This window comes from Hyalella azteca, unplaced genomic scaffold, assembly GCF_000764305.2.
Source record: "Hyalella azteca isolate HAZT.00-mixed unplaced genomic scaffold, Hazt_2.0.2 contig15080, whole genome shotgun sequence".
NCBI classification, from domain to species: Eukaryota; Metazoa; Arthropoda; class Malacostraca; order Amphipoda; family Hyalellidae; genus Hyalella; species Hyalella azteca.
Window position 1 is genome coordinate 48,283 of NW_025944945.1, and position 72,089 is coordinate 120,371.

Here is a 72,089-nt window from a genome sequence, read left to right on the forward strand (position 1 = left end):
AAATTTCCTGCGAAACGCCATTGCTCAAAAATGACGTCAAATCAAAGTGCTTTTCGATCGAAATTCCGAGCACATGTAACGACTTTCGAATCACGAGGATTGATTCTCTCAAGACCTGTCGCTGTTCGATCGCTTCTTCATGAGACCAACGATTCATTCGCATCACCGTCTTAATTAACTGTCCGCTCTTGATGAAACAAGACGACGTTTCTAAGGCACGCTTTCTGAGTGCTTGGGTGTTCCAAATCCCCAACTTTTACTTCCAAACGGCAACAGTGGAGGAGCTTGGGTTCGGAAATGAAACCTCGTTTCTCGCTTTGCAAGCACTCTAAGACTCTCATATTGAAAACTGAGAGCTGATGCGTGCGAGGAAAATCTCATATTTGGAATACGTTCCTAAAAGTGTTCACATTTTATGAATAAATATTGATGATTTGAGCTCAAGGTTATTTTTTGTACGACACTTGACAACCGGACGCGCTCTGTTGTGCAGTAATGTGATCGCAATATAGACAGATAAAATTTGAGGAAATCAACGACGTACAAGAAGACATAAGCGACATCTGGCCGGGAGCGCTTTACTTGAGGGCGTTTGAGTTGCTTCATAAAGTATTTTTTCCAATGTTCGAAGTTCTGTAAAATCAACACAAACAAACAACTTCCAGCCCAAACTAAATAAATTTAGAACTTAGTTTTCATAGTTTTACATCTAAGGGTCGACAGTTCCCTTATATTCTACGTTGCGTACAGATGAATTACGTCATAGGCGGACGCTGTCTCCCTCTTGGGACTCGAATTGCAGCTTGCGGCATCTGATCTTCATTGGGACTGCGGAAGATATAAAAATAAATTTGAGTGGTTGCCTTTCTTTGACATCTTCATATTTCCGGGTGGCAAAAAACCACAAGTCACGAGCATCGGCAATGCTGCGAAAACTTGTTTATTCACGGAACCTTGTGAAAAACGGCACGGAGGCTTAAATTAAAGCCGGTCTGCGCTGCTGCCACTAGAGGGAAGACTGCAGCCTTCAAAACCACATCAGACATGATTTGATTACAGCAAATTTGCATAAGAAAATTTAAGAGTTCCAGCGAGGCTGGTGCCAATGAACTCGCGAGACGCGAATCTCGTTCGCCATTCCCGCTTTGCCGCGGCTAATTAGAGGAAGAAATTTCGCTAAGCGGGACGAAATTCTTCGCTTCCAGAAAATTAGCGGAAGGAAATTGCTCATGATTTCCTTTTTACTTGAAGAAAATTTTATAATCACTTGCGTCAGTTCTTTATTCGTACTTTGTGTTTGTGTTACGCAAATTTTGATTCTGTTGTGAATTTTTACGTAAAAGTCATTCTGCCACGTACGAAATTGTGGTTCCTTGTTAACAGTTTCGGATGGAATGAAATTTTGTTGTTGCGATGACCGCACGACCGAATTTCGTTTCTACATTTATATATTAAGCTTGGAAAAACGTCGTCGTATTGCCTTCCATAAATTATCACGGCTTTTAGTTGAAGGAAATAAATAAATATTTGCTGGATGATCCAGCGAAGGGCGTGAAGCTCAGGCGATTTGCCCTGATAGATAGGATTATTGAACGCTTAAAATTTTTCTGAATATTTTTGCAGCAATAAACCTTATTACGTGCAAAAGATTAACGGAGTTTAACGGAAATGATGCATGCTGTGAAGTGAATATGCAAAATGTGTAGGTAATCTCTCAAAACATCGACTCTTGCAGAATTTCAAAGGCATGAAAAAAAATTCAAAATATTGTTTTTGAACTAATAGTTCGAAAATTTTTTGTTATTCATTTATCTCGATCATTTTAATCTCAAGATAATCATTTATCTCGAACTCATTTATCTTGTTCGTTGTTCATTTACCTCGAAGATTCTTGATGACATAATTGTTGCTCGTGAGTAGTATAACAATCCTCGTTGTTATTCCCACCTGAAAGTTTGAATGGCTTCTCGGTTCCAGAATATCCAAGCTAAAAGTATTTCCCTAATTTCCGAGGAATAAAAGAAGAGGCACCCAATTCCTTCCATGCAAATGGAAGAACGCCGCAGATACCGTGGATGAAACTCACCATAAAAGTTGGCGGTCAGCGCAAAAATAACAGCATTACCGCAAAATAAGCAAAACTTGTCCAAAGGTAAGGATTTTCTTGCAAACTTAAGGTGTCGGGCCTAGGAAAAGTTGGCACCTTGTGAATTTTTAGAAAGTCTCTTGGGGAAAAACTGCATATCACTGGGTAGAAAGGGCCTACAGGATTCGACGGCGCGTTTTTTATTTCGAGAAAATAGGAATTTGTTATCAAGGAATATTGTTTGCTACAGAAGTACAAAACAGAAAAACTACACGCCACAAAAATTGTACTGTGGTAGTTTCAAGAGAAGTTGGACATTTGGTCTTGCCTAAAACCGAAATAAATTTTAAGGAAACCCAGTTTTCGAAATCAAAATTCGTAAAACAACTGTTGGACGAGTCCACGTTTTTATCTTCAAATGCTCATATGAATTAAACTAGTAAACTTGTGCATGTTTTTAATTGCAATATAATATTCGTGATTATATTATTCCTCATTAATGAACTTTTGTAAGGAACAAGAATTGTTGGGCATTATTAATGAACTAATGAACCAGTATGAGGTGTATGTTATGAAGCTCCACTATTAATTATCACTAGCAGCACGTTAGTGGAACTCCAGTATTAGCACTAGCAGCACGTTGTTGGGAATTCACAATTGGTACCAGCAGAACGTTATTGGGATTCGAACCATGCATGCTATTTACACTAGCAGCACGTTCGTGGGACTCCACTATTCATACAAGCAGCACGGCAGGGTAACCAGGATAAACCAGAAGCCCTTAAAAGAACTTGATGGCTATTAATCACTAGCATGCTGGTGGAAATGCCATATGGTAGTTACGGTTGTCTGTATCATGGCTACCTCCTGATCATACCGCCCTGACGCTGCGTCATGTCAATATTATGCGCCCTTCAAGACGATACATGCGTGCTTGAGATCATAACTCCCGGGAAATAATTATCTTCAAGACCCTTACTGTAGGGGAAAATTGTAATAATAACCGTTGTTCAAGGAAAAGGTCTCTTATCGGTTCACTCGGTGTAAAACTTCACTAATATGTTATCTCGTGAATTGATAACAGGCCCTCATACGCCATCGTGACATAGATATCTAAAAAACTGTTGGAAAAATATTAATATTAAAAAGCAAAAAGTCTTTGGATGTTATTCGCGTTAGTACAATTGTATTTCCTTTTATCAGTGACTAAATTGTAGAGGGTTAATTTATGATAACAAGAACTATTTTATACTAATATTGTAACGTCAAGGTTCAATATTCGAATATGTCTCCACTTATAATTATGTCGTGACGGAAGGCGCATGAAAATTTGAACTTTTTTGTAAAAGTAGCAGAACTTCATCAACGTCGCACACAAAAATAAATCTTTTCGCTCCCACGCAAACGCGACACGGAAAGTTATCCTCTCCATTGAAGGTTGTATCACCAGGCTTGGTATGTCATCTTTAATTCACAACGCTCCTTAATATTCCTTCCATCCTCCACACACATTAATAAAAACCTTCATCAACCACACACGGTGATCGAAGCCCAGAATTTTAAACCACCATAAACTAAGCTTCTCATCATCTACACATCTTTACCGTAATCTCTTCAGCGTCATAGATAGCCATCACATTATCGCATAACTTTTTATCGTAATAAGGTATTCTCCTAACTTCAAATGTTAGTTTAAACTTCCCATGCGTCGCTCATGTTAATCTTCATTCACCACGCTTTTAAATGTAAAACTCCATAGCCCTCATATTAATAAAATACACATATCAGACATTAACATGCCTCTGAACAACAAAGGACATATTTAGTTTAATTATATAGGAAACTGGTTGCAGGAGTGCATGCTTTGATAGAAAGCGTCTACTCAATTGTGGACCGACGCTTTCAGAGAGTCGAGAGAGACGAGCGCCAGAATAGATGGATGACATGTGAAGAGCCTCCGACACAGTCTCCTTTTGTCTAATTATTCACCAAGATCCCAATTTGAATATTGCATGAGTTGTTCTCTATGAGCAGCGAGTGAGGCTGGGCAAGAGGGACGTGCAGGTGAATTAATGCAATAATGACCCAGGGGGCGCAACATGTATGAAGCACCAAGGCTGCTAGAAGTGATGTGCAGGAGAATTCAGACAGTAGCCGCTCAGTCCTGTATATATAAAGCAGCAAGGCTGGTAGAAGTGAAGTGTAGTAGAATAAAATTATTCATACAGTAGCCGCTCAATAAAGCTTGCAAATATAAAGCAACAAGACAGACCCGGGTGAAGTGAAGGTGAGTTAATGCAAAATCCGCATAGGGAAGCTAGAATATATGAAGCAGCAAGGGAGGCAGAAATGAACTAGTTAAAATTTCAACAACATTGATTGTGGAATTTGTTCGAGCTCAGAAATGTGGTGCAAAATTTATATTTTAAATACAATTACCAGCATATAAATTGTAATTTGAAATTTAAATAAAATTCCCATTTTAAGTTGTTCTCATTATAACTTAACTCGTTCTTAATTCATTTAACGAATTTCGTATTGATTTGTAAGGCGTTAATTTAACTTTTTAAAATAATTTTTTTACATTTACCTGTACTCGCACTCGGTATTATAAATGTTTAATATTCCCCACCTATTAAATCTTGAAATACACAAGTCTACTTTCCTCCACTATTCATACGATTAATTGATATATAAATAAATAAAAGTGAATCTCCCTTCCTCTGCAATGTGGCCCTCAAGACGCCGACTCAATCAATTGTTTTCCCACAGCGATGCCGCGTGGAATTGGAAAAAAAAACAACAAAATGTTCTTCAGCAATGCGGCGTTGGAGAGATAACCAAAATAATAACTGTTCTTCACTACAACCAAATGCAGAACACAAAAAAAACCTTCGACTCTGAAATGCTACGCACACTCGGTAATTATACCATTTCTGTTCCCCTTGGAAAATTCCAGCTCTCTGTCTGAAGCGGAGTCCCACGTCTCCTATGTTTGGCTTAGAACAAATCGGGAATCTTTTTCGCCGAGTTCTCGCAAGGCGAATTTCAACGACGGACTTCGGCCAGCCTTATTCTTCGAGCCTGCTGAGAAATCTTCATTATGCATAAAGAGATTAAAAGGATCTCCTGGTTCTGGACTCGTGACATTGATATGCAATTAGATTTTTACGAGAGTATCCTCAATGGCATAGAGAAAAAAGTGCGGTATCTTCATATTCAGACAGAGCGTCAGTCAAGCTTGGCCTCAAGTTCTCTCGGGGAATTTTTTAGTCGGAAAGACAGAGAGCAAAATCAGATCTTTCGAGTCTGCAGCTATTTTTCACTGAACTTTCCACAGATTCCCTCTTTAACTAAAACCGTGTACGAATTTTAAGAACGGTATTTTACGCAATGATAATCAGAACGATGATTTCTTTTTATTCAATCCAGCGAGATTATTCCTGTAAAACTATGAAATATTAGTGTCTTATGTAACGTAAAGACCACTAGATTAATGTATTCATAGCACAAATTAAAAACTGTTGATAGCATTTTAATGTTGTTAACAAAAATTTCGATTAGAAAATTTCTACTTTGACAAGAATCTAATCATAATTCATGAAGAAATAAGAAAAGCACAGAAGATTACAAAAAATCTCGTGAAGTTTATTTACTTACCTTGACTATTTACTTACTATTTACTTACCTTGACTTTGGTTTTCCCGCCGGTGCAGTCGGTTAGACCTGTGAAGATAATGTAAGCGAAATAAATATAAAGATTTACGCAATAATGTATTTAGTTAATTAAATAATTAGCACAAAAATAATTAGTTCTTTAATGGTGAAAAAAAACAGCAGTTCCTCCACACCAGAGCTCACTTTAATGATTCACGTTGATTGTGGCTTCAAATTGCACTCAACCAAAAATTAGTTGAAACTGGAAACAATACATAATTTTTGATGAAAGTTTCCCAGAAACCATGTGTGGTTAAACGATTACCATATAACTACTTTTAAAAACCTACTTCAATAACCTGCAATTAAGTTAATTTCTGGAATTCTCATGCACATAAGAAGAGCAAGACAGAAGTTTTTATTCTGATCGAGATTAATAATACAATTGATTTGAACGTTCACTGCAGTCCCGATAAATGACATTAAGATCAATTTTAGGCATATGCTTCTTTTTCTTTTAACAGAATAATTCCGGTATATTTAGCACGCAAAATTTAAGAGGAAACTTTATCATATTCACTTAATATGGAAATTAAGCAGCAATTTAAATAGCGCTGTGACAAAGTTTTAGTATCCTAGACTTCGAGGACTAAAATTCCTCTTTATATACTAGTTTAATGTCGTATAATACTATTTAATTATATGAGAGCCTGCCGTGACATTGGATATTGTAATGTATCATTAGAAAAATATGAGACATGTCGAAACAAACATGCGGATATCTCGCCTATTAACAAGCCTATAAAAAAGACAAAGCTAAGACATATGCTGCTGAACTGATGCCAGAATTCTGCTTAATTATCGCTGCTGACGCAAATACGGTAAAAAATAATAATATAAGCTTAGTGGAATTTTTTACGCATTTTGCAGCCACCGACTTAATCCAGTTGAATTCTAGCCGTGTTGCAGGACAGAAATAAAAATTTCGGCAGAAAATTTTCGACTTTTCTGGCTGTTGACTTCAAATAAATGCGACAGGATCAAAGGAAAGTTGCAACGGCAGCGATACACACAAAACTTCGTCAAATTAATGAAAAATCAAGAAGCGCTCAAAGTTGGGCTCAGAGTCAATTTTTGCGCGTTTAATGAGTGCAACCAAAATTAACGCTCGGGATAGTGACTTACCAGTGTAAAGTTCACCAATGCATAAATTTGAACAACTTTTTTTGCTCTGATGTCGATACTATATTATAATATGTGTTATGGATGTCCGATAATTAATAAATTGAAGCTTAATTTAAGAACAGTCTTCCGCATTTTTTTATAATCGCACAGTAATTAATTAAAGATTTGATTTATTCAACTGTAACACGATACTCAAATCTTAGATGCAAAATCCGTGGATTTTATCCAAGAGCAGAATTTCATTTATAATGGTGCGATCAACAGAGTCATCACTGCGTAACTAATCTATGATGTATTGATTATAAGAATGTATATTGTGTATTTCTATATTTATCATGTTGAAACAGCGTATTCCAATAAATGTCGTATTCGTTAATACTGCAATACGTTAATAAAAGTCGGTAATATTGGCACAAAGTAGAAAACAAGTGACGATTCAAAATATGTTACAAGCGCAATCGCTTTTTACGAGTTAATTATGATTAACTTTCTTTTAGCTATATCAATGAAATAGCTCATTTCATGCTTGGAGCTATTTCATTGAAATAGTTCAATTTATGCTTGGAGCTATTTCATTGAAATAGTTCAATTTATGCTTGGAGCTATTTCATTGAAATAGTTCATTTCATACTTGGAGATATTTCATTGAAATAGTTCATTTCATACTTGGAGATATTTCACTGAAATAGTTCATTTCATACTTGGAGATATTTCACTGAAATAGTTCATTTCATGCTTACAGCTACTGTATCATACAAGTCATATATACGAGTACTTTACGTTCCTCGCAAAACAAAGTTACGTTTGGGCAATAAAGTAACGAAACGCATTTCATAATTCTAATATTTATTCATATATCAAATATTTTTGAGATAAAATTGATGAATTATGTGTGCAAAATTTCACATGCATCTACATTCATGTACAAGCATTACATTCAGGTCATGTTTCATATAAATCTTTGCTTGATTCTCTCAACAGTTAAATATTTTCATTTCAAAATCTTCCGGGCGAAATTTACTAAATAAAAAAACAATATTGTAATTATATTATACAATACTATTCTAATGCACTGATTTACTTATTGACTGTAAAATGATGATGAGTGATTGTTATCATTATTTAGCTCCATACGAAATCTGATGTATAAGGACAACAAATAACAACTTCGATCCGTATTTTAGCGAGTAATATTCTTGTCGGGAGTAGTATATAGGAACAGCAATGCTTCCCCCAAGCGTTGTTTTGAAGTGCCGATAATTTCCCAGGCGGCCTTCCTGAATGCAATAAATTTCTTATATTATTTTTTAATCCCTTAAGCCCAAGATCTGGTCCTTCCCTAGGCATGAGATTAACTGCTATGCCTTCGAAATGCCTTCACTTGGAATGAATGAGGTTTAAATTGATACTCGACTGCCAGGATGAGAATATTAAGGCGGGAATTTATGGATTAGATAATAAAAATTTATTCATGCAAAATAACTTCATGCAACAGTACAAAAGAAGCAAAAATTATCTTATGTAATTTAATAAAAGTTATCTATTTCAAATGATGATAGGTTTAGTTGTATTATCTACTTGCTCTATTATAGATACATAATAAGAAGCAAGATATTGTCATAAAATCTCAATTTTGGGCTTAATTAGTGCTACGAGGCGTGTGTTTTTAGAGCAAAAACAGTTTTTAGCGCATTTTCTCAATAATGGAAAAAAATGCGCTATTGTGCTCGTCATGTCCGTCCGTCCGTCTGTCTGTCCGTCCGTGACTTCCCGTTTTCTGCGCTCTCTGTCACTCACTGCAGTGAGTACTGAGTTATATTTTTAAACATGCAGACGCAGCGCTGCTGGCCCCGTGTAGCTACATGTGTTGAGAAGCCACAGACGAAATTACGAGATTGTCCGATCGAATCTTCATCTGTTTACGCGATTTTAAAATGCTTCAACATATTGAAAATGACGCCAACTGCGAAGTGCGTGCTGTTAATACTGTTTCACTGTACTCAAGGCTTGAAATCAGTTGATATTCAATCGGTGGAGTGTATAGTGAAAACATTAGGAGTGATGGAAATAGCTTGAGGTCTTTATAGAAGGACGCACAGACATTCATAATGAGGAGCGAAGTGGGAGACCTTCAGTCATTACCGATGATATGATCCAATAAGTAGATTGTACACTGAAAGACAACGTACTAATCATGATTTCGCCATTAGCTGATAAGTTTCCTGTTGTCTTTGCAAAATTGTCTAATCAGGCGATAAGCTTCTTTGACGATGACGCACAAAAGCTGGTCCCACTATACGAAAAGTATATCAATATTAATGGGAAAAATGTAGACAATTATGGGCTTTGAAATGGATAAATTATTTATGGAAAAATGTACGTGTTGTTCTTCATTATAAACGGTACTTACTTTAAAATCCCGCCTCGTACATGAATTGGATTAGAAATAGTATAAAATGAGCTGTGGGTAAAGTTTTCTTGGGATTTCTCATTTATTTTAGTCGTGTATTTACCCCACATTTCCTTGATGATATCTACCCCATGTTTCCTTGATAATGTCTATCCAAATATTTCCTTGATGGTATCTACCCACATTTCCTTGATAATATCTACCCCACATTTCCTTATGATATCAACCCCATGTTTCTTTGATGATATCTACCCATAGTTCCTTGATGATATCTACCCCATGTTTCCTTGATAATATCTACCCCATGTTTCCTTGATAATATCTGCCCCACATTTCCTTATGATATCAACCCCAAGTTTCTTTGATGATATCTACCCCATATTTCCTTGATAATATCTACCCCCACATTTCCTTGATGATACCTACCCATATTTCCTAGATATATACCCATATTTCCTAGATGTTATATTTTTACTGCCATTCTAAACCACTGCGTGATTACATCATAAGAATGGCAGCGCGACGCAGGAATATGTGGAGGTAATCATTGATAGTGAGCACTCCCGCTACTTTCATTATTGGGACGTAAAATCGCTCGTCTCGATCAGACGAATTGGCAATGCTTCCGCTTCCATGTCGTTTGCAGATTGCGAATTGGGATGAGAAGTGATCAGTTTTTATAAGGCAGTCATTCAAAAATTATTCCAAACAGGAAACGTCGATTTTTTAACATACGAGAATTTGAAAACTCCGACTTTGTCTTCAACGCATTTTCTAAGTAATATTTGATATATTTTTTAACATTATACAATAAACAATTTAGACACTGACTTCCACACATTGACTATGATGAAAATGTTCATAGAATAAATCTTATATATTTCATACCTTATCACTGAACAAAAGGCTTCTTGTGAGATATTCACTAAATTATGCATGAAATTCATTCCTACTCACCAATCTGAGCAGGACTTCCTTAGTAGTTGAGAAGAGCAGAATGAACGTCGCTTGAATCTCAGCTATGAATAACAATATCCTATTACCATAATAAATATTATTAAATTTCAACACTACGAAACAAAGATTTTTAAAATAATATAATTAGAAAGTAACTTTCGGATCTTACGCAAACCGCTAGTTTGTACGATAGTTCTTTCTGAAACAGGCACACCGTATTTGCAGTAGTTTAAATACCAACACATAAGTGATCGAAAAATGTCAAAGCCATAGGGTAAGCAAGGGAAAAGCTTGAGACTTTATTATAAGAGCTCGCATATGTATCCTAAATTAATAGGTTGTCCACCCGATGTAGCTTATTTGTTCCACGATATTTTACGAGTGTGCATGGCAGTTCTTTCCAAAGATTGTTAGCATAAATAATAGAATATTATTTACTTCTTCTAGCTCCTTTATTGAATGATCTTCCGCTGCCTACAAATAGATTAATTGCTGTAAATTATTTCATTTGCAGGAAAAAAGTCATGGTCAGGTTTGTTTAGTTTCGAATTATATGTCAAGCTTTATCCCTAAACCTTAGAATGAAATTCCTAAAATAAGATTCAATGAAGAATCTAAAAATTTTACCCTAACTCTGGTATGAAAAATGCTGAATTTATCACTGTTTGTTAACTGCAGCTTTGGTGCCAAAGCTTCTCTGACTGACTCCTAATATTAACGTTTACGTAATCTCTAAGCCACTAATACCGGGTGGGTAAAAATGTTCAATTTTGCCAGAACATTTACGAAAAATTCTCGATTGTATGTAGAGGTACTCGATCGGATACTGGCCAGCAGAGCTCGTCTGAGAAGCTTGGAGTTTCACACGAAAAACTTCACTTGCGATATTATCATCCGTTAACTCTATTTACAAACACTTTATAACCTTGCAGGGGCCAAATGATCTCTTGATACTGGAAGGGATCTTAAACAGGTTGAATTAAAATCATAGGGTGTCAGTTCACAGCACACAGATGATCAACACAGGAGAAATCATGGAACGCGTCCGGTGTGTTGCTTCCATGCCTGGGCGCAGTGACCATCGATCGGTGCGCTCTGCGCAACTCAGCCAGCCAGGGTTCACACAAACTAGCCAAGTCCCGTACTTCTCGGCAGACTATTTAAAATAACTTCAGCGCTTTGTATTATGATACCGAAGACTGGTTTCGTACGCAACTATTAGCAATTAATGAAGCGATTAATTCCAATTTCATGCCTTAAATAGTTAATTAGGAAGAAGTAATACGCTAACAGGACTTGCACAATTAAATTAATTATTCAAGTGACAGTTCTATGACGTGGACATGAGAACGGAGGCATCCTCTCTTCATCCAATAATGCTTCACTTTTCATGGCCTTTCGTTCGTTTAGCAAAGCAAACAAACATGACTGGCCATTGATCGTTTCGCAAATACGCTTATTTGGGCATTTACGAGCAAGCTCTTTATAACTGATATCCAATCATAGCGAATGAGAGGCTCCTAACAAGCTATTGGGAGGCAAGCTGAGCACATCATTCACGCATGTAAATATGCAACAGATTTTATCGGATATATAGTGCTGAACAGTAAGTGTAAACTTGGTAATTTACAGTTTTTGGTGATAAAAATCAACCGAGCCACAAATTCGGTCAGAATTTCCATCCCTTAGATTTCCGGTTATGCTTTTGTAGACTGCATCTTCGTTGTTATTCATTGACGTTTCTAAAACGCAAGGAGAATTTAGGTATGAAAATGATTTTTCCTTTTCATAAAAAACAGAATGATTTAAAAAGTTCACAGTAATGGACAAATTAAATGACCGCTTTTACCAAGCGATTACTTGCAAACAATAAAAACTTGTTCCCAACGTCTCGGGGACTCGGACAATCAGCACCGCTCCCTCGTTGTTCACATGGAAAGCATATCTCCAGCAACAATGATTGCACCAGCAACTGTAGATGTGAGATTTTGGTTGTCTAATATTGAATAATTTATGAATAGTCCTATATATATTTAAGTCAAATAGTCGTATAACATGTCATAATAACAAATTGGTAGTAATTCGTAACCACGAAACCATTTTACATCAGGTATCAACCCAATGAAAAAAATGGCTATACTGAATGTGAATAAAACGATTGTAAAGTTCAGATTAATTATCTCAAAAATATGTTCGAAGGTGCAAACTGATTACTAACTGCGTTGTATATAAATATATAGGGTAAAATATGTGACTGGGTAAAATATCGCGGCGCAGTATTTGAACTTTTGAAGTATGAAATTGGAACGTAAACATTAGAACCATTGAGCTTGTTTGAACTGGCTGGTTACGTACCTACGGTATGATATTTAGGCAAGAAATGTTTTTTATGGTGGTAATAAAAGCCTTGTGTGACGTATGGTCTAGTCCAAAAATTATTAGGGAAAATTTTATTCCTAGCACTGCCTTACAAACGAGGCTTAAACACATCGAGTCTAAGCATAACCTACTAAAGCTAAAGTAACTAAACTAAGTGGCAAGTGCCTACTGCCTAAAGATCGTAAAGAAGCTAAGGCCTAACTCCTAAGCTTAGTAAGCTATCATCGTCAATGATATAGGTACAAGGCTACACTACAGCCTACATTTATCCCTGCAACATACAAGCTGTGACACAGTGACAGTGAAGCCACCAGCCGGCCACTAAATTCGACTTAGTAGTAGGTAGATATATAATATACCTACTTACTTTGCGGGTTTGCCGCTTGTGAATTTTGCTAGGAAGTTTTGCTTCAGTTTTGTCTCCATAATCATAATGATAATAAATAATTTCTATTGAACTTGAAGTTTGTTGACTTGAAAGTTAAGTCCAAAGGTGGAAAGTGTCAAAGTGCCACTGCCAACTGCCAACTTGCAGTTGCCAACTTTGGCAATATTAGTTAGGCTAGTGACATTGTTAATTGTTTTATATACTAGACTACTTGTTTAGACTACATAGAAAAGCTTCAAAAGTTTGCAGAATGCAGACTGTTAGCCTATTTATCAAATTATCATTAAGTCATTAACAATCCAAATTAGAAAATTGGACACACGGCACAAGCCAGTGAAGCCACCAATTGTCCAATGACTTTGAGTAAAATGGCTATAAATTTTACTATATTTCATCTGTTCCCATGACTTTTTCCCAATCCCAAGCATGGGGGAATTATAGGTTAGGAAGTGGCCAAAATGCTTAATCATTTAGATCCAGACTCCAGTGATCCACCAGGTCAACTGGACTCAGGGTGTCTGGAGCACTCCATGGTCAGGAAGATGTGCCAGGTGCACAGGAATTTATTTTGTCATTTTAAACAACCTGTGCGGTGCGCAGTACTATGCTGGTAAAAAAATGCGCCGTGCGCCGTACTTTAGAAAGCTAAAATAGTTTAAATATGGACTCGTGGCAACGCAAATTACGCAATCGCACTGACCGTACACCATAGTGGCAAACCAGAGCTTTTTTAGAATCAGTTCATTTTTAATTTCCTCATTTACTCAAGATTTAAAGCAATTTCTTAAGTATGATAATGCTGGTATCCATGATACTTTACTGGTCTACTTATAAGACTTAAAAGTGAACTTGAGGGAGAGTCTAAAAAAACTCTGCTTTGTCACTATGCCGTACACACAAGCGTGTAGGTATCCGCAGTCCGCATTGTGTTGTGGTTGGATATGAGTTAACTAGTTTGCTAACGCATCAACTCAGGTTAAGAGTCAGCACTCAGCACAGTTATGAATATTCATTCATAGATCACAATTCAATCGGACACTAATTACAAAACTAAAGAAGGCAACATGGCTCTAGATGTGCCATCGGTGCCTTCTAATGAATGACTGGAGTCTGGACTGGTTGCGGCAAGTAGGGTATAGAATTGATGGCCGGGATTGCGCGAACATGTGCGCGAAGAGAATCAATTTTCATTACATTGCGCCAACTGGGCACAGCAATAGCTTAAAAAAAGTGAAAATGCGCGGGAAAATTCACCAAAAACATACAGCATCCTGAGTGTGGGGAGCACTCCACATATATAGACAACAGGGGGGTGACCGTTGGGTGCAAGCAAGGAAAACTTCTACCATTATGGCATTAGGGCTGCAACTAGAGCTTTCCTGCCATTTCCAGAGCCACGAGATTTCCACCAGATGAATTACCTCCTATCTAATTGTTAACAAAACTGCATGATCAAGCCACAAAATTCCAAATGAATTAAAAATTCATCATGTTGGTGCCGCAAGATTTCAGAAACAAGTAGGAAAATTCCAATCCTGGTTGGGTGCAATTTGAGGGCTCTCCAAGAGTGCTAATTGTTAAGGTAAATGGTAATGGTATGGTAGTGAAACATTCTTTTGTGACATCAAAGATAACAGCCCATTTTTACCTGCTAGTTTTGAAAGTCACTGGTGAAATTATTATTTTTATTAATGATTTCAGAAAAATTTTGCCTAAGATTCCTAATTGCCAGTCTGTAGAGTGTAGAGTATGGCACAACATAGGTTAAGGACTATGTTATTCTGCCCAAAAGATGCCAAGGCACCATCTAAACGGTTAGGGGACGCCAATGTTTGCAGCATACAAATGGTGAGGATGCCAAAATTGATTGCCCATGGTCTGGGAGCTGCGGCGTGGTTGCCAGAAGATTATTTTGGGATGTATGCCAGTGTGCTAGAGATGAAAGTTGCCTGTATGTTTGCTAGAAAAATAAAAGTTCATCTCTGACTGATGCCTGATGATCGATACTGATGCGCATGCTTTGAGTGATTTGGCCAATACCCGATGACCGACAATGACACATGCACTTGCGTGATCTATGCTGCTGTTGCTCAATGATTGACATAGACGCCCACGCTTTATGATCAATGATCAACATAGATGCCCTTGCTTAACAATCAATGATTGACACAGATGCATGCATTTTATGATCAATGTGGCTGATGCTTGCGCTTCGTGAATGATGTGGCATGATTGACATGGATGCATGCATTACACTATCATTGTGGCCGATGCCCAATGACCGATTCTGACTCTTGTGCTTCGTGATCAATGCGGCCAATGCCTGATGATCAACACTTACTGCAGCTGTGGTGGTGCAGTGGTGAGAGACTGATTGTGATGTGGTCTCTTGCACCCAGTGCCCGGGTTTGAGTCGCACTGAGGACAAGTTCTACTGGGAAGCTTGGCTCATGGTCAACTTAGCCATTCATCCAACTCTTGTTGAAAAATTAGTACCTGGCTTGTCCAGGGTGCTGTGTAATGCAAGAAAATGGTTCTGGTGGGTCAGCAAGCCAGTGATGGTCATAAAACTACCAGTGGTACCAAGTGCCTGGAAAAACTGACCTATCACACCCCTCCCTAGTTGCCACTACCAGGATGGGCAATTACAACAACACTTGCACATCCACTTTACAACCAATGTAGTTGATGCCTGATGATTGACATAAATGCACTCATTTTACAATCTATGTGGCTTATGCCCAATGATTGCTTCTGACACTTGCGCTGTAGCAGTTTGATCAACTGGGGTTCCACAAAACCTTTGTGGATATGAGCCCCCTCACCACAAGTGACTATCCCACTCAAGATGATTAGACTGAGTTTAGGACAATGAAAAACAGGTAAATACAAACACCCATAGACGTAAGACTAAGAACCTAAACAATGACAGAGGATCATCCTCAGGCAGCAAAGTGTATTTTTCAAAAGATAATCTAAGCCACCCTAGGGGAGGAAGCCCTTGAAACAAATTTATGGTATATGAATATGAGATTACTATTACAACATTGGGAAGCTGTTACACCACCTGAAAATTTGAAAACACATTCTAGCCTACCACATATGGATCGATAATCATAGTCAGGTATGCAGCATAACATGGGCTTGATAGACAAGGGCAAAGGGAAAAATCGTGGGTAAACAAAACAGTGAGTATTGGCTTGATTTCCGGAGAATAGAGTGGTACGCCTGCAGGATACTTTACCAGGTCCCAGGATCACTCCTGGAGCATAGCCAGAAGACAAGTTAGTTAGATCATTTCTGGCCAACTTTGCAGTCATACACAGGCACACACCACTGAGTACTAAGCTGGCACAACTTTGACAGCCTAGCAACTAATTCCACCTAAATACCACCTAACATTAATGTAACTAATTAAAATATTCTAATCACATGGACATTATCTGGTCAAAGTAAGGCTCTGGACTAGTGAAGTCAGGTTATTTCAGGCACCAATTCAAGTCACGGTCCTAATCAATGCCGTTAACAAGAGGCATAGGCTCCTAACAGTATGCAATTATGTACCCTAACTAGAAGATCATGAAAGGAGCATAGAAACGGCTAATGAGTTGGCTTGGTAAGATTGGTCAGTTAAGTAGTCAATTAGGGTAACATCCAATTAGGTGCAATATACGAGCATGAGCACTGCACTCTTCAAGGAGTTCAGATTAGTGAAGTGATGGTACTCAGGAGAGGAAGGTCAAGAGCGTGCAGTCAGGGAACTCCAGGTCTCCACAACAGCTTGCCAGCTGGGTCCCACACCGACTGCTCCTGTCGAATTAACAAATACAAATCTTGAGTCCATTGCCTTTAGTGGCAAATAAAGAGGACTCTTACTTCAAGTGAATAAAGTTGAGATTGAGATTAAATTTAGCAAGCGGGTATAAAGCTTCAGAAATAAGCAGGACACTTACTCGGTACAGTATAGCAAGAGGGAACACAAAGCATAACACAAGATTTAATGCTGTAATGCAAATGTCACAATGTAAATACCATACTCAAAAGTAAAGAAACACTCAATAACTGTAATAGCAACCAAAGATTTACCAAGATCACAAGCCAAATTGGGTGCAATTTATTTAAAGCCTGAAAATGGGTAGGACAGGAAATTAATGCATCATATTACCAGTTCACTGCAACTCACCCTTAAGGAGCGTTGAAGTTGCTTAGAAACAGGAGTATGTGGAAGAACCAGAGTACTGGCAGTTTGGCGAGCAGGATTGGGTTAACAATCACTTCAAGGTAAATTGGAATTCAGGCAATGGATGCAGACATTGATAGACAATCAGGTGCTTTTTCACTGACAACACTAGACACGTGTATTGGCAAAGCCAGTAACAAATATATATGTCTTAAACAAACACAGAAGAAACACATACATTATTGATAACAAAAACAAAATTTAAACCACTCCATCTAAGGGAGAAAACCAGATGATATTAGGAGGCATGGCCTAGAAGCAAGACAATACACTACCTATGATACAATACAGCTAATGTTCTGCGGCCCTCTTCAGCGCTTTGCGATCAATGCAGCCAATGCCTTATGATCAACACTTACGCATGCAACACAACAACTGATGTATTCAATGCCCCTGAGGACTGACATGGATGCACGCATTTTACGATCAACGAGGCCGATGCCCAATGATTGATTCTGATGCTTGTGCTTTACGATTGATGTAACCAATCCCTGATGATGAACACTGACACATGTGCATTATGATCAATGTGGCATAAGAACACAACACATAACACAATACTACACATTATAACATAACAGAATATATTGTAACAAAATGTAACTTCACATGTTATAAAACAAAATAACATTAGGAATTTAAAAGCAAAGAAAACGCCAAGAAAATTCACCATATCGATATTGAAAACGTTTCGTAGTCCAGCTCCATCATCAGTTCGACTAAACTAAAAAACATCAAGCTATAACACTATACATTGTAACATAATATAGAACAAGACAACAAATTATGCCACAACATATCATAACAGAACACATTGTGACACAACATGTTGTGATATAAAAAATTGTAACACAACATAAGATAGTATATTACAGGACACAATATAACAACACATTATAACAACATAACTTAGCACCAGGGTTGGTGATTTTTTTGATTTAAAAAAATCAAAAAAATAAAAAATCAATAATTTTTTTTATTTTTTTCATGATTTTTTGATTTATTTGATTTTTTTATTTTTTTTTCAGCATTATTTATCGTTTTGAAGTGTTATTTTTTATGTTGCAATTAGCCTACTAACAATAACGGTATATGGATCATAATGGATGGCTTAAAGGGGCACCTATTGCCTTCAGTAATGGCCAACAGGCCAAGGTGGTGTTTACCACTTAGGGATTTTTGGGTAAACAATTATTGATAAGTTTATTCATTAGCTTTGTAAAGTTTGTATGGAGCAAGGTAATGAGCTAAATTTATAACCATTTAACTGGCTTCAATATACAAAAACACTTCAGGAATGCAGATCTTCTAAACATTGAAGAGTCACACAACAGATAGGTAGCTGATAACACAGTGCACAGCACCATCAATAGATCTTCTAGTTTTATGTCCTATAAATCTACCAGACTCTACCCTCTATACACACCAAGTAGTAGTGACTGAGTGACTGGCTGCACTGTTCCCATTTAATTCAGACCAATAAACCATAACTAAACATAAACCGAACGATAACCAAACAAACCTCATACAACTTGAAACGAGACTTAAGTTATGAGAAAATCTAACACTGTTTGAAATAAACATGTGCACAATTCAAATATTTTATACCCATTCACTGCATTTAATTATTTTACATATAGTCTTATAATTGTAATTGTTTTGTTTCTAGTTTTAAATTCACATATTTAAAGATTGAAATTGAATATTTTAATTAGAATATTTGTATTAGGGTGGAAAATCATTCTAATTGCCTAAAAGGTCAATACAATCTCAACCTCTCAACATACAGGGTGGGGCAGAACCGATTGAGCAGTTTTGAGGTAAAATAAAAGAGTAATGGAGGTACATAAAGAAGAAAGTTTATTTTTCTAGAGGTTAGCATAACATACCATTTAGAATATTTATGTTTTGAAAACAGTATCTGGAAGATGGGGGCCGTTAGCTGCAACACACTGTTGGAGTCATTCTCAGAGGAGGGAATAACCGTGACAGTGAATACCGATCGCTATGCAGCAATGTTGCAAAATTTCTTGCAGCCCAGGATGGAAAATATTGTTGAAAATGAAGCATTGGGAGACATGTGGTTCCAGCAGGATGGGGCTACAGCTCACACAGCCCGATTATCACTCAATGTTTTGAAACGCATGTTTCCCGGAGGTCTGGTGTCTGAGGGGGTGATTTACATTGGCCTGCAAGGTCACCTGATTTGAGCATTTGCGATTTCTTTCTTTGGTGATATCTAAAAGAAAGGGTGTTCAGAAGTCGCCCTCACACCCTACCACAGCTAAGGGAACGGATTATTGCAGCAGAGGTTATGGCCATACCTTGCCATATGTGTGAACGTGCTGTAGAAGACTTCTGAGAACGACTCCAACAGTGTGTTGCAGCTAACAGACACATCTTCCTGATATTGTTTTCAAAACATAAGTATTTTAAATGGCATGTTATGCTAATCTTGAGGAAAATAAACTTTCTTCTTTATGCACCTCCATTACTCTTTTATTTCACCTTAAAACTGTTCTATAAGTTTACCCCACCAAGTATAAGCTAGCTAACACATTTTAATTGTATATTGTGATCAATATGTAACAAATAGTCAAATAGTTGAAGACTATTTATAGCCTTATAAGAATTTGCTTATCATGAATAACAATACCTCAATATAAATTAAGAATGCCACTCAATATATTTAAATATATGAAAAAATAAAAAATAAATAAAAAAATTGTGATTTTTTATAAAAAAAAATCAAGTGATTTAATCACACGATTTAATCATTTTGATTGAATCATTGCCAACCCTGCACAGCACAGAAAATAACATAACAGAACATAAAATAACATAACAGTTTATGCTGTGTTATGATGCATTGGTTTATATTAGGATTTGTTCTAAGTGTTGTGATGTATTATAATGTGTTATATTATACTGTGCCATGTTATAATGCATGATAATTTTTTTATTATATATATATATATTATATGTTATATACCTAGTGTAATTATGAGTTCTGTAGTGACATGCATTATAATGGTTTATGTTTTGTTTTATGTGTTGTCTTATGTCAAGATGCGTTAAAATATGTTCTGTTATATTATGTTGTGTTTTTATGTGTACTGTTATATTATCTTATGCTATGTTGTGTAGGGTTTAGTGATAATGCCTTATAATGCATTGTATCAAGATATGTTATGTTACAATGTGCTTCTGTTATACGTTTTGGTATAATTTGTTGTATTGTTCTATATTATGTTACAATGTATGTTTTATATCACGATGTTTTATATTGTTATAATGTAAAGTGTTATGTTATGTTGCATTAAAATGTGTGGAGTTATGTTATGTTATTATTACAACATAAGTCAAGATGGCTGATAAAGTTCTTCAAAAGATGCCAATATCTCAAGCTAAAATGGCCCTACTGTACAGCCTGGCCTAATTGGCCTACAGACTTGTACCATAGTCAGTCACCTCACCCACTTTACATATAGTATAAAATGCTCTATATGCTATAATGCTTAGCTTCTATGTCTCTTGATTAATGATAATCTTTCAAAAATTTTGGAAGATCTTTTCTGATGGCTACTTTTTAAATCTCTTGGACTCTGAATCATTTTGAAGACTTGGGCATAGCTACAGTGAGGTGCAATAAATGTATATACTATTGACCTTTCAGACTGCAATCATAGTTTTCCTACCATTTTGGGAGCCCCAATATTACCTTATATTACCCCATGTAATTAGCTTATATATCATTGCCTGGCTGTAAAGATAAGGCTTTTTAGCTTGATATATTGTCATCTCTTCAAGCTCCCCATCACCCTATGTCCATGTGAATCATCACACATTAGCTGCAATGATCCTAATGCGCATTTGTCCATTTTGATCATCGCTCACCAGCTGTTATGATCATAATGCCCATATGTCCATGCCAATGATCGCATGTAGGCTGCAACAACATTAATGAACTTGGGTCTGTGCCAAACATTGCGCATTGACCATATTGATCATAAATCACAATCTAAGGAGAAGCACTATTGGCAACCATTGTTTGCTTAAATCCTACCTTGGCAATGGGGCAATGGAGTTGGAGTTGTTGTTGTTGATGTTCCCCAAATTCTGGTTATGCCAGGAAACCTGCGCTGTGAAGAAAAGCCACCACCCAAGTCAACTCAGAACCAAGCTTTGTGACAGATGGTATGCCAGCCTTGTGCCTAGTTGCTGCCAGCTCCGGGCACTCAAGCAGGGATGCTTGACGGTGTGGAGTAGTGCATGACATTTTGGGCATAGGTCCAAGTGAGTACTGTCCAAGCGGCATTTGTAGGAGTATGGTGATATATGGTGACCACATCCGAGTCTGCTCAGGTGCACCCTGTCTGCATGGTTAAACTGCTATGTCTGATGTCTGGCAGTATCTCATCTATGATGCTGGTTGGTGGCTTCAAAAGTGCATTCTGGGTTGGATGTGTGTGTGTATATATGTTTAATAAAGTTTGCTGGGTCCTTGAAGTAGGAGTCCTCAACCTATGTTGTGCCATGCTTTTTGTCTGGTGTTATTGTTAACCATAGTGCACAATTGGGCTGCAATATTCTAAACGTATTGAAAATTTGTCACATTATTGCCACAAGATTTTAGTAATAAATAGAAAACTTCTAATCTAGCCTATGAATGAGACCAAAATGCACATGCTTGAAATCAATTTCACTCTTTTTATGGCTCTTGCCTAATTTCTGCAAAAAAATCAGAAAATATTTTTTATGCAAAAGTGCATTAATTTTTTTATTCGTTTATAGTGTTTTCTTCATTTTTTAAAATATTTTACCGTATATTACAATTGTATTCTAATCTAGAACAGCAACAGCTGCCACTGCCAACAGCTGTAGCCATGCAATGACACAATTGTATTCTGGTGCCTTGCTACCATGAACATATGGTATGCATATTGCCTGCTAGGCTTTCTGCTCAAATTGAGATATTCTTGCACTGACCACTGCTTTCATGAAGTTCATTTTGTGTGGAAAATTTGTTAAAGTCAATTCTAAAATCATAGGGCTCCAATGTAACATATTTTCAAACGATTTGGAATCTTATGGCTTGATTGTGCATTTTCATCAACAAATCAATAGGAGATAATGTATCTAGTGGAAATCTCACAGGTCCAGAAGTGAGGGAGAGAGTTCTAGCCATGGCTTGGAAGGTAGACATAGATAGTATAGGTACCAGGCCATCATCTTGAAATGATGCATTTGCAAGTCAAATATTTCCAATTAAACCTGCATGAACCTTCTTGAGTTCTAAAGTCAATGGCATATTTTTAAAAATACAATTAGATTAAATTGTATTGTATCTATACAATAGATACTGGTAGGTACTTGGTACAAAGTTACCAAGTATCTATTGTATTGTATAGTATTGGAATTGTATCTATTAAAAATAGATACAATTGTATCTATTAAATTGTATCTATTAAAAATAGATATTAAAAATAGAAATAGATTTAAAATAGAATAGAATAATTATTGTATCTATTAAAAATGGATACAATTGAATAAAAAATGGCATGTGTATACAGTATACCTATCTCCCAATAATTAAAAATTTGACTCGCATATATAGTAGGTACGGCAATTATTAAATCATAGTACCGTATAAATCCATAATTTATTACCTGAACTTTGTGTACTGAAATTGCAAAAGTTCAAGTAAATAACTAGCTAATGTATTAAATTAAATATGGAGTACCTATCTGTAATAATTTTTTCAAATATTTGTTTATATTTTTTTATAAATATTAGCTGTTTTCTACAGTAATTAGAGCATGAAAAAATACAGTATCTAGTCATTTGATTTGTCATTAGTCATGTCATTTGTCATTAGTCATTAGACACTGCCCAAAACCAGTGATTAGTTTTTGGTCTGAAAAATTCAACTTTTTTCTAAAAGTCTTCATCATTCTGGAAATGCAATTACAGTGAATTTGTGATGTGTCTTCCAGCTCAGCCTCACTATGTCATGGTATATTGTTGCATTATGAGTAAAAATGATCTATATATATATGTCCTTGTATTATGATTGGTAATGGCTATTTACTTTTTTGTTGTAGGCTGTCCTGGGCTGTGAAGAGCTTATGAATGCCTATGAATTGTTACAGTCAAAGCCAAAAATTTTGAAGATAAATTGATGATTTTTGGATATTTCATGGTCATGTATTGAGACTAGACAAATTATTGTGAACTTGTAGAGATTTTGGCTAAGAATAGTTTATTGATTCATCATCAAACCCATTCTGCATGTTCTGGAAATTGTAAGAGATTGTGAGTGAAGGACTCTTCTACAAGTTGTCAGGCCTGTTTTTAAATCAGTAATGAAATGGCTTCAGTAAAAGCTGAAACCAACTTTTTTAAATTAGACCTAGATTGTATCTTCCGAGAAATTGATGATGACCAGCAAGCCATTGCTGATTTGCAAGCTGCTGCTTGTGGCAAATTGCATGAGCGCTGTCAAGAATTTGTAATTATGAATAAAAAATACAGAGGTAAGTTTTAATTTAATGGTCAATGAATCTTCAGTACCGGTATTAAAAATGATAATTATGATATGTATAATTTTTCATGCTTTCTATATTATATTTAATGCCTTGATTTCTCTGATTTTATTCATTTGTAAATTTTTTCATAAAGCATTCATTTTCTTCCCTTAAAGTTATTTTTTATGCTCTTTAAATTCAAATTTTCTTCAGATCAGGAAGTTGCACTAGAAAAGAATATAGAGAGATTGCAGCGCGAGTTCCAAGCAGCATGCGGAGACAATCAACGCAACCAGCACAAGGCTGCCCTGCTCTCCTCTGAACTTGCCAGCATACAACTTGCATTGAAAGAAGAGGTGCTCGTATCATATTTTGGTGTGCATAAAAAATAGAAGTGCATAAATTTTGTACATGAAGTTGTCCAGTATATACCAGCCTCCCTAACCAAATGCAACTCTGCTTTAGCTTCTCATCCTATAAACCACCAGTAAGATGTATAGCTGATTAATAAGTTGTCATTTTGCCACTTATTTCGATGTGTACGGTACTTTATTCGGATAATTTGCTTCCTTTTATTGTTATCATTCCCTTTTTATTTGCTTCTTAGCTGATTCCAAATCCAATAATTTTAGTAACTAATTATTCTATTTGTTTCAGGAGAACAAGAAGGCAAGAAAGGAGCAATGCCTGGCAGAAGCTTTAAGTGAAGTTGCGGAGAAGCAGCGAATATTAGATGATATCACAACAGAGAACAAGGTTTTTATACAGAATTAAAAATCCTTCAATACCCAACCTGGCCCTATCAAATAAAAAAATGCTTTTTCAAAGAAAATTTCTCACTGAAATCTAAATTGTTTTGACTTTTGTCCGTAATAATTCATAATTTACACACCTACCTACTAAATCTGAGGTTGGAAACAAAAATTTGAGGAGGCCGAGGCCCAGTGGAGAAAAATTTTTGTTGCAAAGGTCTGAATGATCATAACATAGTATAAATGTTTATATATGTTCTAACATAACATATAGGTAATTAAATAACATAACATTAATAATAAGTAGCTTTAAGTTAACACGATTTAATTTTTTCACAACTTTGTAAATTTTCTTTTCCTTTCAAACAATTACAGTTTTTTTAAATATTAGTTGAATAACCATTTGACACTGATTGATTTACTATAAGGGGTAGAAAAACTACTCTTTTCTAAAGAAAATTATCCATGCTATTCTTTATTTTGTTCATTGTATAAAAATATGAAATAAGTCAATAACTCAAGTATGGCAATGTTTAAGTGATTTAAGCAATTTAGTATTCTCGACATGCCCACCATTTCTTTTGAGCATAATTCATGGCACAGTTTATAGTGAACATAATATATTTCAGGACCGTGAGGCCACAGCTGGGCTTGGTGTGCATCTGTTTGAGCAACACTTGGGTCTGAGCATCTGCAAGCTGTCCTCCACCAACACCACTGTCTTCTCCTTCACGAAGGTCTGAGGTTTTGCTCTGTTATTAATGACTAATATGAATGCAGATTTGTCTTTATATTTTATAGTTAAAACATTTATTAGTAGAGCTTTAGTTTGTCATATTATTCGATGATTTGCCAACAATGAGGTTCAGCTATAGCATTTGCAGACCTCCATCATCAGGTTTATAACTGGAGTAAAGATAATTATTCTGCATGTAAAAAATCTTCCTTGCAATGGCTGACAATACATGTTCTAACAAACAAAATAGTATAACTGACAACATGAAAAAGATTACGTGCCTGTTCAATAACTCTGTTATGTACTCTTCAAATTGAACATTACCCTTAGGTCAACATTTAGAGTAATGGAATTCCTTGGGAATTATCCGACAAAGATGAGCTAACAGCACCTAGTGGTAACCTTTATTTTTTAAATTTCATGTTATAATTTATTTACTGAAATACATAATTGAGATTACTGATTTTGTACACGCTGCTCTCTTATTACTTTGGAGCTGTCATGTCTCAGTTCTGTTAGAGGTGCTGAGAGCTGTCATGTCTAAGTTTTGTTAGAGGTGCTGAGAGCTGTCATGTCTCAGTTCCGAGAGCTATAATTTACAATCTGTCCTGTTATAATATAACAAGACAGATTTACTCTCCATTAATCTGTCCTGTTATAATCTGCCCTGTTCATTATAGGTGCAGAGAGCTGACCCAAGTCGCGTGTTCAAGGTGTCTGTGACGCTGAAAAATAAGCTATACGAGGTTACTACAGATCCTCAAATTCCGGACCTGCCGAGGTTGCAGCAGCGGCTGAACGAGACCAATAACCTCCTAGGCTTTCTCGGAAAGGTTCGGAAGATTTTCAAGAAGATGGAGTAACGAATAATTGTTCATTCACGATTGAGTCTGTTGACTATAACCTCTGTTCCCAAAGGGGAAACCTAATACTATATAATGTTAAGGACTGAAAGGCATGGTTCATGCTTGACTAAGTTGTATTCAGGCTTCTAGAAATAACAACATTCAGTTTGTCGAATTCAATGTTTTTCTGCAAAAATCGATTCATTTACTTAGGTCATCGGCATCCTTAACTGATGTCCGGTCATTTTTTGACGAAAGAATAATAATTAAGCTTTTCTCTGACATGTGCAAGACGTTCGCTAAGCAAAGGTTTAGGTTTTTATGTCTTGAATGCCTATATATGTATCTTTTTGTATAGTATGTCTCTTATTATATTACCGTATTATATATATGTCTCTATATATGCAATGAGTGTAAAAAGTTCATATGACTGTAGGCTACCATTTCTAAATCGAATATAGTTCGTTTTGAAATCACATGTACATTTATATCTTGATAGATCAGCTGTAGTGAATCCTATTATTACGCTGTTTAATGAAATTTGGAACTGCTTCACGCTGCCTTAACCCAATTTTAAACGTCGCCCAATAAACCCTTCATTCATCTGTCTAAATGTTTATCCTCGTGCAAGGAATTTAATTTATCATTTATTCATTTAATTTTTTTATCGGCTCGTAGATCGCCGATGTGTCTCCGTGATGTCCATATGCGATGAACATTCTTTTTACAACAAATGACTGATCATGGTACTACTCGTGTTTCTGCTGGTGGGGAATAGTCAAGACGATAAGGGGTTACAGCTAATATTAATTAGTAGCATAAATAAAGTTTCATATCCAATAAGTTTCTTCTACCCATGTCGACGAATTCGTTGCACTTAACCCTATCTATAATAATAGGAGACATTGACATCATCCATTAGCTATTTATTGTTTGATTTTGTTATGTTGATATCTTGTTTCATGTTTTAATGTGGAATTCGTTCAACATTTAAATATTATATAGGATATTTGATTTGTGAATTACTGACTTCGCCAGCTCCCTGCAACTAAAATGAACATGAAGATGACAGCTCCATGCGCCTATAATGAACAGGACACATGACAGCTCCCTGCACCTATAATGAACAGGACACATGACAGCTCCCTGCACCTATAATGAACAGGACACATGACAGCTCCCTGCACCTATAATGAACAGAACAGATGACAGCTCCCTGCACCTGTAATGAACAGGACACATGACAGCTCCCTGCACCCATAATGAACAGGACACGTGACAGCTCCATGCACCTAAAATGAACAGGACACATGACAGCTCCCTGCACCTATAATGAACAGAACAGATGACAGCTCCCTGCACCCATAATGAACAGGACACATGACAGCTCCATGCGCCTATAATGAACAGGACACATGACAGCTCCCTGTACCTATAACATCTCGTGTCCGTCGGAAGTGAGAGATGGCAACTCTCAGCACATTTTGTATCGCGCGAGCAATTTTTACTAATTAATTTCTTTATGGTTTCGGTAAGAGATTCGGCGATTCCCCATGTGTTTTGAATGAAATTGATTTTTTATGATATAAGTAGCGGATATTGGTAACTTGGACGCGTATGTTGTAGCCGAAAAATTTGCTGTGCCCGAGATCTACGCATTTTACCGTACTTCCCTGCATTTATTGAACTATCCAATGCCATCCGATTGCTTATCAAACTCGTTGAAATCCAAACGGGTGAAGGGGAATTTTTAAACCCTAGCTTCAAAATGTGATTTCTACAGCATCTTTTTCTATTCTATTGGATCTTTTTCTATTTATGAATTTGAATCATAATTTTTCTGCGAATTCCTAACTTATTATTTTTCTTGTATGATTCTGGAGAAAACTAAAGTAGTGCAGTAACACGAAATGCTATTGGAGTTGAACTAGTGGCCGAAACAACTTTCGAGATGGAAGGTAAGAATGTAACGGGTGGCCCATTGGTGAGTACCAAGATTGACGCAGCGAGGCGCATGTTCGATCCCAGCTCTGTGCGCCTGTTTCTGGTCAAATTGGCGATAAGGCCGGGCGGTTAATAACCATGCTTAGGATGGCCCCTGCTTCGGCTCATTTCCACTTTGATTAAGCACAGCAGAATTTGAATCAGTGAGTTCTGAGTTCGAGACCGCAACAAGCTGTGAATCGTGGTTGAACTAGTTGAAGGTTGACCTATGAGAAGCTCATTTTTAAGGATGTAGTTTGTTTTTCGCCTGTGACGTCACTGATCTCAGTGACGTCACGGGCAGTATCCATTTCACTGAAATGCGATCAAACGCGTCAATCAATCCGTCATGGGAATGACGTGGTTGTTTACGTTTCTCGATCTCAGTGTCGCAACAAAAAAAAAAAAGCTGAACTGAGAGTCGAAAATCCTCGTGGTTCAACCTTATATAGTTCAACCATGCTGTGAATGTTCTGCGATGTTGAGAATCCGCGACAGGCCTACGGCCGAATGAACGCGGTAACCGCTATGTAGAATAATAAAATATCTTTACTCTTCAACCTGTTTGCGTGCAGATATTTTGATTTGAGGCAACAAAACATTCAGTTTGTACTAAGTGCTCACTTATTATTTCTATGATAATCTTAAATTTTTGTATTTTATCGTCGTTACTGCTTGAAATAAAAGTCAAAACCAAGGTTGCACAACATAAAAGTATTTCGTGTGCTGTAACGCAATGCAATCCGCTTGAGTTGTTATTGAGGAACGAATGGCGAAAGGTCAGGCATGATGTCAGTGACTACGCTGAGTACGCTCCGCTGGGTCAGTCGCTTTGTGAAATCCGTTGCTGTAGCGCGTATTGCTGGCGCTGGTGTAGAAAGCTTTTCATGGCAGGGAGGTTGTATTTCTTTGCCTGTATCACAAAAAGTTAACAACGTTTCACAGAGATTAGGAACACGAAATTTTGGAATGGGCATAATACTACCTTGTCCGCGGTCCAACGGCCAAGGTAAAGGATTTACTAAGTCTATTGTACAATTTGTACTATTAACTATTTAGCATCATCTGCGTGACTGCGACAATTCTTCAACAACGGAGTTCTTTTATCATTTTATTTCAATATAAATGCAATTTTTTCATGCTTATGATTAGCCAATGCATTCTATGATTAGCTAGCCAACTTTGTGCTTGTGGTGAGTGGTGACTGGTGCGCTATTATTTTATTCCAATTAAATTTATGTAGCGGTTGTAGCCTATTGCTGTATTTGCTGATGAGACACATTTCTTTTGCTGAATTAGAGAATATAGTACGGTAACGTTATCATTATTTTGCTTCATTTGCTTGAATATTTTTCAGCAAATAATTTAAGTAAATTAGATCAATTATAGTATCTTTTGAACTTTTTTTGAGGTTTGCAAGTTGAATTATTCTAGGAGATTACTAGTCCCTGCCCCGTGGCCCGTGCCCACTGGGTCTGGGCCTGGACCTGGTGTGTGGTGTCTTTGGTAAGACAGTGGACTTGCGGCCCAAAGGGTATAGGTAGGTATAAACTATAATGAGCCTTAAAGAGGTGGGTGTAGCGTGCTACATGCCATGGTCAGGAAGATGTGCCAGGTGCGCAGGAATTTTTTTTTGTCATTTTAACAACCTGCGCGGTGCCCCGTACTATGCGGGTAAAAAATGCGCCGTGCGCCGTACTTTTAGAATGCTAATTTAATAATTTAAATATGGACATGCGGCAACGCAAATTACGTAATCACACTGACCGTACACTGTACACACGAACATGTATCTGCATTGTGTTGTGTTTGGATATGAGTTAACTAGATTGCTAACATGTCAACTCAGGTTCTAAGAGTCAGCACAGTTATGAATATTCATTCATAGATCACAGGAGTCTGGACTGGTTGCGGCAAGTAAAGTATGAACCTGTACGTCAACAGTACGAACCTGCATGCCAATGCTGGCACTACATTCCCAACATCCTCCCGGCTGGCAAAATTGACACGATCAATACCTAATAACAATGCGCGTCGTAAATGGACTATACAAATTAGGTCAATACGGCATAATTACGGAGCGTAATTAAACTGATACAAAATATGAATATATATATATTTGTGAGATAAGTCAATGGTCTGTTGTTTATTTTTGCTTTATTTGAGCAATTATGGTTTCCAAATCTGGGTGTGTTATGTTATGTCATGTGTACTTTGAATGTGCAAAAATTATAACTATCATATGAAAATTGTTACGTAGGTTATCATAGTACAAATGGCCATTGAGTATCGACATTGCAGTTNACGCGGCAGCGTGACGTAGAATTGATGGCCGGGATTGCGCGAACACATGCGCAAAGAGAAACAATTTTGATTACATTGCGCCAACTGTGCACATCAATGGCTTAAAAAAGTCAAAATGCGCGGGAAAATTCCCCAAAAACATACATCATCCTGAGTGTAAGCTACATGTAGCAGGCCACTAGCAGCCGCTACATTTTCAGTAGTGGTAGCGGTGCTACATTTAAGACGATGTAGCGGTAGTGTTACTAGTGTGAGTAGTGTCAACATGTTTATGATGTTAGTTGTTACTTGTTATTAAAAGCAGAGAGTTTTTTAGACTCTCCCTCAAATTCATTTTTGAGTCCTATAAGTAGACCAGTAAAGTATCATGGATGCCAGCATTATCATACGTACATAAGAAATTGGTTTAAGTCTTGAATAAATGAGGAAATTGAAAATGAACTGATTCTAAAAAATCTCTGGTTTGTCACTATGCTTGTTAAGTTGTTACCAGTTACCACTTACAGGTATTTTTTCATGTTTCAGTTTGCTTACAGTTATTTTTACACAGTTATTTTTATGTTTCACCTTCCCTACATGGATGTCTACTTAAATATTCAAATCTCAAAAATAATCCACATATATGGTACCGGTATATACAAATAAAAGACGGATTTTTTATATGTATATATAGAAAATTTTTCGAGATTGGTAGTTAAATGGTAGATTGAAGTAGACATCCATGTAGGGAAGGTAAAACATAAAAATAACTGTAACTTTTATGTACTGTATCTAACCCATAATGTATATACTAGTTTGGTTAGGTTAATTGCAATAAAGTTGCATTGATATGTTATGAAAATGTTTTATTATCATTAAATGTTTATGAGTAAGTAATAATAAATATTTAGAGATTTCCAATAATTTTGGCCATTGTAGCGGCTAATGTAGTGGCGCTACATTTACTGTAGCAGTAGCGCTCACTACAATCTAGTGGGTGTAGTGGTAGCGGTAGCACCCGCTACATTTAGATCATGTAGCGGTAGCGGCCACTACATTTCAAAGTAGCGCTGCCCAGCTCTGGGTATACGCAGCTTTTAAAAATTTGTGATGTGGGCAAATGTGAAAAAAAGGAAAAAAAAACATGAGGAAAATGAAAAATCTAAGTTCATGAGCCATTAGATAATTATGTTACAAATCTAATGAATGTGTCTTGATATTAAAGATTGGTAGATAAATGTATAAGTTTTTCTGAAACCAAGCTGGTCCCCTTAAGAAAATAAAACCCTATATTCAGAAAATTCTTGCCTTAGAAAAATTGTATTGATGGCTCTTTGAAGTACCATGAGATTACCCTACAAGTGCAATAAAGACATGTATTTTTATACCTACTATGTGACTGTTTGTATTAGAAGAAGGTGTGGGCTAAAAATGTTCCAAGTCACTCCATCAATGGACCAACTCATCCTGTTTTACAGTATACTTGAATATGAGACAGTTCACCAAACTGAAATATCCCTGCTCCAAAAATTATGGGAAAGCAGCCCTAGTTGTGGCTTGGATATATCCCATGCCTGTCTGGCTTCCTTGCTCAATCCAAAAATATGCAGAATACATTTAGATATTTTGAAATTGATCCAATATGCTATGTAAATATTCTTAAATATACGGTATAGTGAATTAATCCTCATCATTTCAACTTTCATCAGTTTTCTTGTACTTGCAAGTTGCAATCCAACACTATATGGGTGACTGTTCATTTATTAACCTATTACAAATTCAACACCATATATAGAGCAGGCATAGAATATATATATTTTCCAAGTTGCAAGTAAATAAATTTGTTGCCACTTGCCAAGACTACCTTTACCTGAAACAGGCAGGAAAAAGTTTATCTACTTCTTAAGCCATCACTAGAGCTTTCAAGCCATTTTTGTAATTGATGTATGCTCTACATGAATTATTTCTTATCTAATTGTGTATAAAGCTGTTCAATTAAGCCCCATCTTTCAAATTTGCCCAAAATTTGTAACCTTGGAGTAACAATATTTGAATATTTCATTTTAATTTTCCAATCTTCTTCATAAAAATATTTGCCACATTTTCAACCTTATATATTTCAAGGCTAATGCTTTCTCAAAATCTTGATAGAAAAACAAATTCAGGTGCAGTGGCAACAGAATTGCATGCATATATCAGGTGCTGCATTTCTATGCATACGCCTGCAATCCTTGCCACTTTATCTGTAGTTGTATTATATGCACCAAAGTATCAACCTGATGGTTTGAGTTCATTCCTGCAATCCTATTTAATAGGCTAGGGAAAATGAGCACAACAGCAAACACTAAGCAACAGGATTCACTTCAGTTTAAGCAGTACAGTTCAGATCAGCAGGGTCATGTGTTAGTACACTAATGACATGGCAGTAGTGGTATGTGCCAGAGCAGCTCTACCAAGACAGTAGATTACAATAATTAATAATTACACATAAATGACAAGCTTATGAGCTAAGAGATTGAGATCAATGGTGCTGAAGGCATAGTGCTTGGGCCCTAATTAGGGAATTGCATGGTTACAAGCGCACATAATTTCTTACGGCTTGATTAAATTGTTCTATTGAGTTTTCCTCTCTGTGTTTGTCCTAGAAAATTACATGCATCGTAATCTATGCTCCTAGAAAATTACAAGCATTGTAATTTATGCTTCAGTCTATTAATTGGACTTGATATATACGTACATAGGGATGTTTATTTGTTTAATGTATAATTATGTTTAATAATCCCTTTAAAAAGTGTGCAGATGGAGCAGTCCTGATAAGTTTGAAATTTTTGTCGTCTATGTCCTGTTCCAGGTTCAGCTATGGAGGAAGAAATAGAAGATGTGGTTTGCAGTGAAGCTGATATTCCTGAAGGAGGGTAAGTCATCACCATAAGTCATGTTCCTGAAGAATAGCATGAAGAATAAATCAACATTTTGTTGTTGTCTATAATGTATGGTACATTAGTTAACTTTATTGCTGTAGTTTATCTGAGCAGTAGAAGGTAGTTAGATTTTTCCATGCCGAGGGTACGTACAGTATGAATGACGGAATGAATAAATGTGTCCAAATGAAAATTTATATTCATTGTATATTGCTGTTCAACTCAATTCAACTAAGATGACTGCTAGAATGCTGACAATCATTTACGTATTCATCAACTGATAGTAAAGCAACAAACAAATCCTAATTTATAATGCGACAAACAAAGCATGATTTATTTATTTTAGGAATTAAAGTTCCGCTTATTAAGTGCTTTAACATTCATCATTTGAATACGTTAGCCATGCTGTTAAATTTAATGAATTGCCTATCAAGTATAGCGTGTGAGGAGAGCGGCGTGTTGCGTGTCTTGGCAACGGTCGACCAATTGACCGCAACGTCGTACACAATCGATGTGTCTCTGAGTTACTACGAAAGCTTCCGACTCGTTAGTCAGAAAAATACGATTCTCAGAGTAAACTAATTGGCATAAGTTTACTCGTTGCCTTGCGAGGAGCTACATTGCGATAATAATTTGAAAATAAATCTTGTTCTGCGAATATTTCAAACAAATTAGAGATATTTATATCCTTAGCGCGGAGAAAAAGGAATGATTTAGAATGTCTGCGACGTATTCAAGGCACGAGGTCTGTCATAGTCTAGTGAGAAGCTTCATTGCTAAAACACATAAAACGAACTTTTGGTTGGTGTTCAAATATATCATGTTAGTTAGCATATTCTGCTGAAGTGGATATATGGACGCAGAGAAAACCTGACTTCCGCTCTTCGATCCGTCGATGTTGGTTCTCACGCAAAGGTCGTAAAAGTAATCACGCTCCTATTTTAATTTTAATGTCGAATCGAATTGAGATTTGTCTCTTAAGATTCAGCTGCCGGTTACATGGAGTTGGCTGATCAATGCACTTTATGATTTAAATCTTCAAGCATCTGAGTCTAAGACTTATCAGTCATGCATCGACCGATGTGCGCAATCAATACGCTCTTGGTAAACAGAAAGTCATGAGATAAGTAGCACTTATATACGTAGGTAGGAGTTAAATCGATGTTGTTAGCAGTGACTATGTTTAGATAATCACATGGAAATTTTTTGCACTTTGGTGCTCGGTAAATATAAATGGCAAGAATGAAAATCAATGGATGGAGTCGTATGAAAACTAGTTACCGTCGATTCGCTTTCCATGCCAATACAGCGCGTTCATTGTTACTTATTTTCGATACTATCAGTTCAGTCTTGCCGAGTTATTTTCAATTTATTGTCTTTGGATTTCCTTTGAATATGCCAGCCAAAATTCAGTTCGTATGTGAACTCGTTGAAATCGTTTTTATACGGAATAAGTTCAGTTCTGCCCCGATATACCATTTGATCTCTTTTTTTTTTTTTGCGCGAACAACACTTCCGAATATCTTCTGAATGTCGCTGGGTTGTAGATAATTGTTTCGACGAAAAAGCGAAAATCATAACGTAAAGGCTATTATACACTTGGGAATTCACTAAGTCTGGTATGTTATTTATACAGTCGGAGATAGTTCCACTTTCCTGTAAACCTCAATGATGTGTGTCAATCGATGGTCGGAACTTTGTATGATTCCATCCAAAGGAAGATAGTTTGCCTATCACCACATTTTTAATTAAGAAAATACTATTTATACTAAAATTCTTGAACATTTCATACAGACCCACTCAAGTATTAATAACTAGCTACAATTCATTTACGCGTAGAAAACACATTTAATTTTTTTGTCGCAATGGATGTTTGGAAATTTATGGGTTTATTAAACGTGGCATTTATTTATTGATTTCATGCAAACCCTTTCAACCGAAATTCAATGTTTTGCGTCAACTTCTAACTCACGTTTTTGATTGATACGTAAATTTCCATTACGCCGAAGAATAAAAATTTCAATATTCAGGATACTGAAATGCGTAGGTATTAATATCTGTTGAAGAACATTCACTTAAATAACGCGATCATGCTTCCGCAGTCATTTCAAGTTACTAGTGCGTCGTACCTCATCCAACAGTTTGCATACCTGATGGCGGCGTTGAATTTAACAAAGCAGTTGCATAACTTAGACGTTCGACCCGCTCGCTGTTCTCTTCTATGACTCAGAGTATTGGTTCTCTTAAATGTTCAATTCGTTTGCTAAGTTATACATGTGGCAGTATGCACTACACCTCTCTCAAAAGCGTTCTTAACATTGATCTACATGACGTGCCGAAATCGCGGAATTACTGATTCAATGGAATCAGCAGCCAGTTGGCCGAATCTGTAGAATAAGCATTTCTATACTATAGGAATCTCGGGTTAAGTCAGTCAGTCAGTCAAGTTTTTTTTAATATTTGAATATAATTGAAATTGACCTAATCTTTTTTAACTCTGTCGATTTATGTTCTAACTCTAAAGTCCGATTTTCTGAATCAGCAACGAAATGCTGATTCTACAGATTCGGCAAACTGGCTGCGAAATAAATGTGACCAAGTAAAAACACTTAAATATCGCACACCTCTCCACTACATCTCAAAATGAATAAATTATTCTAGTGCATAATTCACTGCAGTTAGGTAACCATAGTGTCAACGGAATCGTACTCCGGCTACCTGGCTTTTACGAGCAAATAGCTTTCGAAAAGTTTAATGCATATGATGTTGAACTAAATGCTAAATGCAATCCGATACATAAACGGTTATCGCTGCTATTCGCATTCAAAATTTCAGAGTCAAATCTCTCAACCAAGTTTAAAAGCAGAGAGTAAATAATATTTTATTAGTTGGGTTGAAGAGCTAACGTAATTTGTTTGTCAGCATCAAGAGCTAACGTAATTTGTACGCCAGCATCAAGAGTTTCTCTCATTTAAGAGCTAATGTAATTTGTACGCCAGCATGAAGAGTTTCTCTCATGAAGAGCTAACGTAATTTGTACGCCAGCATGAAGAGTTTCTCTCATGAAGAGCTAACGTAATTTGTTTGTCAGCATGAAGAGCTTCTCTCATGAAGAGCTAATTTAATTTGTACGCCAGAATGAAGAGCTTCCCGCTGGGGGACAGCGAGGTGTTGCTGGTACGGCAGGGGGGCGCCGTGAGGGCCGTGGGCAGCAAGTGTCCGCACTACGGCGCGCCGCTGGAGAAGGGGGCGCTCTCCCCGGACGGTACCATACGCTGCCCCTGGCACGGCGCCTGCTTCAGTTCTGAGACCGGTACGTGTGCGACGCATGGTAAACAACATATACCTACCATAGACAGTGTAAGCAACGTATACCTACCATAGACAGTGTAAGCAACATATACCTACCATAGACAGTGTAAGCAACATATACCTACCATTCATACGACGCTTGCTTAAATTCTGAGACCGGTACGTGTGCGACACATGGTAAACAACATATACCTACCATAGACAGTGTAAGCAACGTATACCTACCATTGGCACGGCGCCTGCTTCAGTTCTGAGACCGGTACGTGTGCGACACATGGTAAACAACATATACCTACCATATACAGTGTAAGTTTCTTAGACTAACCCTTAATAAAATGAATATATGGACTTTCTCACTATTTTGTACGCAGCTGCATCCTTTAGTACAGGGCCAGTAGCAAGCTTTCTGAAACCATCGCGGGCCGGTCATGCCCTTTTATTGTTTTTAGTTCATGCGTAACCAGAAATTAACGCCACGCTCGTTTTTTATACGCATATGTTGAACTACGCAATATCCTTGGAGGGCCGGATGGAACCTAGCCGCTGGCCGGATCTGGCCCGTGGGCCGTAGTTTGGAGACCTCTGTTTTAGTACTTTATAAATGTATTGACAATCTTCATATTTTGTAGGGTACGTGGTTCCTTCTTTCAGTTCGTGAGATTTTTCTTCCTATACTTTTCGTCTCTCTGTTCTGAATTTGCTGTATTTATGTCCTCCTTATTCGAATTATTTATTTATCATTCAGGTGCGCAAGGAATCATAATCGTGCGGTATATCTTCTGTAGATATTTCAATCGAATTTTTTAGCATTTGCTATGTTCGAATTCAAGTTAACTCTTCAGCGGACAAGCATTGAAATATTCATAAATCAAAATTTCAGAAACCAGTTCAAGAAAGTAAGAGGTGTTATAGGAAACATTTATTCATATGCATTTTTTAAAATTTCGCAAATTGGAGTATCAAATCGCACTTGAAGAATTTAAATGCGGTCACTACACGAAATATTTAACTCATGATTAAAATTTAGTTTATGCAAACGAAAAAATTAATAACGTAATAATTTAATTTAATTCAATTTAATGTGTTACCTTANCGTCGTCAAATTATCTCACATCTAAGAGGTATGAAAACTCGTCACATGTAGGCGATGTTGTCTCTACCGTCGTATTCACTTCTGTACGTTTTCTGTTCAGACGGTGTAACTCTTGTGCAATCTGTACTTGATTCGGTGTAATGATGTACAGTGGAGTAATGTCGTTGCAATCGCAAACAGCGTAATTTTGTTGTCCCGAATTTAGAATTCACTGATGAACAAGCTTCTTTTTATTAAAAAAACACTTATGTTTTGCATCAACTTTTTGATTAATATTTGTGTGGTTTACGGTACTGCTCATTTATATAGCATATTGATAAAATAATGAAGACATAGAATGTTCATTAGAGAATTTGCCATTTTGTATCGTGTAGCAAGCATGTTTTTACTTCTGTATCTTCGCTACTTGGTATTGAAGTCTTTTTTGAAGATTACAACTATAACATTTTCATGCTGCTGGTCATATCGATATTTTTCGATACAGGGCATTTTTATAAAACGGCTAATTTTTATAATTTTATAATTTTTTAATTACATAATTTTTTAATTTTTCGATACATGGCATTTTTATAAAAGTCTTAGAAAATTTAAATGTCTTTTGTTAACCTGCTATTCGATCTGCCAACGCCAGCAAGGAACATTGAACTCACAACCGGCAAATTATTAATAATAATCATTCTCTGGTCTCTATTCAAACTTGCGTAATGGAACAACATCTGCGCAGCTATACCAATATTATTTTTAAATACTAATGAATAGTAATAATAATGGAACAACATCTGCTCAGCTATACCAATATTATTTTTAAATACTAATGAATAGTAATACTAATGGAACAACATCTGCTCTGCTATACCAATATTATATTTAATTACTAATATAGATATTTTATACCGCAGGTGACATCGAAGATTTTCCCGGGCTGGACTGCTTGCCATGCTATTCTGTGTCCATGGTCCCTCTGGAGGACGGCGGACGCCTGGTGAAGGTGCGCGCTAAGCGGTCACTACTGGCCGCCAACAGGCGCGTCCAGCCGCTGGCCAAACGCGACCCTAAAGTCAACACGACTGTCGTCGTCGTCGGGGGAGGTTTGTACCGATTTGCTATATGTTTAATTATTATCATGTTACCAATATTAGATGCGACTTATTAGCTCTGAGTAGCAAGTTATACATTTATTCGTATATTTTTAGATGGTTTTCTTATCATGCTGGTTTGCCATTGGATTTTTTCAATTGTCTTCTTTCATTCATTTCTTAGATTTGTGAATTGCAACATTCACGCTCAAACTACTATGCTGAAGTTCTTTCGTTTATTTTTGATCATTTATGTGCAATGGGTTAAAGATTTAGGGAGCTTATTCATATTAGTTTACAGATGAATTTTACACGTTAATGTTTCACTGACCAAAATTATGCTAATAATTTTAAAGAAAATAATTGTGTTATTAAGATTGAGTACCGTATCACCCTATTTGTAAAGAATCAATTGAGTTGAAATCGTTGACTTATTGCAGGTGCCGCGGGCAATGCATGCGTGCAAGGTCTGCGTCAGGAGGGCTTCACAGGGCGCGTGGTGCTGGTGTGTGGGGAGCCCAGCCTTCCCTACGACCGCCCCAAGCTCTCCAAGAACTTGAGCGCCACGCCTGATAGCGTGGCCCTAAGGAACAGGGAGTACTATGAGGTATTGGTCCTGAGGGCAGCAGACATAGGGAGTACTATGAGGTATTGGTCCTGAGGGCAGCAGACATAGGGAGTACTATGAGGTATTGGTCCTGAGGGCAGCAGACTTAGGGAGTTCTACGAGGTAATTTGTCCTGAGGACCGCAGACATAGGGAGTGCTATAGTATAGTAGTATCAGGTAGTATCAGTGCTATAGTGTAGTAGTATCAGTGCTATAGTATACGGTAGTAGTATCAGCGTTGGAGAATAGTCCAAGTTTGGCCGTTCATTGTTGTTGTATTGACCTTGACTTGTCTCCTGGAGAGCGAAGAACTAGCCCATGGACCAGATCTATCTAAAATTTGCGTTGAAGCTAAGTAGCTGCTAAACCAGTCAGTGAGATGTGTTTCTTCCAGTTGAAATTTATATTCCTGCATAGCTTCAGCTAGTTTGTTTTGAACGCATTCATACCCAGGGCGTCAACGATGCCAGCAGGTTTTCTGTTGTAGGGAGCCTGATGCATGGAGGAGTTGTACCGCAGTTTCTCAAGTTAACAACCGTGGCCACTGGTGTTGGTTCTTGTTTCATATTCGAGGAACCTTTCTGGAAACTTATATAAACCACGAGTTTGCTTGTGTACTTTAATGTGATCGCCATGTAGACGTATATAAGTACGTCTTAAAAATCAATCGCTTAATATTTCCGGCTTCAGATGGGCGACATAGAGCTGATCCTGGGCAACCCTGTCGTGAGCCTCAACAGTGAAGAGAAGAAGCTGTTGTTGCTGGACAACAAGACCCTGGTCTACGACCATCTCTTCATAGCTACCGGTGGCAAGTGAGAAATCCACGATATTTCAATAAAAGTGTGTCAAACCGACTTCGGAATTTAGGACAGTGTTCTGAAATGGGTTAGAATATTTTTTCAATATAAAAATTGTTTGGTGGATTTTGTAGTGTTCAAAATTTAATCTGTTTTGTTTAACCTTAAAAGTCCTTAATATTTTACGGATCTATAAACTTTTCAATGCTATTCGTGTCGAAATTTTGGAAAAATCATGCCAATGAAGCGATAGGCCTCTCTCGCCGGAGGCCTATCATGCAATCATGCCAATCCTCTAAAAAATGTTTGGTGAAATTCGTAATGTTCAAAATTAAATCGGTTTCGTTTAACCTTTATACTTTCAAGGATCTATAAACTTTTCAATGCTTTCGTTTCTAAATTTGGGACAAATTAAACAAACAAAAAGTGAATAACATGGTAGCCTACTGCCACTCGGAGCCAACCAATATTGGGACTACTACTATGGCCAACTCTGTAGGGAGGTAGCTGGTCGACATACAAAAGCTAGTGCAATTAGTGAGTGGCCCAGGCTGTGTGCACTCAACAACGATGCTTGTACACGCTTCTTAGGCCATAAGCACCAAGTTTGATTTTTGCACTGGAAGATAATTTGAGAGCCAAACACTTCCCATGGATTCTCAACTGAGAGAGCGGTGGCCTCATTTGTCCACAACAAATTATAATATCATAAGAAGCTGAGATTAACTGAAAGCCATTGCCTAAACAAGCTCATCACTCTTTTGGACTTGGATAGTTTGACGGCTGCACATCTGCGTAACTGTCGACGACTCTGTCCAGAATGCAGAATAAGACGATATTATTTAAATAAAATATTGATTATTGCATCACGATAAAATTAAGAAGATATACTAATATATCTCCCCTACACAGGCCCATCACTCTGCAGGACCCAGACTCGGGGCTGTCAGGTGTATTGACCCTGCGAACGCCTGCCGACGGGGCGGCCATCCTGCAGCAAGCCACTAACCAGCACGTCGTAATCGTCGGGACCTCCTTCATTGGTAACATCTCATTCTGTCCTTCCAAATGTCGAATGTCAATTAAATGTAAATGTTTCTATCGTTGGAACCTCCTTTATTGGGATCATCTCAGAGTCTCAGACTGTCCATCCGAATGTCGAATGTCAATTAAATGCAAAATTAACAATGTTTCCATCGTTGGGACCTCCTTCATCGGTAACATCTCATTCTGTCCATCTGAATGATTATGTTGATTAAATGCAAATTAACAATGTTTCCATCATTGGAGTCTCCTTCATCGGTTAAATCTCATTCTGTCCATCTGAATGATTATGTCTATTAAATGCAAAATTAACAATGTTTTCATCGTTGGGATCACTTCATTGGTTGAATCTATTCTTCTTCATCCGAATGACGATGTTAAGTTTTTGATTATGGATTGATGTGGATTTGTTGATGAGTGAAAGAATATGAGAATTGTCTTATTTTCCTGTAGGCTTGTTGAACTTTTATTGCTCACTTCATGACGTGACACATCATGCAGTCACTGTACATCATTTCATACATCATTCATCATGCAGTCACTGTACATCATTTCATACATCATTAATCATGCAGTCACTGTCTTTTGGATTCCTGAGGCAAAAGGGAATAAATTCTGTTTTATTTTTGTATATGTTGCTAGATTGTGTTTTGTGAACGCCTTCTTGTGAATTTAAAAAAGCAAAGAAAATACCACAAAAATTCACCATATCTTTATAAGAGAAAACGTTTCGGAGTCCAGCTCCATCGTCAGTTCAGAACACAAAATTCTGTTCAGAAAAAGTTCAGTCCTAGAAACACAAATAAATCAATTAGTAAAGTAAAATGCACTGTAAGGTTTTGAAAAAGTTCAGAAAAAGTTCAGTCCTAGAAACACAAATAAATCAATTAGTAAAGTAAAATGCACTGTCAGGTTTCATCTTTCATCTTATTTATTTTTCCGTTTTGAAACCTGACAGTGCATTTTACTTTACTAATTGATTTATTTGTGTTTCTAGGACTGAACTTTTTCTGAACAGAATTTTGTGTTCTGAACTGACGATGGAGCTGGACTCCGAAACGTTTTCTCTTATAAAGATATGGTGAATTTTTGCGGTATTTTCTTTGCTTTTAAATTCCTGACCATTGCCCATGTCTCAGTCTTGGAGGTCGCTCCTGACTCACTGCATGGTGGAGAGCAAGAGATTTTTAAACAACCAATTCATTTATTTGAAATAACCTTATATATGATAATGTTGTAATCCATGATAATCACTGGCCTGCTGTTGGGGCTCTGAAAGGAAAGTCTACAACAAAGTCTCTAATTTGCCGTTAGGCAACTGAGGCACTGAGGTCGCTATTCACCATTGCTCATGACCGAGTCGCATTCACCATTGCTCATGACCTCGGCACATTCACCATTGCTCATGACTCGGCACTTTCACCATTCCTCATGACTCGGCACTTTCACCATTGCTCATGACCTAGACACATTCACTAGGTATTGCTCATAGCCTAAGCACATTCACCATTTCTTACGAGTCATTCCCCACATGTCACTCACTACTCAGGCATGGAGGTGGCCTCACACCTCATGTCGCTGGGCAAGTGCGCGAGCGTGAGCGTGGTGGGGCGCAGCGTTGTGCCCTATGACCGCAGCCTGGGCACCGCCGTGGGGCGCCGCCTGCAGCAGCTGCTCGAGCAGCAGGGCGTCACCTTCTACATGGACGACGCTGTCGCTGAGATCGTCGGCCGCGACCGTGTCGAACAGGTCTCTTATATTCTTATGATCATATCTTATGTTCCTAATTATTAGCAAGATCTTCTATATCTTAGATTCTACTGTTATATTTCCAAGATCGAGTTGGTTTTAGATTTATGTAACGCGTACTGGTTGATTATCTATATAACGAGATCTTTGTGACGTGATCTGGTTTTTGATTTTTGTGGCCGTATGTGATTTTAGATATCTCGGATTCAAACTGTTTTTATCCCCTTCTTAGTGCTTGCTTCCATTTTAGGTCGCTTTCGTATGCTGCTTTACTTTTATAACTTCTTATCTTAAATGTCTCCACAACTAGGAAATCAAATCAAAATGTTGAATATTTATCCCTTGAAGCGCCAACGCTGTACTGCTTAGCCCTCGTTACGAGGCCCTTAGATATGAATATTATTATTATATTCTACAAAGCATTTATCGTGTCGTCTTGTTCAAACGAACTTCGACGGAACGTCATACATAAGAATAATAGCAAGCGAAAACACAATAAAGGATGGGAACGAATGAATATCCGTTCCCGTTAGTGCCCATGAATAGTATTGATGAAGGCTAATGTATCAGTAGATAATGGGTTAAATTTTGTGGCATGAATGCAGGTGGTGCTGAAGAACGGAGCCCACCTGGAGGCGGGCGTGGTGGTGTGTGGCATCGGTGTGCTGCCCGCCACGGAGTTTCTCCAGGAGTCTGACGTGAACCTCGACGACCGTGGATACGTTGTCGTGGACCAGGTGAGCGGCCATCTTCCTTAGAGGCTCTTTGGAGGTGTATATCCCATAGTAGCTTTCATTGAGATAGTTCTTAGAAGGTTCTGATAGTATACCTATAAGATTACATAACAGTGATGTCGGCGCTGAAGTGTAGGCCTGATGTGGCCTGTCGCCGATTCTTGTACTTTTCGTAACTTGTTCACAGAAGATCTAAAATCGTGTCATTTGACCGGATCTTTTCAAGACTGACGATAGTTTGAAATAGCTACTAGACTTCCACCGGGTTCGATATGGTGCTAGGCATTTTAAGTCTGAACATATATTTTGAGGTGATTCCTAGTAGATTCTAATGGTATACAATTGAGGTAGTTCTTAGTAGATTCTGAAACTGTATCATTGAGGTAGTTCTTAGTAGATTCTGATAGTATATCATTGAGGTAGTTCTTGGTAGATTCTGATAGTATATCATTGAGGTAGTTCTTGGTAGATTCTGATAGTATATCATTGAGGTAGTTCTCAGTAGATTCTGATAGTATATCATTGAAATGGTAGATTCTCGTAGTATATCATTGAGGTAGTTCTCGGTAGATTCTTTTAGTATATCATTGAGGTGGTTCCCAGTAGATTTTTTTAGTAGGTATATCTTTNTATAGTGTATCATTGAGGTAGTTCTTAGGAGATTCTGATAGTATATCATTGAGGTAGTTCTTAGTAGATTCTTATAGTATATCATTGAGGTAGTTCTTAGTAGATTCTTATAGTAGGTATATCATCAAGGTAGTTCTTAGTAGATTCTTATAGAATATCATTGAGGCAGTTCTTAGGAGATTCCTATAGTGTATCATTGAGGTAGTTCTTAGGAGATTCTGATAGTATATCATTGAGGTAGTTCTCAGTAGATTCTGATAGTATATCATTGAGGTAGTTCTTAGAGGCAATATAGGGCGCATGAATATAGTGCACAGGTAAACATGTGTTGGATAGATGTGACACATGAGTTAATGTGTCATGTGCCACAAAAATTTAATTCATAACATTTGAATTTTTCCTGTGTCACGACACGTTTTACAGCCTAAGTTTTCTAATTCTAACGTCCGAGGAAGAATATTTTCTAAGTCTTGTCTTTCAGAAAATTTATTTTAATGTTAGGCATTCAGGAATCCTCATCTGAAAGTCTAGGCTTTCAGGAAGCATCATGCTAAAGAGGATAACTTGGACGACTTAAATAAAGAGTTCGATGTTGCAGTTTCTGAGGAGCAGTGCCCCAGGGGTTTACTGTGGTGGGGACATCGCTGTCTTCCCCCTACAGTATGGCAATGAAGTCCGGCAGGAGAGGGTGCGTGCTGCTTCATTTTTTATTTTTATGTTTTGTTTACAATAGTGATTTTTTATCGTTGATACTAGTTGTGAATTCAGATAGTTTCCCTTTTACAAATTTTATTTTTTGTATTTCATCCGCTTTTCTCCCCACTGAAGACGTCATAATGTATCGTAATAACACTCAAGTGATGTAAAAATTAAGTTTAATGTATATTAATACCACAAAGTAAGTCTTAATAACACCTGTTCACATGCCCACGCCCTCCCTCATATTTCAGGCCAACGTCGGTCACTGGCAGATAGCGCAGTATCACGGATACGTCGCGGCCCACAACCTGCTCTCTTCGCTGACTAACACGAGGCTCAGACCTGTCAAGACAGTGCCCATGTTCTGGACCGTCTTGCAGGGCAAGAGTCTCAGATATGCAGGTCTGAAATTAGGTTCTGTCCACTGCAAATTCTGCTGGATTTATATGCCTATAACCATCAGTAATTCTACTGTATAGCAATAGCTGTAACAACCGGTTACTGTGATAAATAGCTATGTCTAATAAACTTGAAAATAATGAAGTTTGTGTATGATAATGCCATATGATTACTGGTAAGCGGGCGGCAGTGCAAAAACGCTCAGTATTGAAAGTCAGCTTGAATAAAATTTGTCTGCACAGTACGAGTGCTTTGGACAATGAAATTGTGCCTCTATCATATATAACGTAGGTGTGTCGCTTCATTTATTGTGTCTGTAAGTTTAAATGCGTTGACAAATATTCAGTTCTACGTTGCGTGCAGGTTACGGGGGATCTTACGATGACGTGATCGTGACGGGCGATCTCGAAGGCCTGGCGTTCCTGGCCTACTACCTGGAGAACGACGTGGTCGTGGCGCTCGCATCCATGGGCAAGGACCCCGCGGTCGCCCGCTTCGCCGAACACCTCCGCAACGGCGGCACCTTGACGCGCGAGCAGGTCGAGGAGGATGGTGACGTGGCTCTCAATCTGCCGGAGATACCAGAGAGCGAGTGAACATTTAGGGCGAGGCAGTGGGCGACGTTGATGTTATCGAAGTGACCGATACAGCTGACGACGCTGATCTTAAGCTGCTGGAGATATAAAAGAGCGAGTTAACTGAGTAAACAGACTGAGCCAAAGAGTTAAATTGATCTTAAATTTTTTGTGTCAAAACGGTACCTCCATTTGCCATTCCGTTACAAATATCTCTGACCACGGTTAATGTGTCCGTAAACGAAGGCTTACCATGCCGGTGGTAACAAATTTATTTGAATACTCGAATTTCATTTTGAAACTCAATGTGCCTCTTGTAAGCATGATTCTCCACCCGATTCTCGGGTTGGACGATCATCGTCCAACCCGAGCTAGGACGTTCTAATTACAGCCCCTATAGGCAACCATGTGCTGCCGATCAAGCTGGAGTGCGCATTGTTTAAAAGCAGGATTAAGTAAAGACTGATTTTTCTAGCTAATTCAAAGTTAGTAGAAATTTGCTTGATTTTATGGAAGTCCCCTTCAATGCATTGATTGTCGTCGGTTCAGAGACGAATGAAATATCCTGCGTAATGTATCTACTATGTAAATTAGTAATAATGCTACCAAGATTTTTGGTCGATATCTTCTAGAATGTGCGGTACTATTTTTTCCTTCATTTTCTCTGATCTATCTTGCTGCGGATGAATCTTTGTTGATGCTTGGAAGCTCTTAGTGCTGAATTTATTTGTCTCCTGCGTGCAAGTTCTCTATTCTGTTAGGTGTTAGGTCTGAGAAGATGTTACCGTCTCAGGTCCAGAGATATGTGATACTTTAGTAAGAATTATTTCTCGTTTGTTCCTTTTGAAATTTTCTGTTATTACTATATTGTTGGAAGTTAGTCTTTGCTTCGTGTTCTTACGATGTACGGTATTTATTTATTTGTATCCGCCTATGAGTTCTGCGATCAACTATGCTTAGCATTGAGATCATTTACGTAAGTCATAGCTTCATAATGTGTTATTCTCCGTCCATTTCAGACAAATGTTTCATTTGGAACATCTTTACTGTTAGACATTGCATGCCTTATGAAAATATTCCTTTTTATCAGGCACGTTTATTTTGCCAGGAAAGTGTGAAGATGTCGAATAAATTCGTCTTTGTTCACAAACCGCCTTGTCAAATGTTATATGTGCCGCTACATCTCATGTGCTTTAATCAGAGGTAAACTATTTGAAGGTTGGAACCCATCATATTGGTTAAATAGTTTTTTTCTCTTTATTTATTTGCATAAAATTACCTTAGGAGATTCGTGAAGACGTTCAGTATTCCAGGATCTCCTACAAATTCTACTCTTTGAACTAAAATATTTGGCCATGAACCGCAAACTGCTGGGATGAGGACAACTTATGTGACTGATACCTACGCAAGAAAGATTTAATTCTTCTTAAGGGTCTCACCGTCCAAAAAAGTTTAACGAAAAATTCTTCTTGTGTTGTGCCAAATTGATATTTCTTGGTGTAATTTCAGCCAGTAATAAAATGTATTTGTTGTACGGTTTTTTAGTGCAATAAATGTATTCTATTAAATTGTTGCCGCTGATATAGTTTGTGTTTAAATCTATTTAATGAGTTGTTGAAACGCTAAGAAAACCTGTACAGGGTAATGTCGCTTGTTAGATGATAAATTTGATATAATCAAGTTTATATACTTACGATAGTTGACTGATACAATCATGTTTCTTCTACCAGGAATATTTGATACAATAAAGTTTAATTTACTATTGGTATTTCATACAAGCATGTTTCTGTAAACAACGAATTGTATTTCTTCTTTAAGTGTGTCGTATAAAATGCGATAGGTTTTCCATAACCTGTTACGTCTTCAGCTTCTTTATCTTTATCACAATCACGCTTTAGTGTTCTTCTAGTCCTTCATTTTCGTGGGTTTTCATTATTGCGGTCCATTGTTGTAGGTTAGATTTAATTTTGAAGAAAAATATTTTATTATATGACATTGCTGTGACGCGCTGGATTTATTATATGTTACTGGCATCGCGCGACGCTAGAGACGCCAGTAGGTGTATTAGTATTTTGTATACGTGGAAATTATTCTCCAATGCAATAAATTCGTCTACATTTCGATCCTCTCACAAGTATGGAACGCTTTAAATATTACTTCTTTGATACGCTTACACATGCTATGTTATTTGTGGGGCCAGAACGATGACCAATGACATCTAACACCTTTTTTTTGCTGAATGGATTAAATTCTTAACCTCTATCCATTCACTTACTACCTTACACCAGTCACGGAAAGAACTTTACTTTGCGTGCAAAAGTTAGCATTTTTTCTTAATCGTTTGTACGTAATTCTAGTAGCTGAATTACCCATGTTAGTAGCCATACTTCATTGCTGTTGTAGTAAAAAATGGGGGGCCACCCCCGGGTTTTACCCCGCGTCTTTCGCGTATTGATACTTGTATCCTTACAACTTACTTCCACTGAAGTGCATCGTATAGACGATTACTTCCACTGAAGTGCATCGTATAGACGATTGCTTCCACTGAAGTGCACCTTATTGTCAACGACTGTGATCTTCTCAACACTAAATAACGTCTGGATGCTTACGATGTTTATGAAAATATTTATATGCTATTTACTTTGTCTCTAACGTTTACATTTTTCAATAAACAAGCCTATTTTTGCGGTATTCTTACTCAACATTCGGCCTTGTCTTCATTAAATATTTAGACTGAAAACTTACCACCTCGTGAGTTTTGTACTCTACGTCACTAACGTTCGACCTTACGAAAATTTCAATCCTGAGATAAAACACTTATATTCATAAGTAAACACAACCTTAACATAGTATTTGTGATTTATTAAAAATTCCTAACATTATGTAATTATGAACTTGAAATAAAATGATAATTTACTAAATCCAGGTTACTGCTTTGTAAATTTCATCATTCTGCTCAAGCTAGTTCTGGTAAACGGTAAATAATATTTTGCGGATCTTTTCAGCGTATTTTCTCATTTATGGAAAAAATGCACTATTGTGCTCGCCATGTCCGTCTGGCAGTCTGTCTGTCCGTCCGTGACCTCAAGTTTTCGTCGACGAGAAGCGCTCTCTGTCACTCACTGCAGTGAGTACTGAGTTATATTTTTTAAAAGAAAGGCTGCCTTTACCAGCCCTGGCTCTGACGGAAAGGTTATCATTGAAACATTCATGCCTCATCACTTGCCCATCAGCACGAGCTTTTCCAATTGATTTTAAATGCATCATAGCAATCCATATTTAAATCCTAACGTAATTTTAATCAACCTGTTCCTTATTACTTAAGCCTCTAATAAATACATTATAATTTAGTTGATCTCGTGCCGCAGAAAATCACTGTAAACACGTAACTTTAGGAAGGCTCCTCTCATTGACATTAGCGCGCGCTCTTCGTAAATGTCACTGCTGATCTCACGGAACTAAATGCCACGCATCAGAAAGGTTGCACTGCGCTGTAGCAACGCAACGGATCAATAACATGGCAGAGGCTTTGGGAACCGATATGAAATTTTTTCGTGTTTTTAAATCATAGGGTCACTAAACTAAACTAAACTTACGATATGATGTAAAAAATTGAGTGCACAGATGGTGAGGATGTTAAAAGTCCCGTTTGGATGATTGTAAGAATGGTAAAAGTTCCAGAATGACAATGAGAGGGTCGTAAATACATCTCCCAAAATACGAATGCTGGAAATTGTGATAATTTTATTAATGCTGATCCCGTACCCGTGATTTTAACGCTTTTACACGAGCATTTTTTCGTTACCGATGATCCCTGTTACCTACCACAGTTGTTCGAACGCAGAACTAAATGAAACTATCGTTTTTCTACGATAAACCAAAAAGAAAACGATGAACTTTCATCTTATTTCGCCCAGAAATGGAGCGCAAGACTGGTCTAGCGGATCGCTGAATAATTTAGATCTTTCTTCGATCCACCCGTCAATCTCACTTACGGCGCTCAGCCCACGAGCTCGAACTCTGCGCAACTTGCGTGGCTCCTAAAGCAGAGTTCGTTAAACTTATTAATATACCACGATAAACATTATGCGTCTTTAACAAATGTGTACTTGGATTTATTAATATGAAATTAAAATATGCCCCCTCCATTACCAACAATTTCCAAATGACCTTTAGGGACTAAGTTATTGCTATAGTTTGGTGACCAATGCTTCTAAACCTAAGCTGCCACAAAATAAAGCGGCGGGATATGTTTGCTTATTCGGAATTATTCGTAAACTTATTAATATAGGTTTTTCTTTGCGTGTGATTCATTATTTTATGAGTTAATTACTGTACCAATTTGAAAATAAATTAGGTTCAAGAATCCTAATCCGGTTACCAGCCATGTATTGCTCCGGTTAATAGCCATCTGGAGCGGGTTTGAAAATTTTAAAGCCGTTGTGAAAGAACGCGTTGAATCACAAGAGATTTCACTACTTCCCGTCAGCCACGTTGCTGTTATTGAGTTGAATTGATTTACCGTTCCACGTATCCGAGTGCTGATTCCAGGAGCCGATTATTACGTTGCTGTTTTATGGTCGCGGTAAAATTTATGGCTCGTAATGAGCCCTTATGGTTTGCAAACGCACCGCGGGACTTCCATTTATCAGGACAATGAGGAAGTATGATTAACTATGCGCTGTCGGTGCTCTACCACAATTCATAGATTTGAATTAATAATAGGAACCTGAAATTAGAACAGATAGATATTGAAGGCTGGAACACGTAGTCATTCAACTATTAGTCGCTAAAAGATCTGTTGAGCCAGAAATTTTGTACCTGGAATTTCGAAGCAGTAGAGTGAAATTACTGTTAATTATTTCGGTTTTACAAACCTATTGCATTCAAATTTCAGGTTTGAAAGTGAATCGTGAACTTTTTCAATTCTCGCAGTGAGTTTGTAAACGTTGGATAGATTGTGTCATGGAACATATATTTTTAATACTCTATTGCCCAATATAGTTATATATATATACGCATGAAAATTTTTAAAATTCAAAACAATAACTGCGATTAATGCAGTTATTGGTCTCTTCACTGCATGAATTCTTCATCACGGCCTCTTCACTATTCTAGTACAGGTTCGAGGCCTTGAGGCTACAGTACGCCCAATACTCGCATCAATGACTGCATCACAAGCCCATTTGCTGATTATCATACAGTATTTATCTTTATCCCCCCAGTATCTTGGACACAAAAAAAGTAAAAAGGATAGTGAAACGCTTGCATCTTTGTAATATGACTATGCATGTTGCACTCTGCTGCCTTTAGTATAATACTAGCCGGAGGAATTGTAAATATTCCTTCGCTTTTACTTTCGTCTTAAATGATTCACACTGTAGATCCGAGATTAAACAAACGATCAAACCAAAGACTAAAAATTCACAGATATCGGAAATTTCACGGACAACGATCGCTGTAACACCTTCTACGGTTATACCTTATACAACCTTGTACAGTTTCGTGAATAGGAACTTTTGATGATGTTGCACGTAGCCAGGCAATTCATCAAAGTTAGTGAACAATTGCAGAGCTTCATGGCCCCAACACAACGTGCGATGTATTGATTAGGTGATGAATGATGCAAACATCCTTTGTCCAGCTCAGAAAACTCATTTTTTATGTAGTAGCCATAGGTCACTACATTTGCCGCATTGGCTCCCGCATTGCAGCAATTATTTCTTTCGTTATTAAATATAATTATTTATTATTAAAAATTAGCTACAGGGAAAATTGTGGTGCAGAGCATTGAAAGTTGTACATAATTTAAATCAAATGAAAGTCTTTTGTAAGGAGAACTATAATGCGACTAAGTTAAGACTAACTCTTCTTCTAAGTTTTTTTCGATTAAATGCATTTCCAATAATAATAATAATAATAATAATATTAATAATAATAATAACAATATTAATATTCATTACGTAATAATAACTCCGTATTTTGAAAGCGTCACTAATAGTGTCTATTGACAATAAATAATTGAACCGTCTTTATTGGGGATATGTCTAAGAAATGTATGTATAAGAAATATATTCTATAAACTTTATGTACGGTAATTGTAAAAATAATAATCTATAATTTTTTTTTAATTTATGTGTTCATTTTTAAAGCTTACGTTGACTGACCAGTGAAAAGAACAGCCCTGAGCTTAAAGAAAGCGCGGCCAAAGATACTAGAACGTGGACATCAAGAATTTTACTGGCTTATGTTCATTTTTGTCATTGGTTGGTTTATATGCATTAAATTCTAGAGTTTCCATAGATATGAGTTTTTGTAAAGCATTCTTAGTTAATAAAATATGAAGTGCATTCACCGTAGAGTTTCTACTGTTCAGGTTTTCTGCTATGCACGATTTGGTTGCATTTGTCTATGAAACATCGTTTTAAGCGTCGACAATTAAAATAGTCATGCAGAATAATGAAAAGAAATGCAAAAATAATTAAATAAGGAAATGCAGCCCTTATTCGTGGTGTTAATTTTATATATGACAATATTTTTTCAGTTGATACTTAGATTAAAGTAAAGATATATTCAGAATTGAGAGCGATTTATATCGCTTTCTTGTTTTCAAATGAAAAGAAACCTGACCTCATAACTATACCGGCAATTTCCGGCTGTTAGTAACAGCAAAAATGTTCTGAGACTGACTGTTTGTTCCACCCTAAATTATATAAAAAAAACTATGTGGAATACTGTTGTTCATTATAATCGTGAAATTGAACATAATGCCCCAAGGTTTTAGGTAATCTTTTGGGAAAAGCTGATACATTTGTGGAAAAGAAAAATGAAGAAAAGAGATATGTGACTGAGGGCATCAAAAATACATTAACGTCGTTAATATTTATGCAGCCCTTTCAAAGCCTCCACGTTTTGCAATTTTTCGACTCAATGACTCAATAGAATGTTATGTATGTAAATTAAACCATTAGACTTTCTCCCCGGATTTTTTATAGAAGTGAAAAATATGACGACTATCGCTTTCATTTCGTGCGGCGATTTCGGATGAATTTTTATGTGCACGATGGATAGCGTGAACAAAATGTAAATTTATATATCTCTAATTTTCTGTAGAGCCAACTTGACTCTTCACTGGAAGTTCATGCCCGATGGCAGTTCAGCGGAAAGTTCAAAATTTGAACGTCATTCAAAATAATAGAAAAATTATTGTTGTATCACGTCACTGAACTCTGATGATGGAGTGGCATTCCAGACTGCCTTATTAGTGAAGGTGATCATTGAAAAAACAATACCATGATCATCCACAAGCACCACAGACCCGCCTCCGGTGGATCAAACACCCTTAATGTCGACTAAGGGAGGAGCCAATCTGAGTGCCGTCCACGAGATGCCATCATTTGGCACTGAAATTGAAAAAAAACTTGCACTGCCCACCGTTGCATAACAATAATATGTTATCCCTGCATAGAAATTAAACTGAAAATAAAGTATTTCCGCTGAGTAATTAACGATATAAGAAATCATCTTGCTTGGAATTCAGAAGGATTTCGGTGAGAGGACGGGACGGCAGCGGGACGAGATTCTGAGGAGGATGGCAGCGGGAGGGCGGCGGAGCGGCACTGCCGAAGCGCCGCCAGTGAGAGTTGGTAGGTGTCGTGAGAAGGTTGAATCCCGCTCTCTTGTGCACGTGCACGTTGTCGTTCTTCTTATATTGTATCTGATTACGCACATCGTCACGCACGCTACCGTATCTCTTGTCTCTTTCATCATTGCCAGTTCTACGAGTGACCTGCCTTGACCTCATCCTTTAGACGCTTCTAGAGCAACCTTCATACTTCGAAACGTTACCTGTAACTTAACACGTGTAGTTCGTTATCTCTTTTCTCCTAGTAGACTTGGTGATCAAAATCGCATGATTCAAGTATCAAAGAAGTTCAAGTTTGTTACCTGCAGTGTCCAGTCTCGAATCTACCAGGAAATATCCTCTGGAAAATGTCAACAGCTGCCACGATGGAAGGTGGCAACGCGCTCTCGCAGAGCATGGATTCTGTCAACGCAGGGCTGCAGGAAGAAGAGGTAAACTTATTATACATTTAATAATATTCAATATTGTATATATATTCAGTCTAATATTGACAACTTTCATATAGTACGTAAGTATCTAATTTGAATGATTCATATTTCTAATTAAACGTAATTCTAATCGCATTTCTTGCGGTTTTGAATAAGAGAGTTATGTTATGAAAGTGTTTAAGACACCTGAATAAATGTTCAACTACAACGCTCACGATCACATAGACATTTATATTTCAATTATGAATATTTTCAAGCACAGCCCCATTAAAAAATAGAAACAATCTACACTCATTCAATTGCTTACGTAAACACAGTCGAATATTTCCTAAAATATTCTCGATCGTCGATCACTAATTTCATATTTTTCGATTGTCGATCACGTCGTCATATATTTTCTTGACCACGTGAGAACATGCTCTCAGTGACGAAATTAATATCTGTATGGCACTATAATAAATCTTGTAATAATCGTGAGTAACGTTTGACTGTTTTTCCTAAAATTTTAAGATAGCACTTAGTTTGCATTGCACTTCTGTGAGTTGTACAGATAGTTTAATTGAGTCTACGACTGCGATGGTTTAAATCCTCATTCCTAATGTTTATAATATAGCTAATTAACATAAAATTAGGCTACAATAGGTTTATGTAAAAATAATATTTTTCGTTGAGAGGCATTTGAAGGTGAACCTCTCCACTACGAGTTTCGTTTCAAATCCGCAGTTTTTATTCAACATAAAAAATTCAACATTCCCAGGATCAGAACGAAGTACGTAGCTGTAACACATAATTAGCTGGATGTGTTACCCGATTGGCCACCCACATTGCCCTGACGTGTTTAGCCTGTAGGATCTCTGTATGACAAATCAAATAACGTAAAGAGCTTTGCCAGGTAATTTTCTCGAAAATGTGGCCCTAAACTTGCATGTAATGGACGCTCGGCGCAATCACCCAATGGAATGGGCAAAAAAAAAAATTCGAACTGCGTCACTTCACCTCATTACTCAACATGTCACCATTGGCAACAAACCAGTATCAGTAGCAGGGAGCTCGCATAATTAAAATGCATTAAATCTAAAACTTGTTATAATGATAATGAAAGATATTTACTAACATGCATTAGATAGTTTATATTTCATCAAATAATTAAGCTTCATTCATGCAAAAAACATCCAAATAAATCCTGCAGTATTAATATATTCATCAGTAGGCACTAGTTTCGAAAAAATACGTTAAAAATGTTATGAATAGAACATAGATATTTATCTGGAAAAAAATGAGATTTTGCTTAAAAATATAGCATAAACATGTGCAGACCGTGTATGAATGTGGAAAAATTGCACACTTCGGGATATGCCAGCATAACTGACTTTACATATCATTTGTCGAGACAATATCAGAGTAAATTGACGTATTGGAAACGTGGTGGCATTTAACGCAAGTAACGAGCGACCAAACGAGGCTCCAGGATGTGAACAATTAAAGAGATATCGGCGCAGAACACTTATAGCGGCTTAATTGAGGGCGTTAAACTGCCGTTTGTTTTACTGTTTTCCCTGTATATTGTGAGACAGAAATTCTGCCATTTGCATTACTGTATACTGAGTGACACGTAAGCTACAACTTGCTTTACTGCACTCACAGTGAAAAAAAATCAGCCACGAATCCCGCTTATTTTTTCCGTGCAAAGTAATTTTTGTGCAACACTGAATTACTGCAACACAATTTTTGTGCAACACTGAGTTACTGCAACGCGATTTTGGTGCAACACTGAGTTACTGCAACACGATTTTGATGCAACACTGAGTTACTGCAACGTAATTTTGGTGCAACACTGAGTTACTGCAACGTAATTTTGGTGCAACACTGAGTTACTGCAACGCGATTTTGATGCAACACTGAGTTACTGCAACGCAATTTTGATGCAACACTGAGTTACTGCAACGCGATTTTGATGCAACACTGAGTTACTGCAACGCAATTTTGGTGCAACACTGAGTTACTGCAACGTAACGGAGAAGTGGCAGTAATGTTGCCACGCAACACATGGCTGCTGAGGCGTATAAATCCCCGCTCTTCCCTCTTGAGAGGTCGTTTGAGTTTGACGTAAGAGGTGCGTTGTTTAAGCTCATCCAGGTTCCCTTATATGCATAGAAATTAGTTAGTTACACTCTTAAAAAGTAATTTTATTAATGTATCCAGCTTTCATGGTAACAATTGTCAAAGCAAGACAAAGAAAATATTTTCGAATTTTTATGACCTAAATTTTTCGCAAGAATTAGCTGCGACGACATGGTTTTTTTGAATATTAGGATACACTGACTTTACATAACACTGACATTTATTTGCTTACTCATTCCGTAAGCAAATGAACTCGGAAAACTAATTCACAATTGGGAGATAAACCTCAATTTTAAATGCCTTATTAGGGTTTCTAATCATCATAATTTGATGACTTGTAACTGGAGTCTCAGTCTTGTTTTGTATTAGTCAGCGTTCAGTCCACTGTTTACTTGATGTTTTGCCTTTAGTTCATCCACTTCATGAACATCATTGCCAGAAATTAACTGCAAACACACTGATGCCTAAACTGGCACTAAGTCTTCGGAGCTGTCATGCTTGAGCTTACGCAGAGTTCTGTACCACACTCTCCTCAGGGCTCTTCGTTTCAGCTCATTTGCCCTCCTTGCCCGAGGCGCGGATATGCCGATGGAGCGGCTTAAGTTCCCTCATTCTGTGCCATGGCGGCTTCCATCATGACTCCAGATCCCTCACTCTGTCTGCTCCATGGTTTTTCCTTCACATCTCCCGTTCACGTGTTCTGCTCAATGGCTTTTTACTTTACGTCTCCCTCTCAATTACTTCTATTCGTGGCTTTTCCCTCACATCTCCATCTCACCGTCTCTGCTCCATGACTTTTTCCCTCACATTTCCCAGTCACTTACTCTGCTCCATGGCATTTTCCCTCACTTCTTCCACTCACTTACACCGCTCCGTGGCTTTTTCCCCTCACATCTACCGGTCACTTACTCTGCTCCATGATTCTTTCCCTCACATCTCGTTCCCACTTACTCTGCTCCATGATCCTTTCCCTCACATCTCCAGCTCATTTGCTCTGCTCAGTGACGGCTGCCATAATTTCTCCAGTTTATTTCCCCTGCCCTATGGCGGTTTCCTTTCCTGTTTCAACGTCCTTAACTCTGGCCCATTAAGTTTTCCCCTAACGTAACGTCTTCAGTTCACTTACTCTCGTACCATTTAGTTATCGTGCCAATTTTCCTCGTCCCATTCAGTTATCGTGCCAATTTTTATCGTACCAATCAGTTATTGCCATTCAGTATATGCTCGTACTGTTCAGTTTGGTATAAATCTTTCACAAATCATCTCCGCAAATCATCGAAATTCCACTCAATTGTTGAAATTTATGTTGTATTGTTTTTCAGTGCATTTTGCTAAGCAATTGGGCATTATAATCACATTTGAAACAGGCAAGATGTTGAATATTGATGTTAACACTGAGGATTATGTATTAATGATGGAGTTAAGTATCAGTTATATATTTTCTACGGCCAGTGGTGTAGCAATCGCTGCACTGAACGAGAAATAATGCAAAAGTTAATCAAGAACATCAACGGTATATCCAAAATGACCAATTTAAAACCTCATTAGGAAAATGCAATTTCAACTATTCAAATACATTTTAAAAGTTTAATATAAGTAAAAAACCAATTAAAAAATATTTTTTCCAAAATTATTACTCGCCTTGGAACTCGAGTAAGGCCAGGAGTGCCGCTCTCGACGCCTCGACAATAACCCTCTCGACGTCCTCGTGACGGTCCTCTTCTCACGACCATCTTTTGTTTTCCTGACCCTCTCTGGATGCGCCTCTGGGAAATTTCCCCCTGCCTTTGTTTTGAGAATTTTGAGTTCGCCTGCGGTGAGTTGCAGCGCTTATAATGAAGGCAATTTCACGCGCATCTTTAGGCAGCGTCTAATTATTTCACGTTGATAAATTGATTGTTTATTTGGTTGATTTATATTTTTTGTGTAGAGGTTCTCGGATATTTGTTTATTAGAATTAATATATTAATGTTTATTAGAACATAAATTAGGATATTACGAAAATTTTGGTCGCCGATTTCAGTGAGCAGACGTTTAACACTTTTTGTTGAATCTTTGATGTCAACAATGCTTAGCTTTGCCACGCGAAATTTTTATTTCGGAAGTGCTGCAATTTTTATTTTGGAACCGCGACAATTATTTTTCGCGGCTGAGCGACAATTTTTTTTTCGTAGAAAAACAACAAAATTACACCTTTAGAAAAAATGGTTCGTCTTTCCTAGCTAAAACGAAAAACGTGTCGCATCTTTACTCAATTTGGGCTGTGCCTGATTTCGCCTCGAGTTTGCAGTCGGCAATTTTTCTCCTCAATTTTAAATCTCACGGCTGGGAGGCCTGGGTACCTCAAGCAGAGGGATTCCCTCTAGTTTTCTCTCTAGTTTTCCCTCTAGTTTTCCCTCTAGTCTTCCCTCTGGCTTTTCTCTGGTTTCCTTCTACCGAGCCGCCGAGGCCGCCGCCCTATCTTCTCTTGAGCGAGACATCAATGAGACTTTACTAGACTGTTGTTCAGGGCTTAAAAAAACAGGCTTATTGCGGCGCGCTTGAGGGGCTGAATTGCAACGGTGTTCTTAACCGTTCAGGGGTTAGGACTTAGACCTATTTAAGCTATGCTTTACGGGTATTATTTGTAAATCAGCTTTATATACGTACATGTTCAGTCATGCGTTCTCCTAGAAATATCCAAGAATTTAGGAAAATTTTTCATACCGCTTTAGATTCTTGACAGAGCTAGCCTTCCGGAATCTAAATATCCTTGTCTGAATAATACTGAAACGAACTGAAAGTGTCCAGATTCAGTAAAATAATATTTACAGTGTATGTGGCTGAACTCGAATGATAATTTGACTACACTTTTTTTCCAACCACGGGGAAGTCGCATTCGCATTAGCGGCCGCAGTTAATGAAATTCATTCAGTGAAATTATTCATGCACTTTCCCACATTCTTCAAACCTTCCAAAAAGTCCAGCAAAACCATCTTAATGAAGGTTGAAATGTACAAGTACAATAAGCTGGTTCACAAGCTTCCGTTTGAACTACGTTAATTTGAAACATAATGCTGCAAGTTGGTTCGCTAAGACTGCAATAAAAACAAAGTTTCCTTGAAGGAGTCATACGCAGAAAGAGGTAATGGACATATAAATTTCTGGAGCTGTGCCCTGCGCAATGAGGTGGAAAAACCGCATCAAGAACACGGAATAAAGTTCAAATTGTCGCGGTTAATCTGAAAATACTGTATCGGATTCTGAAAACATAACTTTTAAATTGAACATTTTCGATTGTCATTTTTATTCTGCAACTGTGAGCCTATAAGAACAATCACTCGTTTGACAATTAATGAGTTATTGTTAGAGCAATTAATCTCATTATTAAAAAGAATTCTAAATCACGAACCGGATCTGAACAAAACTACAGAAAGGTTATATAAGTCAATTTCGATGCTTTTCCAAGCACAATGACCAGCATGACAACAGGGCTTATTATAAGTAACCTACAATGTATTTCAATGATAAACTGCAGACAAAAACAACTAGGCATGCTTATAAGTAACCTTCGATGTATTTCCATGTTACACTTCAAACAAAAACAACAAATTAAGGCATCCTAATGAGCCTCACCTTCGATGTATTTCACTGCTACACTTGAGACAAAAATAACATGGCATGCTTATAAGTAACCTAGCTTCGATGTATTTCAATGTTAAACTTCAGACAAAAACAACAAGGCATGCTTATAAGTAAACGTTGATGTATTTCCAGGTTACACTCCAAACAAAAAATAACATGGCATTTTTATAATTAACCTGCAATGTATTTTAATGTTATAATATACAACACGGCAACAAGGCATAAGAGACTACCATGCAGCAAGCGCTACTGACGCGTCAGTTCTCACCGCCGCTGCTACGCGTGGAGAGCTTTTTGCGTGAGATCGCTCCTGTACTCTGTTCCCTTCACTATCCATTGTTTTTCGGTGTCACGATTGCCAGTTTCGGTTGGAAGAGCTTCTCCTGAAGGCCCTTTTTCTCTCGCTTTGTTCCTTTCTTGTGAGGTTGGCGTCATTGTGAAGCTCCGCTCACTTGGTGAACCAGCGACAGGATCAAGCCTCCTGGATACGAATATATGTACAATTGGCTCCTTTACTTGTCACATTTAAAACATAAACTGACGAAAACTGAGAATAGTGTAGTTAGGTACGATGCAAACGCATCAGTAGTATATCATATTATATATGGCCAGAATCTATATCATATGTTGATCATGAAATTTCGATGTGATTAATAAATGAAGCTATTTAGTGAGTCTTGAAAGCATCGCATATTTAAGTCAGTATGGAAATTAAGTATTTTGTAGTTAACCCCTGAGATTCAAGTTTCTCAAAATATTGATCTTAACCAAAAAAGCTCCAAATATAAACATTATCAGGCTTTATATTAATTCGTAACTTCTTAATAATACCATTTGCATTTAATTATCGTTCATAATAAATAGCAATGTCGCGAATGGATCTTAGGACAGCATGTGAAAATAATTAGAAGAAAGTAACAATGGTCAGACACAAGTTAATCTCAATCAAATCATCAGTTCCCCTGTGAGTCAGAAATGGAAGCAGTTTATAACAACAATCGGCAAAATCTAATGTACGATCATTGATATACATAGCAGGTCTTTGAATGAACTTTGTGTTGAATTGAATCTTGCAGCAAGTATTTGAATGTATTGAATTGAATGATATATCTTTTCGTATATTTTAGTTTAATAAAATATCTCGATTAAATATACGATAAATTTGTCGGCCTGGTTGTGAGTGAGATTTATTTGTATTTAAGGTTGAGAAATTTCTGGACCTACCGCAGTCTTTCCGAATTAACAATTTTCTCATCGTATGGACACGGAGATTTTGGAAGCTTGGGTAAGTGATGAATAAATTTTAACGTTTGATTGACGAGCTTCTTGATTTGACAGTCTACATCATCATTTTGGCTCGTCCCTATACAGCGCTCTTACATAATACATGAGCAGGCTTTATGCGCTAGGCTATCCCCTGCGTGTCCACGAGGTCCCTGAAACTGAATCTTATTTCAAGCGAACACCTGGTTAGGCTGGTCACTCTAGCCTTACTTGAAAATAAACTCTGGGAGCTATTAATAGTTGAGATCGTGGGGAGATATTTTACACCTTATAAAGACATATTTAAAATACATTTTTGACAAGATTTTTATCTTAATTCAATGATTTAAATGGGATGATAAGTAACTGCTTTAATTTTACATTGTCATTAAATGGTGCTCAGTCTCGGTAGTTGCACTCGTAATTTGATAAAAAGAACTTACTCAAAATTATAGCGTGACTGAAGTTAGAATTGTGTGCGGTAATAGAGGTGTGGCTTGGCCGGGTGTGGCAGAGCAAGTTGCAGCGAGGCCGGACGGTCGTACATGAACATGCAACACGGAAGAGGTGTGCGCGTGTGAAACAATGTGTGAGTTCCAGTTACCCGACACCAGCACTCTCCTCATCCATTAAAAGATTGCTCAGCTAACACGACAACCCTCCACACCAGCCCCACTCACTACTTTAAGTAAACCTAAACCTTTTATTTCACCAAAGCTTTTATTTTCCGTTTGCAGATCATTTGTTTGTTATATGAATCGTATGAACGCCGGTATACTATAAACTACCTCCGACAAATAGCAACGCTTTACTCAGTATAGTTTTCAATATTCGAAACTAAAATGGTTTCATAGAATGGTCTTCCTTGTGAAAAATTGTGTTGAATTTAGTATAGATTACCGGTCAACCCGTCAACGGCAATAATGTAGTTTCTGCTTAGTATTTGGTTTGCTTATGAGCAGATCAATAAGCTCTTGAACAGAACAAATCGATAATCGGTAAGAGTTAGGAGCCCAGAGAAGTTAGGGACGAATTTCATCAGTCATCACAAAAAAACGGAATGAAAGTTTAAAAAATATGACTCAGTACTCACTGCAGTGAGTGACAGAGAGCGCATTTTCTCGTCGACGGACGGACAGACGGACATGGCGAGCATAATAGTGCATTTTTTCCATAAATGAGAAAATGCGCTAAAAAGGAGTACAAAAGTTTTAACTTGTATGATCATGTCCATCAGCAGCTCAATCGCTTAGAAACTTGTTAAATTAGATTTATCGAAGATATTTCTTGATTAATTCTTCAAACAGCCTAAAATTTTTATCATTGAAAAAAAAAACAGCACACCTGCGCAGCTGCATCATATTAGTGGATGGATGCAGCCATCCCTTTTAGGATGCGGTTACTGGCAGAGACGTATAGCACTTTTGTTATTAGCGAAGTGCTTCTCTGGATGACGGAAGAATTCATATATAAGAGTGCAGCAAAATGTCACATTGTTGCTTTTAAGGTACCGATGTCAAGTCTTAATATTTTAAATCACGGTAACAGCTTTCATCGATGACACAGATTTCAGATTCAAATGAAATTGTGCAGGAAATTTCATCCCACAGGTGCAATCAATTACATGCAGGATGCAAAAAAAAAAATAAAAAATATATTTAAAATTTAAATAAAATTGTAACTCGATATAGTACACTGGGTGAATGGCCAGCTGTTGGACGGCTGTCTAAAGTATTATACTATGCAAGATTACATTATAAATGGAATTGAAGCATTACGCAAGCTTTCTTCCACTATCAGGACCGTATATGATTTCATTTGATCAGAATTTTCCTATGCCGGTTTAAGTGGCTCATGATGTTGCGGTAGATTAGTACATTTAAAATTAATTACAACTAAATCGCTTCTACGATTTGTTAGTTGTAGATTTCCTGCGGCTGTTCCTGCAGTTATAATGAATTCAGTGCATCTGCAGACCAGCAAGATATTCGAAATTTCTATTCGAGCCATTATGGAAAATAATATGATATAAGTGAGAGAGTGAATCATAGCGTACTTCTGCCAAGTAAAAATGTCTCACAAAATGGAATCTGCTACTAATAAGTAATAATTTATTCTACATTACCATAGAAGATTCTGGACGTCATGAGTTTCAAAAGTTAAAGTGTTATGACACAATGCAATTTTTAGACTTATGCTGGAACAGTTCGGTTGCTGGAACAGTTCGGTTGCTGGAACAATTCGCTTGCTGGAACAGTTCGATTGCTGCTGGAACAGTTCGGTTGCTGGAACAGTTCGGTTGCTAGACTCCTCACTTGCACGGACTTGCGTGATGAGAACACAGTTCCGTTGGGAAGCTGAGGTGTGCAGGAGCTGTCTGTGTTCCAGAGGTTCTCACGCTACTCCGGACCGTTGCGGAATTGCGCGCATAAACGTACTGGTTAGCTTGGGAAGTTGTGTGATATTAACGAGGAAAAAAAGCATAGGATTTGTTTCATGAGTTAGTGAAGATAAAAATGTAGGAAATTAGTTTACAGTACAGTATTAGTAAATGTAGGAAATTAGTTTACAGTACAGTATTAGTAAATGTAGGAAATTAGTTTACAGTACAATATTAGTAAATGTAGGAAATTTGTTTACTGTGGTATTTCAATGGATATCAGTAGTTGCACGAACAAACGAAGATGAATGAATTTTTGTAATGATTTGCCTCGACAGATGTTAGTGTTTAAAATCGTGAGAACATGAGAACGGCTTCCTTTTATTAGCATGAGATTCGTATAATTACTCTATTATCAAAATTTAGAAACCCCCAATCGTTAACCTTTGAATTTGGATAAAAATTATTTATTGATCATTGGAACAATTGTGTATTTTAATTACGCGATACGAGTATTAATAGAATTCTACAGATGTTTCAATTTAGGTAACGCACAAAATTATCTACAAGTTTAACTTTCTCCAAATTTTTTTAACATTTTTTTTCGAATAATTCTATTCTATTTTTCCGCTTGCGTTGTCTTGCAAACATTCAATAGGTTTTTACAGCACAATTTCACACGATTCCTGCCTGTATTTTGTTTTATCCCAGGCAGAGCTGGGAAACTTTTACTTGAGTGTATTTAGCAATTCTCTGAAACTTGATGCATTCATTTTAGGCGCTCATAAGACGGGATTTTTTTTAATCGCAGGCGCTCGCAAGGAGGGCTCCATTCGAATAATAAGCGCTCATCAGTCAGGCGCTTTTAGAATTATATTATTTTTCACGACAGGCTCAATTTGTGTTAAATGTGTTCATAACTCATACTCTTGTTCAATTATAGGCGCACACAAGCCAGTTCTATTTGGATTATAGGTGAGCATAAACCAGTTCTACTTGAAATAATAGGCGTATAAAGCCAGTTCTTACTTTATTTACAGGCTCTCTTAAGCCATTTACATTTAAATTATAGGCGCTCATGAGACAGGCTTCTAATTGCTGTTGCCATGGGACGCTCGAGTGGCTGTCATCGAAGAGAAAAACCTTAGCATTTAACATAACATAACATAACATAACATAGTGATGTCGGCGCTAAAGTGTAGGCCTGATGTGGCCTGTCGCCGATTCTTTTCCTTTTCGTGCCTTGTTCATAGATCTAAACTCGTGTCATTTGACCGGATCTTTTCATGACTGACGATAGTTTCAAGTAGCTATACTAGACTTCCACCGGGTTCGATAAGGAGCTAGGCATTTCAAATCTGAATCTTTGAAATAGGCTGGATGTTTTCATTAAGTTAGCTCACTAACTCATTTTTAGATCCTGCGTAAATTTTCATGTTGTTAAAAATCATTTTCTCTCCATATGTCCTCACTTACCAAATTCTTTCAAAATAAACGATCTCACAGGGTGAATAAAGACTTCATTGTTTGAAAATGAATGAATACGAATGAATAATTAATTCGAATTTATAGAAAAGCATTAATTGCTTTGTATGCATGGAATATGTTCACTTTTCTTTTATACCTGAACTATTTCAATCTCTAAATTTCATTGTTTCACGTTATCAAAGCTTCGTGTATTTTATAATTGAAAGGCGACTTTGCTGCTCAGAATGTTTCGCTTAGAAATTATTGGTTGCCGTCGGTTGTCATGTATTATTTTTATAATGATTTTTGATGTTCTGCTTCCTCTCTTGGCCTCAGTTATTTGCTCTCCTAATTCTTGTCCTGTGGCACTGTCGTGGCCCTTCCCTCGACTTCGAGTGAGACTTGGACCCTCTTTTCCCTAGAGGGACAGTCCCACTCGCACCCTCGCTACGGCAAATGTTAGTCGAGACCCTCAATCTTCCCTCACTTTCCTGCTCCCCCTCATCCTTTCTCCCCCTCTTTCATTGCCCCCTTCATGTCTTCACATCACCCATGACCCTTTTTCTTTCTTTTCATTTTAGCCACCATCTCATTTCACCCCAGTTTAACCTATACCTCTACCACATCCATCGCAGCCACTCTTTCTTTCCATTCCAAAAACGACTTAATCTCACCTCAATTCATATCTTATTCCTGTTCTATTTCAACTTTAAATGGCGTTCATGTTTGTGTAACTCTCACCCTGATTCATGTCAGCATTACTTCATTCAACTGCGTTATTTTAACTCCCTTTCACTTACCTCTCACCCTCGTTTACCCTTTTCATTTCATGTCCCCCCATCATCCAATAATAATTTTCCCTCTGCAGAAAACAATTTACTTCCGACTTTTCTTAAGATTAATAGACTTGAGATTAATGAACGACGCGAAAACCGGCAAGTAACGCCAAAATTAGTGGTTTTGTTACATATATTTTTTTGGGCTTGTAGCGTCGGTGCTTTTTGATTTGATTGATTTTTAATCGTGATAACTGAGAACAATATTTGCGTTCATAACCCTGATGATGAAACCTGAGGTTGGATGTCTGCAATAGTTACCTTCTTTTTGCTTGCTTCACAGTGTAATTTGCTTTATGAACGCAAGATTTTTCCGCTGAAAATCTTTTGATTCTTCATGGAATTTTGAAGATGTACGAAGACTTCTCCATCTATTGATCAAGTAAAATGCCATTTGAAGTAGATTCTGGCTTGCGTTCGTATTTATATAGTTTTTTCTATTTCATAGAAACAGCTGTCCCATTTATAGTGATTGTTCGCGACCATAAAGTGACCATCTAACTCTAGTACAATCTCTTTATTAGCCATTAGATTTAACCTGAGTTTAAGCACATAACCTATTAGTTTAATCTAATCATTACCGGGGGTTTATCTTAGTTAGTTGATATTCAGCGAAAAAAGTATGAGGAATAACTCCACACGCCATACCATAGACAAGCATATTTAGGAATAAATAAGAAAATCACATTTTTCATTAATAATTCTCTCGTAACACTTTACAGCAACTTGCGTTTCAGAATTCTATAAAGAGACTTTTTCTCGGAATCAGCCGGGTGGAGCCATTCTTTAAAACACTCGTGAACTGAATCCCTCTACCGGAAATCAGTGATAGCGGAATGGTTTTGGCGACGTTCGTGTGACGAAGTCTGAGTCCTGGGACGTGCATTAGGTTGATTAGAGCTCGTAGCAGATCACGGCTCTGAACGCACGCGAGATGGACGATGCAGTCCGAGTCGGCGACTGCGAATTACCGTCGTCAGGCCACATGATTGACGTTAAACGGGGACTGAAATAAAAAGGCGAGAAATGGACTAGAGATTTTGGTGGGGGAATTATTCGATAATTTTTCTAGATTTTCTAGAACATGTTTTTGCTTATAAGAAGATTTGTGTTATTTCGGTTTTGGAGATTTTTCATTAAAGTCTGACAAATACAATATTCAACTGGGACTTTCCGTAAAAATTGAGAGAAAAATATCAAGTTTGACTGCGACAATCCCATTGAAAAATATTTATATGGGAACTGAACTTTACTAAGATTAAAATTCACAGCGTAAACCATTAAACAAATTGAAATTTATCATGCCTCGTATAATTGAGAGAAAAATACCAACTATGAATGCGAATCTCTCCCTGAAAAATAATTAAATGGGAACTGAACTTTGCTTATCTCACCGTTGCTTAAAATCTTGTCGTATTTATAGGCCCACCCAAAACAATTTTTTTTTAAGAAAGCTTGAGCCGATCTGGAAGGTCCTTGCTGAAGTGAAGTTTTAAAACACTGTTGGATCAGCTCCGTAACTCCCACAACTTTTAGAGAAGTGAAAGCCCTGTAATCTTTTCACTACCTTACAATCTAATAAAATTGCTTCTCAGCTAGACCATGGAAAATATTCTGAATTTTTTAAGCTGCTCTAGTGAATGTTTTGGATGTTTTATTAACTTTATAATCTGTGCCGAATAATGCAAAATAGTATTTTTCTCGAGCGCTTGGTAAGTTTTTTTTTGTATCCAAAACATTGGATATTATACTCTGCACGATATTGTAACATAATTAATTAGTTTTCGTAGTAGGTGATAATAATAATGTTCTCGTGATAAGATTATTTATTTCAATGTATTTAAAATTAATCTCTCTTCCTTACATTTCTTTATTATGAATAAGAAAACTGAAAATAAATTACTAAATATTTATTTTCGTCCCTAACAACACGGAAATAGTAAACTTTATATTATTATTTAAACATTTTTGTACTCATATACAATTCTCGTGCCACGTATAAAAATATCGCAGATACAATACCACGAGTACCAAGAAAATCTTTTATCAATGGGACACATTTTATTGGACAAAACGCGCGATCAGGTTCGACGTAAACTTCCATCTGCGGTGCGGCGAATTTCCTTCCAAAACATCTGGTGTCGCCTAGGACTCTCCCCAGCTTCCGTCTCCTCGCAGCCAAAGACTGGATTGGCTTCGTTGTGCCAAGTTGTACGGCACAGAAGAACCGAGATTTAAGTGATTGTGGTGAAGTGTTTTCTGCAGAAGCTTTCTGGCTTGGAAATGTGGCACGGTCTTATGTTTATAATATTTTGATGAGCATAAATTTGAGGTATGGATCGATTTAATGCGAATTTTTTCGAGATGATTTTGCACGATTTTCGGTAATCATATATTGTCTATGATAAATAATTGCAACAGTTGTAAATTCAACCCAACCTACGGAGAAGATTATGACCTTGATATCGAGTATACTTCTAATAAATAGTTGGTCTGTAGATTTTCATATGTTGGATTTCGAAATTTTAGAAGATTCTCAAATGTAGGCAGAAGATAAATAACATTACTCAGGATGAGTTTGATTTTACAGTCAAAATTAGAAATTTGTCTAATGTTAGTGTTTTCTTCATATAGCCTCGCATTGATTTGCAAACTCAGTAAAATTAGAAAATTTACATATAAATAAATATTCGCACTTTTCATACGTAATTAATGGAAGAAGAACTCAATGCTTTGTGAAGCTCAATCTTAATTAGGACTTCAAAGGCCTTCCGGCATTGTGCTTTGGTTTGGGAGTAGAAAGAGCGTTTGTTTACGGGGCCTCTTCAATATAGTTAAGCTGTTTTCTGTAGCATCGTTCTAAAGCCTGCGCCGCTTAGAGAGGATGACGAGAACGACTTCTTCTGTCGTGCGCTAATGTACTCTAACAAAATTTCAGAGTATTCATGTTTTTTAAAACTAATTACTTTTTAAATAATTAAAAAAATTAATTAATTAAATTTTGTTAATTAATTCTGATCATATTTTAATGGCTTAAATATGATCAGAATGTTGAAAGCAATAATACATAGTTCATTAATGCAAAAAAATTAATTTGCTCGAGCCAGGAATACATGACGCAAATGATTACACTTTTCATTTCCTCTTGCATGATTATTAGCATTATTAAATTCTTTTGTAATACAGGACGTAAATGAAAGAATTAATACACTGTTTCCTATGTGTAAGAGATCCTGCATACCAGAACTTAGAAGTAATTATGACTGACGACCTCATCAAAGTGGCGTAACAGGAGGATCAGCACATTTTAAATACCATAGTTTATCTGTTGATAAAGTATGTAATAATATTACATACTTTATCAACATATAACATAAGAAGATTTGTGGGATTTCGGTTTTGAATATTTTTCATTGAAGTTTGAAAAATACAATATTCAACTGGGACTTGTGTTTTAGAATCGAGAAAAATGCTAACTATGTAATAATACACTAATGTAGCGCGCTGAAAAAAGTGTCAATATGGTTTAATATAGTATTGCACTTAAATTTTTAAAAGAGGTAAAGTATTTAATTATCTTCCATGCCATTAGTGTTTGGTATATGAAGTACCACGCAAAAATATCAAAAATAGTGAAGTATCACACTATGGCTCAAAAAATACTGCATATATTTTTCAAGTTTGGAGTATTTAATTATCTACTGTGCCATCATCGGTTGTGCAGTGAAGGCCACGTTGCTGTATCATTCATTTCATTGTCTTGCAGTTTCCCACCGACGATCTGCCGGAGAGCTACGCGAGCGAACGCATGTCCGAGCTAGCGGTCTCGGCAGACGTGACCGCTTGATATTTTTCCAGGGTTTTTGGTTTTTCCTGTGAATTTTTTGTAGCAGCAAGAAAAAACAGATCGTGTCGCTTGAAATTGATGAAAGTATTTCGAAATTTTGCCTACTTCTACTGAGCGCTGATTGGGAAATGTTCACGCCAGCTTCCTCTTAGTAGCACAAGTCTTTTTTAGTAACTGAAAGTTAATGAAATTTAATGTGTCTTGTTGGGTTATTGGTCTAGGTTCAAATAGTAAAAACTTAATAAAGACCCACCTGGAAGAAAAATTTTACCGAAATTAAATTATAATAAAGTGAAGTTTCAATTGCACCTGCAACCAAGTCGGACAAAAAACTGAATTCAATTCTAGTTGTTTTCGCCAAAGTTTTATATTTTTTTCGCTGTGAGAACCCGCTCTCTGAATTAACGGGCAATAGTTGCGGCGTTAAGCTTTTTTTTAGCCAAATCAGTTTGGCGTAAGGTTAGCATGACGGTCTGAACGTGGAGCGACTACAGAGAACGTTGCTCTCGTGGAGATGCTAAAAAATATTCACATTGATGATATGTTATCGGTAATCCAGATTTTACGTTTCTTGAACGTAAAATCTTATGCAATTGGATGTGCTTATAAAACATCAATTGAAAACGCCTTGAAACGAAAACGGCTTGAGAAGAATTATATGAGTGCACAATTATTTATCGGGTTCCATTACAAGAATTGAAAAAATATGGCTCAAAAACTTTAATATAGCACGATTTTTTATATTTTACGTCAATAAATGTGAAGGAATTTATGTTTTTTGGTACTAACGAAGAATTAAATGGATGCATGCAATTTTGTTACAAAATTTATCTTAGGATATAACACATACGTGTGGATATAAACTGTTAGATGCACTGAGATGTCTTATAAAATAGCGTAACATGAATAGCCTATTCGTGAAACAAGAGCAAGGTTACCTATATAAATGTAAGAAATGAGAGATGAAAACTAAAATTAGATGAAATTTTGTATAAATTATAATAAAGGATGATGGTCAAGTACGATTTGGAAAATCAGGGCTACGAAGGAAATGAAACGATGAAAGAGAGAGAGAGAGAGAGAGAGAGAGTGAGCGAGAGAGAAAAAAAGAAGAAGGTGGGTGGAGGGTGGAGAGGGCTGTAGGTGTAGCTGTGTTTGGTGGTTGCCATGACGACGGTAACTAGCAATGGCCCGCTGCTGTCACATTCTCAGAAGAATACCGCTTCTTAGGACCACATAATTCTAGTGTACGGCCCATTGCCAACCCGCATTCTCTTTATCATTAATAAATGCATACGAATTCATTCAGTTAAAATAAAGAAACACCGCGAATTTTACGATTATTGTTGAATGGCATGATTGTACACTAATATCATGATTCAAATGGTGACACTAATGGCGTGATTCAAATCTAACTGCAATCGAAAATATCTTGTGAAAGATGGCAAGTATAAAGATCATCGAAATAAATGCTGGAATTCCGCCTAATGGTTTATGGCCCAACTAAGACACGTCCGAATAAACACAAAACGCTGGCTGTAAACATTAGATGGATATCTATTTAGGTTATGGGTATTTATTAATGCAAGTGAGTTTCATATGAATGTTAGTTATTGAAATATTGGTATAGAAATTACCTAATCGAAGCAATGAGAAATTTTTGACCTTAAAATTATTGTTTAGATATAACTTAAAATCACTGTTGGTAATTTCCAAAATGTTAGATCAGGAAATAAATTATTAAATTTTGCGGCGGTATTTTATAATGTATTTTTATGCAATAAATACACACATAATAAAGTTCAGTATCCGCGATCGTTTATTGCCAGGTAAAATTTCATTATCATTTTAATTACTTCCGATACGTATATGATTATTTGTCTCTGCCTTTCCTTCAGGGTCAAACTTCGTTATTTTTTGCATCAAACTTGACTTTAACGTGAGAATCTCATTTGATTGACGCGCTTATCAACTTTAGTGTAAAGTTAACTTCACTTAACTTTAGTTTAAAATTAACTTAACTCAACTTTAGTGTAAATTTAACTCAGCTTAACTTTAGTGTAAAGTCAAAGTTCTGCAGTACTTCGTGCGATGTAAAGTTGGTTTAACTTCGTGCTTGCTGGCAGCACATGTATAATTATCTTCATTACTACTTGCATTTATTAATGACTATTTACTTTAGACTCCACAGCACATAATCTATGGCTTTACTGCCAGAATTTTAGTGAAATCGGGAGAAACGCGTCCAGTAGCGTGAAATTGTCGGAGCTGTCATGCTGAGCTCGGTGCGGTGCGTGGAGCTCACGTCAAGCGTCGCTGAGAGTGACGCGTGACCGTGACGATCTCACGTACGTTGAGCGCACGAGTCACGCACGTTGCTTCACACGCACACGTGTCAACTTTGACCGTA

At 37.1% G+C, this 72,089-nt stretch overlaps 2 protein-coding genes across 2 annotated transcripts; both read left to right on the forward strand.

Moving 5' to 3' along the window:
- The first annotated feature begins 23,401 nt into the window (after window positions 1-23,401).
- Window positions 23,402-26,767, forward strand: LOC108679893. The gene is made up of 5 exons (XM_018168634.2): window positions 23,402-23,838; window positions 24,043-24,185; window positions 24,487-24,585; window positions 25,211-25,318; window positions 25,998-26,767. The coding sequence occupies exons 1-5, from the start codon at window positions 23,673-23,675 to the stop codon at window positions 26,178-26,180; spliced, it is 699 nt and encodes a 232-aa protein (XP_018024123.1). The 5' UTR covers window positions 23,402-23,672; the 3' UTR covers window positions 26,181-26,767.
- A 2,075-nt stretch (window positions 26,768-28,842) lies between these two features.
- Window positions 28,843-47,600, forward strand: LOC108679894 (apoptosis-inducing factor 3). Its single transcript, XM_018168635.2, has 12 exons — window positions 28,843-29,154; window positions 33,280-33,343; window positions 36,487-36,662; window positions 38,654-38,842; window positions 39,271-39,437; window positions 40,129-40,253; window positions 41,151-41,281; window positions 42,832-43,031; window positions 43,637-43,768; window positions 44,994-45,083; window positions 45,346-45,496; window positions 45,857-47,600. The coding sequence occupies exons 1-12, from the start codon at window positions 28,932-28,934 to the stop codon at window positions 46,087-46,089; spliced, it is 1,881 nt and encodes a 626-aa protein (XP_018024124.1). The 5' UTR covers window positions 28,843-28,931; the 3' UTR covers window positions 46,090-47,600.
- Window positions 47,601-72,089: the final 24,489 nt, after the last annotated feature.

Bases quoted from the DNA above. Each gene is read 5' to 3' on its own strand.
- LOC108679893 (XM_018168634.2), top strand. From the start codon at position 23,673: ATGGCTTCAGTAAAAGCTGAAACCAACTTTTTTAAATTAGACCTAGAT. The intron at 23,839-24,042 runs GTAAGTTTTAAT...AATTTTCTTCAG, and splicing joins TATGAATAAAAAATACAGAG to ATCAGGAAGTTGCACTAGAA. The intron at 24,586-25,210 runs GTTTTTATACAG...AATATATTTCAG, and splicing joins ATATCACAACAGAGAACAAG to GACCGTGAGGCCACAGCTGG.
- LOC108679894 (XM_018168635.2), top strand. From the start codon at position 28,932: ATGATGTCAGTGACTACGCTGAGTACGCTCCGCTGGGTCAGTCGCTTT. The intron at 29,155-33,279 runs GTAAAGGATTTA...GTCCTGTTCCAG, and splicing joins TCCGCGGTCCAACGGCCAAG to GTTCAGCTATGGAGGAAGAA. The intron at 38,843-39,270 runs GTTTGTACCGAT...GACTTATTGCAG, and splicing joins TGTCGTCGTCGTCGGGGGAG to GTGCCGCGGGCAATGCATGC.